Source organism: Puma concolor, chromosome C1, assembly GCF_028749965.1.
Source record: "Puma concolor isolate L17-30 chromosome C1, mPumCon1.1.hap2, whole genome shotgun sequence".
Classification (NCBI taxonomy): domain Eukaryota; kingdom Metazoa; phylum Chordata; class Mammalia; order Carnivora; family Felidae; genus Puma; species Puma concolor.
In genome coordinates, this window is record NC_141674.1 from 122,356,292 (window position 1) to 122,421,566 (window position 65,275).

The window sequence follows — 65,275 nt, forward strand, 5'->3', positions numbered from 1 at the left end:
TTTTGAGAAAATGTCTATTTCCCTCTCATGGCTGTCTCTAAGTTACTCTTAGGAATTATCACACATTAGTTTTTTGTGGATTTCTGTCTTTCAGTCTCTGCTTTTATCATTCATCATACTTCAGTAGTTTGGGTGATCGCCTCTACTCTCATAATTTCAACTTGCTTTTGAATGCTGATGACTCATAAATCCATATCGCTGATCTGTCTTGTCTCCACCAAGCTTCAGTTATGCTTTCTTACTGCCTGATGGTCAATTACCTCTGAATGCTCTACAAGTACTTCACGTTTTCCACATTCAAAATGCAATTGATTTTCTTCCCCTACTTGCTCCTACTTCATACATCAGTCAAGAACGCCACCATTAATCAGTCCCCATCTCAGAATCACCCTTGACCACTCTCTTCTTCCCTCTCACAATTGACTCATCAGTGTTTTTTATCAGTTAAAATCCAATCAGGAAACAGAAACCACACAGTGATTTGATATGGGAAAAAATATATTGTAAAGAATTATCAACTGTATAAAGAGAATAAAAGATGAGGCTAATTCTTTAAAAAAAAAAATAAGTAAATACCCCAGGTCTGATGGAGAATATCCAAGAAAAAAACAAACCTGGAAACATAATTTTTTCCTCAAGACTGTCTTTCAGATCTTGTTGGAAGAGATAAGACAGCAGCTCACCAGTGGGTTCAATTTTTGGACCAGAAACTGCTGGCAGTTTCCAAGAAAACAAAACACCTGTCCAGGTGGAAACAACTGTGGCTGAGAAGATATTCAAGCAGCAAACCTGTGGGATGAAGGTGACCACCCTTATAGGAAAATCCACCAATAGGGTCAGGGCTTTAGTTGCTGCTTAATGGCTGGGTGGTGTGAGGTCTGAGGTATATGGAGTATGTAAGAGGTGTTTCTTGACACACCTATACGGTTCAGGTTGACCAAGGCACACAGATGGACACATAGGGGGAGTCGAGGCCTCAGAAGTGTACTCACTGAATGGGTAACACAAGGCCTGGGGGGTAAGGCAGTAACAGGGCCAGAGATGAGCTGTAAACTTACCAAGGGACTGCATGTGCTTGCAGTGTGCAGTTGTATGGCAGGAAAAACAAAAACCCAAGAGAAGGAAATGGAAACTAGGAAGAGAAATACCCTCCTTTTTCAGTTTCCTTCCTATGCCCTCTATTGATAATGCTTAATATTGGGTTAGCTAAAAAGGAAAATTGTTTCTAGGATCCAACTCTATTATCCCAGAGCAGTTAATTAAGTATGAGTTCGGTGCAGTGAGGTAATACATACATAGTGCAAATAATTGTCAAACATATACTGTTTTAAATATATCCTGACTTTGTATATTAATACCCTTTCTTCTAGCCTGTCATTCTTTCAACTTTCACCACCACCCAAATTTAAAATCTATTCTCTATTGATACAATTCAATGGCCTACCCAAATGGGAGTTCTAAATGACTCTTCTTAAAAATGTACAAAGCAATACTCATTACCTGTAAACTCCAAACTTACTCAACTAGCAAATAAGCTCCTTTCTCTATTTTTATAGCCAGATCTCTTACCATTCATTGGCTGTATCTGTCATATAGTGCATAACAAAAAAAATGAAGGCAAATTTCTGTGGCATTACAATAAGGATTGTTTTTCCCTCAAGGGTTTATGGGTTCACTGGTGTTGTTTGATATATGGTGGGCATAGTTAGGTGGCTTTTAGCAGCTATTTGAGGCCAAGTTGATGCCAAAAATTTCTTTTTCCAAAAAGAAGCCAGTGAGAACACATTAAGCTCATGATAAGGGCAGCGATGCAAGAGTGAATATCAAATTGTACAAAACGATTTTTAAGCTATGTCCATCTCCTGACATCCTTTGTTAAGTAGATTATAAGATAAATCCAAAATCATGGGGCACCTGGGTGGCTCAGTCAGTTAAGCATCCAACTTCGCTCAGGTCATGATCTCATGGTTCATGGTTCCTAGCCCCTCGTCGGGCTCTGTGCTGACAGCTTGCTCAGAGCCTGGAGCCTGCTTTGGATTCTGTGTCTCCTTCTCTCTCTGCCCTCTCACCCCCACCCCCCACACACACACTCTGTCTCTCTCTGCCTCTCAAAAGTAAGTAAATGTAAAAAAAAAATCAAAATCAAAGAGCTGGAGAAATCTAAGCTTCTCATGAACGTAGCAGGGGGAGGGAGAACTTATTTCTGAAAAACCTTATCTGTATACTACCTCTTACATTACTCACCCTCACATATCTGCTAAAATGACATTCTGATGAGTGATATCTCGGATGCCTTACCACACCATACTAATGTAATTCCAAAAAAGGAAAAACACCTGGGATTTTAGTTAATGTCTACATATTTGGCATTGCTAAATGTATGTTTTGTTATGGTTTTTGAAGTGGTGGAAATCAACTTAGAGAGCTTCCAATGATTTCTTGTTGCCTAATTATCTCAATTCAAGAACTTCTGTTATAAAAAGTATCAATCAAATTTATTCTTTCATGGCATCATGTCGTCCTTTGGAGAAATGATTTGTCTTTTAAGTCTCCAGTGCTTTTTGCATGCTTGTCACATTCATGACACCAACTGTAATAGCTGTTCACCCTTTCTCTTTTTGCTCCTGAAGCTTCTGAGTACTGCTCAGAATTAGGGGTTCTCTTTTGCACGTCTTTGTTATTCTCTCTTCTCTGTCTGTCTTCAGCTAGTATTGGGTTCATGTACTTCATAATCCAACTCATACTTTCATGAATGCTTATACATTCATGTTTTAAGAGTAGCAGGGACTTAATTACCATAAAATATTCATACTCACTGGGCTACTTTCTGGCTAATTACTGCTTACTAATAGCTACCGAAAAGAATTGTCCTTATGTAAGAAACCTAAAAGAACAGACTCTTAAAAAATTAAACAGGACTTGAAATGTTGGATTAAATATTAATTAGCCATTTTGCACAAATATAATTTAGCCAGAAAAAAATGAGGAAGAGCAAATGGAAGTAAGGATAAAAATCTTGAAGGAAACAGAATAAAAAGCACAGTGTCCTGACAAAAGCGTTTAGAAAGATGCTTTCTGACCTAGGAGTGAAAAGATAAAAGATGAACACTTGTACTAGACTCATCAAGACACTCAAAGAATTCTCTTTGAGGACAGAAATCTGTATCATTTTGTCTTTCAGCCAGTTACAATCTGCCCTAAAGAGTTCTCACTCTACATTCTCATCCATCCTTTCTGTGAAAGAAGGATCATTCATTCTATTTTGCAACAGTGTTAAACGGTGTCTCCTGAAAAATGGTAGGGAGACTAATTCAAATTGGAGTTCCTAGGGCCAGAACAGACACTGGATAAATGGGAACAAGGAGGAAGATTTATAATCATTGTCAATCAATTGTAATTCTTAGCATCTACTGTGTCAAGAGCAATGAGAAAGGACACAAGGTTAACATCCCCTCTCAATATCTTTAGATTGTTTTTAACATGTAACTGGGTCTTAATAACTTCATGAAACTTGACCTTTTCCTGGTATACTCAAGAGACATAAGTGCTGGGAAAATTTTATAATGAGTTGGCCCCACTTCTTCCCTTTAGCTGATGCTCTGAGACTCCATATCTACTAACTAGTTCAGGGTCTTAGAAGGCAACAGCTCCAGTATAGTCATCACAATTCACTGTAATCTTAGGTAGATTCTGCCTAAAAACAATGTTTACCAGGGACTGCCATAACCACAAATATAAACAAATAGAATAATCTGGAAAAGCACATAATGTTAACTCATATGGCAACCAACCTCTTTACACCATTTCTCATGAAATTATAAATTACAGGAGGATTTAACATGTAAATTTAATATTCATCTTATCTATGATACAATATAGGAGATCTATACCTCTTTTTATGTGTAAATATTATGTAGAAATACATGGTCATCAGTTATTTATAAAAGCTTTCTTAGTGGTAGCTATTTTCAATTGCTAAATTATTACATTAGTACATGTTTGGCAGTTTTACGATATACCCAAATCATAAGTTTCATTTAACCAAAATCATACACCTTTTAGCACAATCTGGATGTTATAATGGGAGATGTCATGATGAATGCTGGTAGTACCATCGAGATTTTTAAAATAATAATGGTATCAGTGAAATATTGAGTCTACTGGCTAAAATAAATGCATCCTTTCTGGGACAGCAGGAAGGTATGTATTTTAAGCCAAAGGATCCTGGCAAACTTTAATCTTTGTTCTGGTTACCAGGATATGCTATTTTTTAATAAAAAATATTTTTGATCTAGGTTATAGATTTTTATTAAATATTCATTAAGAAAGTGAACAAAATACATAGAATAATATATAATGTCAGTCCCTTTGTGTATGAAAACCATGATTTGGGGTAGAAAAGGCTCTAGGAAAATTCCTTAGGACTTAATACCCTTAAGAAATAAGCAAGAGTACTTCCTTTTCCTGTGATAAATCCATGTTGCTGTTAATTAACTTAGATGAAACAAAAAATATTCCTAACAAACACTGTCTCTAACTTCAAATGCCAGAAATCATCAATCTTTTGACTTTTATCTTCTTTACATAAGATATTTGAAATTGCTAAGTTTATTTGTTGAAAGTACAAAGACTTTGGGATAGGAAGAAAAAGTATACACTAAGCACAGAACTTTTCATGGCAACTTGAAAAGATTAAATGAAAATGGAAACATCTTGCATAACTGAAATTTTAAACCCACTGAGCAACACTTCCTCATTTTCCTCTCCCCTCTAGTCCTGGCTACCAAATAAACAAAACAAACAAAAATAAAGAAACAAAAAAACACAGCACGTACAAAACTGGTTGGTCAAACTGCCAGTACTAATTACACTTCTTTTTCTCAAACACTAAGATACCAAATAAGCTCTGTCTAAAAACAATCTTTACCCTCAAGAAGCCTAAAATCTGGTCAGTGAAGCCTCAACTAATAAACACAATAACAGCTATAATAATAAACAACTATATAGCCACTGAAAAGTATATGCACCAGGTCCTGCTTTTGGTTAGAGCAGAGAACATTTTAATCTGATAGAGGATATCTACCAAAACCCTAAATTAACATTACACTTAATGGTGAGGTATTAAAGACTTTTCTGTAGAGGTTTCTCCCTAAGTCACTTCCACAAGAATTCCTGTCTCCAATTCAGCATCTAGGAACTGAATCTCACACATCTAAAAGATCAATTTAGAATTTTTTTAAGATATCAAAATATGAACAATATAATCACAATGATACAGGATATTATACTAAAAAGAAATATTAAAAATAATGAAAGGGGCACCTGGGTGGCTCAGTTGGTTGAGCATCTGACTTTTGATTTCAGCTTAGGTCATGATCTCACGGTTCATGGGTTCAAGCCCCGCATGGGGCTCTACACTGGCAGTGTGGAGCTTGCTTAGGATTCTCTGTCTCCCTCTCTCTGTGTCCCTACTCTCTCTCTCCATCTCAAAATAAATGAACTTTACAAATTAAATTAAATTAAATTAAATTAATGAAATAAAAAGGCATAAATATTTGAAGATAAATTGAAATTCATCTTTAGAAAAGATTTAAAAGATTTAGAATAGCCTTCATTAATTTTATTAATTTAAAAGGAAGTTAAAAACATGATTAGGAATGAGAGAAGAAATATTTTATATTATTCCTATACCTGATTATGCATAAGTATGAGAAATAAAAAAAAATAAAATACCACATGCAAGTCTATAACAAAAGAAAATAAGACCTAGAATAAATAATTTTGAAGTAAAATTTTAATTTTCTATTAACCTAAGAATAATTAGAGTATTTCTCCATCAAAGTGATTGCAAAAGTGATTCAGCCTTTCAAAAGGTTAGAAAAAGATGGTTTTACAACTGAGTTCTGTTAAAGAACTGATGAGGCCATTATTTTAAACAACCTAGAAAATGTATATTCTATAAATAATATTCTAATGTTAAAATATTCAAATAATATCCTAGAAAAAATGTTCTAGAAAGCTCTCCAATTTATTTTATAAGGCTGGCATACATTTTTTTCCAAATTCTGCTAAAAATATTATAAAAATAATCTATAGACTAATCTAACTTGTTGTACTAAAAAACCTAAAATGCCAAATGATGGCTTGAGCTCTTTGAGTCTCACAAAACTCCCAGAAAGCCTAATTATGAGTTCCCCTACTGTCCCCACACGTGCCCCAGCCCACTGGGAAATTCTCCATGCCTGGCCAGTTTGCCTATCAGCCATACCAACTGCCTCCTACCAATGCTCAATCTAATGGCTTTTATTTCCTTGCCAGTCCTTGAAACTTTTCAAACAATCCAATCACACAGTGCCAGTGGAACCAGGGGTCCCCCACACTCTCTGGTACTACAAAGCCTGTCAGTTGGTCCGTGTTCAGTCACTTTTCTCCTGACTACAACCTCTGTGTGGCCCTGCCTGGTGCACAGTGTCCTCTTCCTCCAGGGAGTATATACGGCCAATGAACTGCTACAAAGCTTAGCCATCTAGTGTCAGGTGCTGTGCTTTAAGCCATCTCATACTAATTAGGACAGAGGGTTCCTTGTTCACCAACAGGTTGAATAGGAGTTGTTCCTAACACTTAAAACACGGACACGGGGCGCCTGGGTGGCGCAGTCGGTTAAGCGTCCGACTTCAGCCAGGTCACGATCTCGCGGTCCGTGAGTTCGAGCCCCGCGTCAGGCTCTGGGCTGATGGCTCGGAGCCTGGAGCCTGTTTCCGATTCTGTGTCTCCCTCTCTCTCTGCCCCTCCCCCGTTCATGCTCTGTCTCTCTCTGTCCCAAAAATAAATAAAAAACGTTGAAAAAAAATAAAATAAAATAAAACACGGACACGAAAATACCCATGTAAATATTAGCAAATGCAATCCTAGAACACATCACCGCCAACAACTACAATATACCACAACCAAGGTAGATTTATTCCAAAAATACAAGGGAGGTTTCATGTGAAGAAAGCCATTCATGTATTATCTAAATATAGAAAGAGTAAGAAACCTCATATCGTTGTGTAGTGTTGATATTTTACATATAAAATAATAAAATGCAACATGTTATAACACTTAAAAGTAGCCAAGTAAATATAACAACAGTTAATTTCCAAGGCAAAGCACATATTTTAAATGGAAGGAGACCAGTATCATTAAAATTAAAATCTGTAACCTTGCAAAAGTGGTGCGCTACCATTATAATAATTCGCAGTATGTCAGAAGCTCCAACAAATGCATTTTGCTAATGGTATGTTGCATATTTGTAAACCTTAAGAGTTTAAAAACCAGTAATAAACTTGTTAACTTGATAAAAAAACACTTATACTGTATATTAAAGCACAATTTGTTTTTCTATGTAGGTAACATAAATTCCCAGACCCAAGGAGAACATCTAGACCTCTAGCAGCAGCAGAGGTCCTATTGACCCAGGTTCTCTGGCTCTACCCCAATATACCACATCTGCCCTTAAAATGATACTCAGTGGTTCTTGAGAAGCACTGAACAAGTACATGACTTAATATAATACAGGGTGCAGAAACCTTATAGCTAAGAAAATATTAGAAACTATAAAAGGAAAGAAAAATTATAGTAAAATGCAATCTACTTAAGATAAATGCAGGGACGCTTGGGTGGCTCAGTCGGTTAAGCGTCCAACTTTGGCTCAGGTCAGGATCGTAGAGTTATGGGTTTGAGCTCGCATTGATCTCTGTGCTGACAGCTCAGAGCCTGGAGCCTGCTTCAAATTCTGTGTCTCCCTCTCTCTCTCTGCCCCTTTCCTGCTTGTGCTCTGTTTCTCGTTCACTCTCTCAAAAATAAATAAACATGAAAAAAAATTTTTTTAAAGATAAATGTAGATGACTATCAGATATATGAAAGGGGGGTCAAAGTCACCAGTGTGAGATCTGTTTGTGTATATTTGTGACAAGCAAACAATTTTTACTTTCAGCTCTATCTACTGACAGTAGATATGCTCACAAAGTTTTCAAAAAGGGAAAAGAAAAGTATATATATACACACACACACACATATATACACATGTATATATATAGTGTTAAAGTTCTATGTTTAGATAAGTTTTTACAATAAGAAAAAAGTTCTGAAAAGACACATACCAGGGTAGCAATAAGAAAGGTCGTAGGGAAGTGGAAGATGATAAGCATTGACAATAGACATATTGTAATACATTATTGTACTTATTATAATAAACATTCATTCATTTCATGTACAATTAAGAAGCAAGTTTCTTTTAAAAATTAAAATTTAACATAAACAACGAAGTTAACAAAACCCAACACAGAAGATTTGATCAATGTAATTAAAAGTGTTCTTTATTTCTCTTTTTGAGAAGAAAAATACTGTAGAAAAATATTTGGAAAGTATTATTAATTTAAAAAGGGAGACAAGGCTTTCTGGGGAAGACAGTGGAGTAAGAAGATCCTAAACTCACCTCATCACAGAGATATGACTAAATAACACCCACATCACTGTAAATAACCCAGAAAAAAACAAAAAACAAAACAAAAACAAAAAACAAAAAACAAAGACAGCAGACCAGACTCTCCACAGCTAAGGTAGAGAAGAGGCCACATGGCAGGAAGGGCAGACATAGCGGGGGCTAAAGGGACCTGGAACAGCCCCCAGGGGGGAAGGATGTCCCAGGCCCAAAGAGGAGAGAGAAATAGACTTACACCAGGGAGCCTGCATGAGGAAGATGTATACCCATAACATTTGGCTTTGAAAACTAGAGAGGCCAAATTAAGCAGGTAGTTACAGTCAGCAGGACTTATCAACTGGAGTGTTAAAAGTCAGTGGGCTCAGGAGAAGTCTCTGCCCTTAAACATAGAACACAACAAACAACCCACTGAGATACAGCATAGAAGCAGCCATTTGAAAAATGCCCAGGGTAAACAGGAGGAGGATTTGTTGACTAATCTCAGAGCATGTGCTGGAGGGGCAGTGATCTTTAGGAAACTTCTCTAGGAACCATGATGCTGGCAAGCGCCATTTCTCTCCTGCCCACACCCTGCCCCCAGACACAGGGACACCTGCAGGAACTGACACAGGGAGAACACTCTCAACCTAACTTGCTAACAGCACCCTCTACCCCCACGTTCTGGCCAGCCAGGCCATGGCTCCAGGTCTCCTTCCAAGGCAGACCCCCACAGACTTTGCTAACACTGCACACCTGCCCCCCAAGTTCTTCTGCAGATCTGCTCACTCCAACCACCTCCACCCTGCCCCAGATCTGGGCAGCTGCAGGGCCCCCTCCCACAGACCCAGGAAGACCTTGCTGGGACCCTGCTCTCTCCATCGCTGCACTCCCCTGTGGACTGCCCTCTCCAGCCCCGTGGCAGGAGCTCTTTAATTGTTTATAGAATGTTAGCTTATAACAATAAAAACTACTTGACATTAGCCTAGGAATTCACTAACAGAACCTGGGTTGATTCTTTACGCTCAATTCCTAAAGGTAATGCAGCACTTAAAAAAATATTTTAAAAATGTGAAATAACATTTGTGGGAAAAAATTGCCCACAAGTTGCATGATATATATAGTAACATTCTTGCTTTTTAATCTTTTCCTGTGGTCTCAGACAATCTTAAAACATAATATTGATGATGTTTTTCTGAGATTGGTATGGTTATATGTAGTAACTTTTACAATTCTGGCTTAGAAAATTTTTGTAAGTTTTCTACAATTATACAAATTACTTTGGATTTTATTGAGCTCCATCGCTAGCTGCTTTTCCTTTAATATATTAATTACTTCATTATTTTTTTTATAATTTGCTTTATTTATATCAATCTTAACCCTAACAAATAACCTATGAAGAATTATGCTTATATTAAAAATGGGAAAACTGAGCTGTACATAAGCAACCTCAGGAGGAGAGCATAGCTGGGAACCATAAACAAGGCTCACTGCCAAGTCTAAATGATCCCAAAGCCTGTGCCCTAGGTGCTGCATCATGTCCTCGACACCCACTAGCATAGTGCTAGGCATGTAATAAGCAACAAGTGTAATACTCGTTCATTGTTTAAGAAATAAAACACTGAGCTGAACACTTCATGGGGGAAAATGATATTTAATTCAGTAGTTATTTCTTTCTGTTGAGTTTATTTATTTATTTTGAGAGAAAGAGAGAGAGGCAGAGAGAGGGAGAGACAGAATCCCAAGCAGGCTCTGTGCTGACAGAGCAGGGCTTGAATTCATGAACCACGAGATCATAACCTGAGCCACAACCAAGAGTTTAATTCTTAACTGACTGAGCCCCCCAGCCACCCCAGTAGTTATTTCTGTATGGAGACATACAGGAATAAAAATTGACAGTCTTTTTTGTTTTGTTTTTCTAGCACCTTTGGGTGAAGACTGGCCTGAAATGTATAGTTTGCAAGGACATTTTGGGGACACTGGTGCATCTCTGATGCTCAGTAACAGCTCAACCAATATCTGTGTTCAAGCAAAACCCACTCTTTCTCACTATTCAGTGGATCATCACTGTTGCCATCATTTCTTAACAGAATTCCCATTTTTGAGGTGCAGGCCCAGGCAGGCCACTGTTGAGTACCATTGTTTAAAATGCCATCATATCTAATCCTTCCAAAATCCCTAAGAGATGGTTTCACGTTATGGGTAGGCTTAGAAAAGTGATGGTGTTAGAACCAAAACTCAGTCATAGTTGCCCAAGAAACCATCTGTTTCCAGGACATTGAAGACCGTTGGCCTCACAGCTATCCATCTCAGTCAGAAAGACTCTGAAGAATCTCTTTTGCAACCCAAACAGAATAAATTATACGTCATGCTTTTGTGATTGATCAAGTGAAGATTGATTTAAATTTTTTAGTTAAAAATAGCTTTGTTGTTATGTATTTGCTCAACTAATAGAATCTGTTTCTATTATGTGAGAGTCAGTGAAATCTTACACTAAAAACTGGTTCTTAATCCAGATTGTCGAAAACTCCTGTTCTTCATTTTGCTCCTCATTCCTGACGAAGAAAAATGGCTGTGTCGAGTCTACTTAGGGGACTGCCTGGATATGTTCATTTATGTAACAACTATATATTGAGGGGATCATGTGCCAGGTACTTGGTTGAGACCCTGGGAACTCAGCAGTGAACAAAACGCAAAAACAAAAAGTGAACACAGCAGCAAACGAATATCTATGTCTACACCTACATCTACATCCACATCTCTACCTACATCTATATCCAGAGGAATCATATTTGAGTGAGAGGAGAGAGAAGCAAAAGAATAAACGAAGTGACACATTAAATACTATAGCCGATAAGATGGTGAGGGAATGTGAAGTGTCTACGTATGTGTTGCAGTTTAGACAGGGTTACTGAGCAATTCCTTGCTGTGCAAGTATCATATAAGCAAAGACATAAAGGAAGGGAAAGAATGAGCAGCTGTAGAGTTATAGGAGAGAAACAGTCCAGACATGAAGGCGAATAAGTTCAAAGACTGCAGAAAAGACCTCTGGGAACAGCAAGGAGGGTAGTGTGGCTAAAAGCAAAGTGAACACAGGAAGACAAGAAGGTGCCTAAGGCCAGGATGCCCTCAGGATTCACATAGGGCTTGTGAGCTAATTATAGGATCATGCTTTTTCTAGGAGAGGAGACCCCCTGGAGAGGAGGACCCACTCCCCAAAGTTCCTGATGGGAAGGTTGCCATAACATGACCTATTTTATCATCTGATTAACTATAAAAGGTGACTGGATGCCTCCCTAATATTACCTCCAGCAGCATGGCAGTGTTGTGTTAATGCTATCTTTTTAGGTTCTTCAGGAAACTCATTAGAATAGGATGAAGAATCAAGTTGTATCTGACTAAGCTCATCCTGGAGCCCAGCGGTGAGCAAGTGAGAAAGGAATGTGAGCAGCAGTGGAGCTGATGCTAGAAAGAATTCTATATTAGCCTATAGTCTAGAATTCTATATAGAATCCTGTACGCTCATAAAAATCAGGAAGCTCTCACATGTATTAACACAGCACACACGTGGTAGCTTAGGTTGGAGAGGGTGGATATAGAAGTGAAGCAAAACAGAAGAAAGGATTGCCAGTATGCAAAGGAATTCTGCCCCAGTCTGAGGAGCCTACAGATATTCCACGTGAGAGAGAGCATCAGAAAAAGCAAGAGGACTTCCCTGAGCCTTTTCCAGCCTTTATAGTTTTAGTTTGTGGATGGGAAATGTGATGCTTATCAAGAGGAAAGACGACATCTGAAAACATGTAACTAGTTAAGATGGTAGCTTTGACAGTGGGCTGGAACATGGTTTACATTTACAACTTCAGGCAACTCATGTAGGCGTGGATGTGCTCTCAATTACCCAGACTCAAAACGGTCTTAGTAAAGTCACCAGCAAACTTTTTCTGTTTGTCAACAGGACCAAAGCTGGTTCTCCCGCTGATGGCAGGCGTGTATTACAGTCACGGTAAAAGCTGGCATCAGTGCATAAACAGGAAGCATTCATGCTTCTGTCATAGTTTGCCATCTAGCAAATGCATCTAGATACATCTCTGGTCCTCCCACTTTACACTTTTCCAGCTGTATTGCTACAATAGAAATGGGAACTGTTGCTACATTCCAGGGAAATGAACAGAGGAGAACACAGAATAAAGTGATTGCAGAGAGAATTAAATTTGAGGAGCACCTGAGTGGCTCAGTCAGTTAAGTGTCTGGCTCCAGCTCAGGTCATGATCTCATGGTCTGTGAGTCTGAGCCCTGCACTGGGCTCTGTGCTGACAGCTCAGAGCCTGAAGCCTGCTTCAGATTCTGTGTCTCCCTCTCTCTCTGTCTTTCTTCTGCTTGCACTCTGTCTCTCTCTGTCTCTCAAAAATTAATAAGCATTAAACACATTTAAAGAGTAAATAAATTTGAATCCCACTTATAACCTTCATGACCTTGAATGAAGAATTTATCTGTGCTTCATGCTCTTTAACTGTAATAATTTCTATTTGTTGTTAGGATGGTTAAATAGCATGGAGATAATATGTGCTTGCATGCCATTATTTGCAATGATGAAAATAATATTAGTTACAATGAATATTGGTTTTAACCATACACTCCTTCATCCATGTACCTCTTAATATATCAAACTAAAATTCCATCGGAAATTCTAACCATACAGCAAATTGTTGTTTTCCTGTTTTTCATAACCAATGCCAGTTCCCATTGCCATTTGAAATCACTGTCATTGGAGTTTTACAAGCTTAGATACAAGGGCCATTTTTTTTTTTAAAGACAAAGGTAACATTAAAATATATCACTTTGAATTAAAACATGCAAAGATTTAACAGGGTGGCATAACATTAACTTCATTTTTATAAGAGAAAAAATTGTGCTGAACAGAATTGCATTACCCTCTGAAGCCTCTTGGCTCCTTGCATATTGCGGGCTGAATGGTCTGTGAGAGGTATTAATCTCTCTGACAAATGCATATCTCAGAGAGCTCTGTTAGAATAAACTAGATTTCTTTATTATTTTTTTTATTTTTTAATTTTTTTTTTAGTAAATGAGGGAACAGTTGTTGAGCTCTCACAAGGAAGTGGCTCCTTAACTGGATTCTCTTGTTTTTAATTTACTTACCAGTCAAGAGGATACTCTGGAAGCAGGCATTGAAAGTGATTATTTGATTATTTCATATGCTATAAAGGAAGTCTACATCATGAAAGCACATGGTATCAAACCACAGAGAGAGACATACACAATCATCTTCTCTAACAATAAAAGCACTGATGGGTGGATCTAAGGAACCATATCTGCAAGCCACTGGATGGGCTCCCCTCCTTCCCCTCCTAATTCACTTACAGGAGAAATAAGAAAATTGTTGGAAAGAAGTCCACTTCAGAAACTTGTCTCAGGATGCCTGGGTGTCTCAGTCGATAGAGAGTCCAACTCCTGATTTCAGCTGAGGTCATGATCTCACAGTTTGTGAGATGGAGCCCCACATTGGGCTCCAGGCTGACAGCATGGAGCCTGTGTGGGATTCATTCTTTCTCTCCCTCTCTCTTTGCGCCTCCTCTTTCTCTCTCTCAAAATAAATAAATAAACCAAAACTAACTAAACAAACAAACAAACAAACAAACAAACAAAGAAACAAAAGAAACTTGTCTCAGAGCTGACTGTTAGAAACCATCCGCAATATCTATATGCTTAGCCCCTAAACTTCCAGGCCTTGAGAACTGGATGGCATCTCAGATGGTGCCAGTTCCAATGTCCTCATTTCGGGGATGGAAGAACTGAGCCGCAAGAGGTGGAACAATGTGTCCAGAATCTAGGGATATTAAGGCAGAGTAGGGGCCCCATAACTGGTCCCTGATTTCTAGTTTACACTTTGAGTGTATTTGCTGTGATCGCTATCATCTGACTGAGAACATAAGCTTCTTCAAGATTCTACAGTCAGCAAAAGGTAACTGAACTACTAAGGGAAAGAGAGGGAAATAACAAAGCTGTGTTTCTCTTGGCTTCCTCACCTTATGCGGGCTTTTCTCTTGGTGCCGATCATACTGCACCATGATCACCTCTTTTTTGTGCCTATCTCCTCTATGAAATCATTAATTCCTAATACTGGCCACTTAGTGCAATCATTTCTGAGACTAATTAGGTACCACACCTCTGCCTAGACCTAATGAATACGAATCTCCCAGGGAAAGGCCTAGTTGTCTTTAATTCTAAGTGATTCTGATGTATGGTGAAGTTGGAGATGTGCAAAATTAGATATAGTTCCTGGAAAACAAGACTAATTTACTCATCTTACAACTCCATGCCCAGCATGAAATAGGTGTCAGTATTTTATAAATTAATGAATAAATGCATTGCTCTTAAATCAGGCAATAGTAAGGCGCTACAGAAAAATTCAGACTTATGAAAAAATGCAAAAAAAATCACAAAAAAAAGAAAAATGAAATAACTATTAAAACATGAAAAAATAGTAAAATTTTAAAAAGCCATAAAATTACAGGGACTGTTAAAGATCACTTAGTCCATACCCACAATTTAGATACAACCGAAGGAGATAAAGGAACTGTTCCATGGTGACACAGGTAGGTAGGGAACCTTCACTAGAAATTAGGTGTCCTGATTCCTGGCTCCTGAGAGAAGATTTCACCTGAAATGACCTAGGGCAGGCCAGTGGATGTCCAGGTTGATCTCAGGACCAGAAGCATCAGCCTCATTTAGAACCTTACAGAAATGCACATTTTTAGGACCCACCAAAGCCCTACTGAATCATACACTCTGAAGAAGGGGCCAGGGATCTGTTTTAACAAGCCTTCAGATTCTGAAGCATTCTGAATTTTAAGGACCCTGGATATAGGCAAATTTTTCTTCACCAATCTATTTGATAGATTATATAATATATATAATATCCATGTCAGTCTACTGGAACATAAGACCATTTCCAAATTTAATTTTAGGAACAACCCAAGGCAATATATCATATCTTCAAGAGTAGGTGAGTAGAAATTAACTTGGATCCAAATATCCAAATGTGTTGCCTCTTTTGAAATTTATTTCTTCCTCTTGGAACCTTGCAGAACCTCTGTTAATGTGAGTTTCTGTGAAATTTACATGAACTCCAGAGTCATTTTTGTCTCTCTCATTGTTTCGCACATAAGACCATCAAGCTCAAACCCCTGGAGAAAGTTGAGCTATTGCTTAGGTTCCAAGAGGGTTCCTGTATGATCTCAACGGACACATCCCACCTTCCTTCTCAGTGCTCAAATTCTAGCATGGTGATCAGTATCAACAGCTACGGATGCAGAAAATCATTGAATTGAATTCTACCCATAACATTTATTAGCTGTGTGATATAGAGAATCACTTAATCTTTAATATCAACAGGTACAAAAAGAAAATTGCCGTTCAAAAAAAAAAAAAAAACTTATTGGGATGAACACTGGGTGTTATATGTAATGAATCACTAAATTCTATTCCTGAAATCATTATTACACTACATGTTAACTAACTTGTATTTAAATTAAAAATTACTAAATAAATAAATAAATAACCACAAATCCCATTAGCCCCAAAATGAAATCACATGTCCTAGGTCCACATCACCAAACCATCTATTAAACTAGAGTTTAATACCTAACATAATTACAGTTTCAACCTTCCCCAGGATGTAGTCCTAACCAGTCAGTCAGAAATTTTCTGGTAAGCACCAGCAAGGTCATCTACCACATAGGCCCTTTCTATCCTCCAAAGGAAGATGAGATAATCTCTCTTTCTCCTGAGCTGTTTCAGTCACGTACCCTCCCAGCCATCAATCCTATCCATCAGTGATATCCTTCTAGACTTACATTCTAATACAATCACATTGCTGCCATTGTTATCAATGCATTTAATCAAAGATTAATGCCCACTTTGTGGAATATTTATTGATCCATACAATTTTTAATTTCCATTGATGCCTGGAACAAAGATCTCCCTAAGTCTTATATGAAAACTAAAAATAATACCTGTCAATCGGTTAATTATTTTAACATCAGTGAAATATAGAGGTGGAAATTTTAGAATCTAAAATACTATAAAATACAAAAAAAAAAAAAAGATTTTCTAAAAAAGAACTTTACAGATGTGTTTTTTATAGTCTAGGAATTATATATGATTTTATCTTTTCAGGGCAATCTAAAAATAATAATATGGAGTTTATACCAGGAATGCAAGATTTGGTCAACATTCAAATATCAATCATTGCAATTCACCATGTGAACAAGGTAAAGAAAAATTTTGTGATCATCTCAAAATGTGAAGTAAAAGACTTTTACAAAATTCCAACATTTATTAGTGACAAACTTCCAAAAATTAACATGAGAAAGGAACATCTTCCACCTGATTAAAAAAAAAAGTTACAAAGCAACAGGCCATAAGTAACCTCATATTTAAAGATAAAAGACTAAATGATCTCCCCTAATGATGGGTAACAAAGCAAGGTATTTTCTGTCACCACACCTATGCATCATTGAACTAAAGGATCTAGCTAGGTGTGTAGGCAAGGAAAATAATTAAAAGGTATACAATCTGGAAAAGAAGAAGTAAACTTGTTATTTGAAAAAACAAGATCGCTGACTTGGAAAATTTCAAAGAATCTACCAAAATTACAGGAACTTTAACATGAATTTAGTGAGGTCAAAGGATACAAGATCGATGTTACAAAACTGGAAGTTGCCATTTGAAAAGATCCACTTATTACTGTCCCCCAACCCTGAAAAACTTAGGTATACCTCTTAGAACACCTGTGCAAGACCTATACAGGGAAACTGTAAAAACACAAGGAAATTTTTCAAATATCTACATAAATGGTGAGATGTATTATGTTCATAGGAGTCTCATGGGAGACTCACTGTTGTTAAGATAAAAATGTTCCTTACATTGAATATGCAATTTCAATAAAAAACTGGAGCAAGATTTTTTTGTAGAAATCAACAAGCCAATTTTAACCTTATATGAAAGAATAGCAAAAAAAAAAAAAAAAAAATTAGAGTAGCTAAAGTTAGTAAAGGAAAAATAAATTTGGAGAACCTATATTAACTGAAGACCTGTACCGTCTTACTGTACAGCTTTATGAGTATCTTTATAATAAAATTGCACATATATCAACGTACCAGGATAGAGACTACAATGGACTAAAACATACGTGATCAATTGCTTGTTAACATGGTTGAGGAAAATGCATAGTGTCTTCAACAAATAGTACTCTAAGCAAAAAGAGAAAAAAAAAAAGAAATAAAACAAAATGAAACCTTTTTCCTACTTCACTTCATATATAAAAATTAATTCAAAATTAGTTATAGACCTACACGTAAAACTTAATAACATATCAATAATTAATCATAGGAGAAATTGTACTATTGCCTAAATAAAGACTTCTTAGGTAGGAAAGCAAAAACATGACCCACAGGTGAAAACAAAACAAAACAAAACAAAACAACAAAAATGACAAACTTAATCAAAATTAAGAACCACTACATTTCAAGAGTCACTGGTAAAAGGATGAAAAGAAAAGCCATGGACTGGAGAAAACATTTTAAAATCACTTATCTAATAATGGACGTGTATGCAGGATATATCATCAAGTCTCAAAATTGAATAATAGAGGGGAAAAAATCATAAAGAAAGATGTTTGCTCTGTTTTCTTGAGGGCTATTTCACTGTGTTTCATTTTGAGTAGTTTCAATTTGCTATATGTTTAAGTTCACTAAACTTTTCTTCCACACTGGCTAATCTGCTGTCAATTCAATCCAGTGTCTTCTTCATTTCAGATATTGAAGTTTTTTAATTCCAGACTTTTGATTTTTTTTTAAATAATTTTCATGTATCTACTGTCTTCTGTGTTTCTTCTACTTCTTGAACATATGGGATACAATTATAAAGAAGACTAATCTAATGCATTTGCCTAGTAACTCCCTAATCTCTCTTTATATTGTTTGATTTTTCTCTTTATTATGGGACTTATTTTCTTGCTTCACTGCATTCTAGGTCTTTGGGAATTTTGCTTTGTGGATTATTAATATTTTTCATTTTCTATAAATATATTTGTGCATTGTTACAGGATACAATGGATTTACTTGGAAACAGAACAATTGTTGCCAGGCTTCTTTTAACTTTGGAAAGAGGACACAACCTTTTGTCTAAAGCTAGTTTTACCCTGCTGAATAATAATTCCAAATAGACTCCTACACACCATGAATTATAAGGTTTTCCACTCTAGTCATTGGAAACAGACAAATCCTTTCCCTGTTTGAGATTTAAGAATTTATTCCCTATGAAAAAATTAACTAAATGTGGATCAGAGACGCAAATATAAGAGCTATAACCATAAACATGTTAGAAGAAAATACAGGATAAATCTTCATGACCATGGATTTGGCATGGATTTTTAGATATGACCTTAAAATCGTAACAAAAAGAAAATTAGATAAATCATAATTCATTAAAATAAAAAAAATACTTTTGTACATCAAAGGACATTACCAGGAAAGTGAAAAAGACAACCTACAGAATGAGAGAAAATATTTGCAAATCACATATCTGATCAGGGTCTAATAAGCAGAATATATAAAGAATTCTCACAACTCAAAAACAAAAAGACAGATGAATTAAAAATGGGTAAAAAAAATGAATAAACTTTTTCTAAAAAAGATATACAAAAACATTGCTAATAAGCACATGAAATGATGCTCAACATTATTAATCATTAGGGCAATGCAAATCAAAATCCTAAGAGGCATTACGTGATATGCACATGCACAAAATAATTAAAAATAGGTTATTAAACAAATTACACGTATATATACATTATTGCAGCACTATTCACTATAGCCAGAAGGTGAACATAGCCCAAATTTCCATCTATAGATAAATGGAAAAGCAAATAGTAGTACATACATAAAATGGAATATTATTCCAACTATAAAAAGGAGTGAAGTACTAATACATGGTGAACATTTTGAACCTTGAAAACATTATGGTAAGTGAAAGAAATCAAACAAAAAGTCATATATATGTATATACATATATATATATATATATATATATATATATATATATACACACACACACACACACATATATATGACAGGAAACATACTATTGGTTGTCATAGGAAGCAACTGCTTAATGAGTACAAGGTTCCTTTGGGGGTGATGAAAATATTTCAGAATTAGGGTAGACATGGTGATTGCATAACACTCTGATTGTACCAAATGATGTTGAATGTTTCACACTAAAATGGTTAATTTTATGTTACATAAATTTTACCTCAATAATAATAATAACTATAAGTAATTGTTCTCTCTAATGTTTCTGGAGTGGTTCTCTCTCCCAACTTTGGAAATTTCCTTATGTGCATGTGCTGATCAGTACTCAGTTGACGATTCAAGGGTGAGCTTCTGCAGATATTTCTTCTTGAACTCCCAGACTCTGAACTCTGTCTCTTTAATTGAGAAATACCTCTGGCCTCCAGCTGGTTTCCTAGTACCTTTGTTTCAGTTTGCAACCTTACTAGTCAGTACACTGGAAACATCTTGGGCTTGCCTCATCTTTCTCCTCTGTGTCAAGTATAATTTCTGCATTGCCAGTGTTTAATGTCTGAAAAACATGGTTTTATGTATGTTGTCTAGTTTTCAGTTGTTTTGGCATAGTAAATCCAGTGTCTATTATTTATTGTGGCTAGAAATAGAAGTCAACGTTACCTTTTACTAAGGTGCTTCTCATCCTGGGTTTTAAATTTTATTCTCAAGTGTTAATTTTATAAACACATGCACATGAATTTACAGATACACATACACAGATATTTGTCTCTTAGGAAAGTATAAGTGTACTACTTAAATGTGAGAAACATTGATCCAAATCTTCTTGAAGTTAGAGAAGCATACATGCATGTGCTCACTGTGACACCTTAAAGTGTGTTTTATTCACTGTAGCAACAGGAATTTTCAGCACCATAAGGCTCTTATCTCAGTGAGTACCATTGTGGACCTCCTCTTATTGCTTTGAGGATGCTCTCTAATTAGATTCTACTGCCAGGAGAGGAAGAAAAAAATAAGTACACCTGTCCATGCAATCCACTAATGACACTTAGCCTTTAATCCTAATGGGTGAATGATGTCCATAGGTTCCTCAGTATTCTAAGGGGATTAGACTGCCAAGAACAAACATTTTCTAACAATCTATCCTGACTAGGAACAGCCACTGACAGTAAAGAAAACACAAAGAAGGGAAAGGATACCAATTTTTTAAAAAATGTCCACCATGACAACATAAATATGATTAACTGATTCTAGCCAGTGGGTAGATTGAGTAGAAAGCCATCTTTCCTCAGTTAAAGGACCTAGTGAACCACAGTTTGGCTTCTTAAGTGATTGGTTGTAAATAATGGATTTTAAAGGATTGCTTTCAACAAAAAGAATGACATGTCACTTCCAAAAGTATATTTTGTCTACGGCCATGCCACCCTGAATGTGCCCGATCTCGTCTAAGAGTATATTTTGTGTTTGTGTTATTCTCAAAATTATTTGCTTGGTAATCTGAATACTTGTTTATATTCCTAGAGCAACTTGTAGGAAAAAAAAAATTACAACCAATCAGTTTCAGAGCACAATTACAGCAGTAACCTTTTATTAACTTGTCCCATAGAAGCATCCCCTTCTGTGCCAACCCCCACCACCTCCTCACTGTGATAAGGGAGCAAGGAGATCACAGCTGCATATGAGTACACTGACACTTTCTAAACAGCTTGTGCTCTTTCGTGACTCTGTGGCTTTGCAATCGCTGGGCCCCTCTTAACAGAAATTTCATATTTCCTCTATTCTATGTCTATATTTTGAGTGTCATCCTTTCAAGGAACACTCTCCAGTTTTCCTGGTAAATTAAGTGGCACAACCTTCTCTAAAGCACTCCACCAGAGAGATACTTTCACTGCTGTACAGATCTGACTTGGGTTGCTTCCCCCACTGTTTTCTGAACTTCTGGAAAATATGAGCCTTATTTATGTTAGGATATATTTGGAATGTCTGTCCTCAGTATATAATAAACCTTTGAAAAACAACTGCTGGAAGAAAGAAAAGTAGGCAAGGAACAATGTGAATAAAGAGAACAAAAAATGAATGAATATCTTACTGTAGGCATTAGGTAGTACAAAATAAGAAAATATACCAATTCTGATATTCTGATAATTGGACAACCCAGATCACCAAAATTTGGCCACGACATCCAAATTAAGATGATCTTGGTGAACTCATGCATTTCAGAGAGTTCAGAATTTAATTTTTTAAATTAAAAAAAATAATGTTTATTCATTTTTGAGACAGAGACAGAGTGTGAGCGGGGGAGGGGCAGAGAGAGACAGACAGAATCCAAGCTAAGCTGTAAGCACAGAGTGCGATATGGGGCTCAAGCCCACAAACTGCGAGATCATGACCTTAGCTGAAGTCGGATGCTTAAAGGACTGAGCCACCCAGGCGTCCCCAGAGAGTTAAGAACTTTAAATAGCAAGAAAATTTCTTAGATGAGACAATCTGATAATGATTTCAAATCAATGCTATATATGAAATAAATATAAACAGAATTATGCACTATATAAGAAGTATTAGCTAATGGGTCAGGGAGACTAATAACATTTTATAAACTCTCCACTGATTATCCTCACGTTGGCTAATTATAATGTTACATAAAAATATATAATTCTCTTGCTGGGTTCCAGGAGAAATGGGAAGATGACAGAAGTCACTACAACTAGTTTACACACAGAGGTGATGATCCATATTGTCTTGTGATCAAATCAAAGACTGTGAACCAATTTCCAGCTTAATGCAGAGGACAGAAAACAAGACTTTATTTCCAGCTTGAAACCATTCATTTTTAGCTTGATGAACCATGAGGAAATAATCCCCCTCCATGGGACTCACTGACAACATACAGAACTAAGACTCCCTCCAGCGAGAATATTCATACACAAGCAAATATTATCATAACTGAAGTAAAATACAAAAACACTGAGATAAGATCAGTAAAGTGGAATTGAGCTATGGGGGATATATTAATAAAGAAAGCCTGAAGGGCTAGATGGTGTACAGAAACACAAGCACAGAGGTCATGGTTGTGACTGTACTCTAATAGCCATTGATAGGCATGGTGATCATTTGATAATAAACCAAACAAGTTTATGCACACAAAAGAGAGACTACGAGATTATATATCAAATATGGAGAAAAACTGTCATGTGCTTAAAAATGACTATTTACCATCTGATGGCTACCTTCATGTTACTAAGTTGAGCTATATCTCATGTTAGGGTCAAATTAACTTTTTCCACAGACTTGTCTCCAAATCTTTAAATAAACATTTTCTGCATTTTTAAGAAATATTTGCCTTAATGTTTGAAAACATGCTAGCATTCCTCAAAGGGATTCCTATTCACATCTGAATGTTGCATTAAGCTCATAATTGCCTTGATTGATGCTATCATTCTTCCCCCCACCAAACTCTGAAAGTTCAAGAGCAATGCTGACCTCTCTACAGATTTAGCGGAACTGGCTTGGTTTAAAAGGAAGAGATATCTAATGCCTATCTCACTAAACATCAAATTATTTCCTGTTACCCACACAAAATAATCTATTTCTGATTAGCTGCCATCATAGAACAAGGTAACTGGGATGATATCATTTATTTTTAGTCCACCAGGCCACAAAGTTGTAGGTTTTTCAAGCGGCAGTGTTTTTCTTGGCCTAAAAACAAAAGGGAAACTACAGATTTAGGTCTCAAAAGTTATATAAGAATTAGATTTAAAGCAGTTGGCATTCGAAGCACAAACTCATGTGTGCATCTGTTTCTCTAAAGGTAACTATATTTACTCAACCAGAATGGCGCATTTGCTGGTAAAAACTTAACTACAATTGAATCTCTTCCCTGCCCGCACCCACCCCTTTTCCTCGAGTATTTTCATTTCTCAACAAAATGCATTTTATTAAATCTTGGTCTTTTCTGAATTCTTACACAAAGTAAGAAGGCTCATTTCAGGAAATTACCAAAGCTGTTTTTTTTCTTTTTTTTTAACCTTTTATTCTGTGACAGAATAATAGCATACTACAAGTGATAACACCTAAGGAAAGAAATCATAGCAATTATCTGAATCATTCTTTTTTTTTTTTTTTTTTGAAAATTAGCAAACCTCTGAAATGGTAATCTTTGAACACTCATACGATTCAAGGAAAGTGTTAAATAGGATTTTTGTGGCCTGCTGTTGTAAAAGTCCTTTCTAGCACAATTTAATCCATTTTTCCATACCAAGAATCAGAAAGAAAGCTTTCATTAAAAGAGAGAGTTCATTTTTCACCAAATTCTATATAGTATGTAATGAGGTTTGGTAAAAATCAGAAATCACTATGACCATTCAAAAATTAATGATTCAAATCTATAAAATACATTGCTGTCTCTAGATAAACCAGTTATTAGAAAATGAGGATCATTATAGTCCAGTTACAAAAAGGCTAGGCCAACCATGAACACCTGTTTCTATGATTGCTAATGACCTTTTCTATGGATCTGACATAGCATTTTATTTTATTTATTATGCACAGTTGTTTTCTAGCAAGTCTCTTCCATCTGTAAAGGAAATCAGTTACAATCTCTTTGGTGGGAGGTTCCAACTGTATTTTGAGAAATTCAGATATTTCTGAGCTTCAAGATTGTTGAGCTATTCTGATAATAATTTCTTGAAATGAAACTGGAAAGTCAATTGAGCAAAGAGTTTTATAACTAATGATGGCTTATTCATCAGAAGGGAAGTGAAATGGTGAATACATCATTGTTTTTGTCAATAGTATTAATTCCCTAAGCTAGGCATCAGAAAATTAATATCCACTGGGAGGACAGGGTCTTTTTCATTAAACTTTGTCACAATTCAATATCAAGTATGACTTCTTTGGGGTTTCTCTGACAAAGTGTGACACACAAGGAAAAGACAACCTCTCTTGATTTTTGGGAAACTTTGAAATTCTAATTGGGGGCATCACTCAGCTCATAACTGTTTTACATGAAAGAAAACCTCATAAACAGTTGTAAAGCACTTTGAGGACTTGTTGTGTCTGGCAAAGCAGCAACAATTATAAGGAGGGAAAGTGCCTGAAACTTTATCAATAGAACATGGAAGAAAACCATGGAAGGACACTAGATCCCAAGGCTAACGAATCACTAATGCATCATTCATGGTGAGATCTAAGTAAACGGTGCTCATATGAAATTCTCACTGAGAATGCCCTAAGTTCCTGAAACAAGAGAGGATCTATACAGAATACTGGAATTCCTATGCAAATACAGAGAAAGTAAAACAGAAATTTTCCAGTGATACTTAAATAGCAGGCACTTTCCACAACATTTTCATCATAAGCCTCAGAAACCTTTCCTCATGGAGTTTATTTTGTATTTTCAAATGCCTGAGGGTAGCTCAAGAGATGTAGGGTAAAGCAAAGCTCTTGGGCTGTATCCATCATACATTCAGGTTTTCCAGTACAGCAAAAGGGGACTGAGGCTAAGGTTGAGACAAAATACGAGTTTCATTTCTGACTGTCATAAATTCCTCTTTGCCCCAGGTTAATTCCTGTGACTATATCTGTGCATCCATTTTCTTTCATCTTTATAACATATGGAACTACCTTATAGTATTACCATAAAATACTTGAGACAGTAAATGAAAATCACCATAAGCTTTGTAAGATGTCATAAAATGAATGTCATTTTCCATTTAAAGGGTCCACTTGTCAGCCATTGGTTCGGATGATATGAATGTTCATGATGAATGTCAATATCAGCATCATATAACTTCTGGACAAGGTTATATCATTAGATTTAATGTAAAGAGAAGTTAGGAATTATTTTTATTTCTACAGTATTCTTTTTCTTAAGTTTATTTATCTTGATAGAGATAGAACATGTACATGTGACTGGAGAAGGGAGAGAGAGAGAGAGAGAGAGAGAGAGAGAGAGAGAGAGAGAGAGAGAGAAATCCCAGTTAGGCTCTTCACTGCCAGTGCAGAGCCCCCAATGCGGGCCTCAAACTCACAAACCGAGAGATCATGACCTGAGCTGAAATCAAAAGTTGGACACTTAACAGACTGAGCCACCCAGGCACCCCTATTTTTATAGTATTCTATATACTCCTTCTAATTGTGGACTTCATCTGTAGCTGCTAATTAAAGAAAAAGACTTCCCATTCTTTGAATGTACTATTTAATTAAGTTACTATTAATAAGAATACACTCAACATTGTATTTGTTACAAACTGGAATTGTTGGTTTGTTAATTTTCCTTCTCAATATAATCTGATAAAAACTAACCATGGGAGCTCAATTTATCTGAAATCTAAAGGGTATAAAGTAAAAGACACACACACAAATAAAAAACTTGGACCACAAGTTTCTGAGACTAAAATCCTAATTCCCAGTCCACAAAAGCCTTGCTCTGTAAGCACAGGAAATGCTTACTTCTTCATTTTTTTTTTTATTGTTTCCATCTTTCAAAACAGTACTACAATGCTTATCACTCTACTTAAAAAAATGCTCTCTGACTTGCAACCTTGAAAATGGGACATGTAAGAAGTCAATCTCCCCACTAAGAGAAACTATACAAGATGGATAAAATGCACAAACAGCTGTTCGAAGATAAAGGCATGCAGGCAGGAGAAGAGAAGCACAACCCAGGAAAGCCTCCACTCACTTCCACTGTTGCCTCAGAGAACCTGCCAATCACATTTTAGGAAAATGAAACCCACAGTAACCTGAACAGTTGAGCAGTCAAACTGGGGAAGGGACACAGAATCTGGAGTTTGGGGTTCCTAGGGTGGCAAAACCATAAAGGTCAAAAGACCAGAGGCAGGAATAACCAAAAAGAAGTGAGCCTGAAATTTAGACGTCATTCCCACTTTGGGCATGGCCCAATTGTTACACTTTGTGTGTGTAAGCGGAGACTCTGAAAGAGCAAGTGGAGAGTGGTATCTGATGAGGTAAAGGGCTGAGAAGATAGTTTGGCAGCCTTGCTACAATGAAGTTAAAATTCAGCACTGGCCATGGAGGTAAAGAAAGGGTGGAAAGGTGGAAAGGAGGAAAGAGAAGTTTCAGGCGATACACTGAAAGAGCCACACTGAATGAGTGGGAATCACACCAGAGGATAAGAACAACCTGAAATACAGCAGCCCTGGTAAAACCGGAAACAAAGGCTCCAATGGAATAAGATAGTTTACTTGTACTCTATGCTAGAGTAAAATTAAACCTTCTCTGGAAAAAAGCATCATCCAAAGCATAGAATATCCCAGTTTTAATGGAAAATTCATAGGCATGCCAAGAAAAAGAATCAAATGACCAAAAAAATCAAGAGTAAAATTAAATAATATAAAAATACCGAACAGTGATCCAGATACTGGAAATATCAGGTAAGAATTTTAAAATAACTATACTTAGTATGTTTAGAAAATATAGGGGCGCCTCGGTGGCTCAGTTGGTCAACCATCCAACTCTTGACTTCAACTCAGGTTATGATCCCAGGGTCATGGAATCCAGCCCCATCTCAGGCTCCACACATTAAGCATGGAGCCTGCTTAATATTCTCTCTTTCTCTTTCTCACTTTCTCTTTCTTTCTTTCTCTCTCTCTCTTCCTCTCTCTGTCTCTCCCCCTCTGCCCCTACACTGCTTATGTGTGCACACTTTCTAAAAAAAAAAAAAAAAAAAATTAAATAAATTTAAAAACATATATATGTTCAGAAAATATAGAAAAAGACAGATTTTCTGGGGTGCCTGGGTGGCTAGGTCAGTTAAGTGTCCAGCTTTGGCTCAGGTCATGATCTCATGGTTCACGAGTTCGAGACCCACGTGGGTTTCTGTACTGACAGCTTAGACCCTGGAGCCTGCTTCAGATTCTGCGTCTCCCTCTCTCTCTGCCCCTCCCCCGCTCATGCGCTTGTGCTCGCTCTCTCTCTCTCTCTCTCTCTCTCTCTCAAATAAATGAAAACCTTAAACAAAAATTAAAAGAAAAAATAAAAAAATATTTTCAGCAGGAAACTGGAAACATATTCTGGAAATTTTAGAATTGAAAATTCTGCATTAATAGAACTTAATTCAAGAGATAAGTTTAATAGAACACAATACAAAAACATTCATATAACTTACATTAGGGGGATTAAGAACAGAACAGGATATCACTATGCTCATATTCAAACTGAAAACGTTAATTTAAAAAACACTGATAATATGTTAACAGAAATTAGTGTTGACACTGCTAGTGGGCATGTAAATAAATATTGCAGCCACTACTCTGGAAAACTTGTGGCAGTAACTACTACTAAATAGAGTACACATAATTTTATCCCACATACAGAAAATAAATTCCAAAATGTAAGTACATGAGCGTTGATAGCAGTGTTATTCATAATAAAATAGCAATAGTCTAATCACATACCAATGTTAAAATTGATAAATTGGGTATGTTTATTAATGGGATATAATAAAATACAGAAATTCTGGAAAAAATTCTGGTATAACATATAACATTCATATAACAACATGAATAAATCTGATAGAAATAATAAAGTTGAGATAAAGAAGCCAGATGAAAAGAATAGCACATATTATATAATTCTTTATGTGAAGTTCAGAAACAGAAAATTTATGTTATAAAAGACTCTGAATAACTATGGGGTAGGAATTAACTGGATTAAGACACAAAGGAAGTTTCTGATCTGCTAATATTGTCCTTTACTTTGATCTGGGTGGTACTTACAGATGTTTTTACATTTGAGAAAAATTCACACACAAGATTTATATATTTAACCTTATGCTATATGTCACTTTAAAAATCTACAAAAATTATGATAATTAAATTTAGTCATATGGAAGTACTTTGAAAACGTAAAAAAAAATAAGCATCATATTATTTTTATCAACTTGCTATTTCTGATGTTCAGTTTCACAGTCAAGGTTTCCAAAATAAATAAATAAATATTCTTGACACAAACAAAGCAGGATTTCTCTGAGGAAAAACTGATCTCTGATCTTTCAAGTGTCAGGTGCCCCCAAGTAGTACACTGTCAATATTGGATTTACTAAAACTAATTTTAAATTTTAAAATGTCATTTCAATTTACCTTCTCTCAAGTCAAAATTATGTGCAGAAAAAGACATTTTGTTTGCCTAAGGAACAGGTCACTGGAACCTTACAAAGTCCCTTTGAAAGGTGAAAAATCTTTTTATATCTGGGGAATCCAATATTTACTTCAGCCAGCAGAGTAGTTGGGGCATAACAATGAAATGTTTTGTTCAAATTGTGTTAAATAAAGTAGAGAAAGGACATACACATATGGGAATATGTTTGAACTTTTAAGGATGTGGCTTCCACATTATTTCTTCATTTATTATAGATCTTTTTTCTCTTACATCAAGTCAACAACCAATCAATGCCCTAATGAATAACACAGGCTCTTTGTGCAATATTAAGCTACATGAATCCATGCTCCTCAAAAATTTTTGTTGACATTTTTCTTTCAATCTTTGATGCAGAAAACCATTTTTAATTTATCAAGATTAAAATTACAAGAATCATAAATTATTTCACTCTGAATAATTTTAAGACTGAAAGGCATCCCTTGCCTTGTTTTGTATATTAGAAACATTAGGTGAGATAGGTGAGCTGAGTTGATGAAGTTCACACAGCTTTTTCATGCTAAAACTAGAACCCAATTTTCTGACCTCTATTCATTGTTTTCTTTTCCCAGTCAGCTATTGTGGAACTAGCATCAGTACAGCCTCAACACAGAACTCCAATCCATTCCATCTGAACTCATTTTTCTGGAGCTATTCTATCACACTGATGCTCCACATTAAATTCTGCATTAACAACTCTGACACCAACAAATAGTTATTTTACTAAGAGAAAGTCTAAGTGCCACTGATTTAAGTATGAGATGAAGGATATTAACAGAGGGAGTTTTTATATGGCTCAGAACAGTTAGGAGTAGCTTGATGGGGTGGTGAAATTTACAGTGGGAAAACCTGTTAAGGCCCTCGTGAGATCTCTGAATTGCAGAGTCAAACCACGGCACAGTTTTATATAGGTGTAGGATCTTAGCTTTGACAAGTGATGGTGAAAGGAAACACTTCTTGGATCATCTCCAGTACTTCAACTGGGTTTCAGTTAATGGCTGTGGGGGAATTTGCTACCCATATGGCAGGCCAAAGAGTCCAAAGAGTAAATTGCCTGGCTAAGTGCTATTTTAGCAGAAAGTTAAAGCATTGACTTGCCTGATGCCTGGGTTGTTCTGCTGTTTAAGTTGCTCATCTTTTTTAACTTTATCACCACAGATATTACGTGGAAAGTCAATATAGAATGGTAGTGAATACTGCCTACTTTGGAGGGCACAGCTGGGGTTCACAGCCTTAAAACACACACTTCCCTATATTCCTTCTCTTTTTCTCTCAATCCTCACCTTCCTAGGTTGCAAGCTTATTAGCTCACTGATTTGAAAACCTGTGTTAATGAGACGTATCATCAATTTATTATTGCTTTGCCACATCCCTAACTCACCACTCAGCTCCTTAGCCACAGATTTGATCTTACCAGTGGAATTTGTCTTATATGTGTGTGACTGGGTAGGGATGAATCAATACTAAACCACTTTCACTCCCTCCTTCCTCCTTTCTTCTGTTCTTCCTTTCTTGTTCTATGCATTAAAAAACACTTTTTGGGTGCCAATGTTATTCTATGTGTGAATTTAGCACAATTCTAAATTCTGCAGATATTAAAAAGGAAGATTTGGGCCCTGCTGTCCTGGAACTCCGAGCCCCCTTGGGAACACTTTGGGAAAACAGAACCATGTGCCCAAAGAAGTAGACATGGGTGAGCTTTCTAGGTTCAAAGAAATGGCAGACAGTAAAGCATGGATGCAGGGCAGAATCTGAGGGAGAAGATGAAAGAGAAAGGCCTGGCTACAGTGGCTGCTCCCCAATGAGAATTCTGAGCCTAAAGTGAATTCTGAGCCAAAGGCTACCCAAGCCATTTCTCAAACTCACTTTCTGACTTCAAATTCCACCCTCTTTCCACACTACCTCTGTACACCTACTTTCAGCTCTGCCCTGACTCTTGTTTCACTCCTCCTTTCTTTGAGAGCCACACAGTTTTGCTGAGTTTCCATTATGACAACCCCATACTGCTAGGCCTGTCTCTCCCTGTTATGAACTCATAATCCTACATTTTCTGGGATTGAAAACCTGAAATGAAAAAACCATTATTCTGTCCCTTATATTTTACATTCATAATCCCTGGTTTTCATTTTATGTTTGTTTAAATCTTTTTGATGTTTATTTATTTTTGAGAGAGACAGCGACAGAGACAGAGCACAAGTGGGGAAGGGGAGAGAGGGAGAGAGGGAGACACAGAATCTGAAGCAGGTTCCAGGCTCCAAGCGGTCATCACAGAGCAGGACACGGGGCTCGAACTGACCTGAGCTGAATCATGACCTGACCTGAAGTCGAATGCTTAACTGACTTAGCCACCCAGACGCCCCCCTCGTTTTCTTTTCTTAGTCAACCCTTCTTCAAATTAAACCTCACTGGTACAGATGATGAATCCAGAGGTCCTTCATTGGAGGGGGGAGGAACAGCATCCATTTCTCATCTCCCACCCTCATATTCTTTACTTAACTGTGTGGAGTCCCCTGACTTGATAATCACTACCTACAGTATGAGGCTTATATACCTGTGATCATTTTACAGATTAAGGCACTAAAGCCTAACTTGCCCAAGATTCCAAAAGAGAAAGTACTAAGAAAGAAACTTGAACTTGAGAGCTCAGGTTTTATGTTCTTATCACTATACCATAAAATTTAGGGTTTATCTATATCTTTTCAGTCTTTACTCCCAGCCAGCTCTCATGTTGCAAAACATCCTTATAAACACATATGGAGGGCTCAGGGAATTCTCTGTTGGAGGGTATCCAACTCCTCCACCATATCCTCTTGATTGAAGACCCTTCCAAGATAAGATTCTTTCATAGAGTGGATGTCTGAACCATGAGAAACAAGATGTTAGCTCATTTCTTGGGAACAGATTGGTTTCACTTTGGCCCATTTCTTCCATTCTGCAATGAGAGGCTATTTCAGAGATCAGTCTTATGCAAGTTCCTGGGTTCATGCATTGAAGCCCAAATTTAACAGGGTGGGAGTGAACCAGTTCAACTCTGTCCTTCCTGGAAACACAATGCATATTGAATACATTCTCCAAAGAATTTCTCATTGCTGGAACCAATCCAGGAGCAGAATAAAGTAAGCGTTCCAAATCTTGCTTTGTTAAGCAAGCAAAGCCTCTCCTTCATTGATGGTCTGACTTCTGCTAATATTATTAAGGTAAAAAAAGGTTAAATTTAATAGTCTGTTCCTTTTTTAAACATCCCACACGATTACTATTTTAAATCACTATTAACCTACACACTGATTAACCCACTACTTACATAATTGATAGATAATTATTTTTCCAGATTGCCAGTTAAAACAAAAAGTACACCCTAATGAAAAAAACATATTATAATTATTATATTTATTTTCTCTAAATATTCTATTTATGTTTAGATAAACTATATTGCAATGACTTCTATATGCTTCCAGATAATTTATAATACAATAAAAACCTCTAAATCTACACATATTTCCCATTCTCTCAAAAATAAATTCAGAAGCTCAGTAATGATTCTGAGAATAAACCAGTTAAATTTTAATATATGCATTATATACTATATAAACATATATATTTATATATTTATATGTTTAATATATTACATATATTATAAATATATACTGTGTATACATACTACTGTGTATATATATACATATACACATATATATGTGTGTGTGTGTGTGTGTATATATATATATATATATATATATATATATATATATATACGATTTTTCTCATAGAGTCATTTTGGGACATTATTCAGGACAAGTTTCCAATGATAAGGAGACCTATACCTCCTTTGAGATAAAACCAGGAATAATATGACAAAATAATTTTATTCAGTTAATGCCCAAGAGTTAATATAGTTAATATAACCCAATCAATTGAAAAGGTGACAAAAAACTCTACTCAGGACTTCTAATTGATGTTTGTTTGTTTTTTGTTGTTGTTGTTTTTTAATGTATTTTATAACTTAGTGCTGGACAGGTGAGTTTTGCAGTCAGGGCATGGGGCAAGTGAATGTGCCCTTAGGAAAAGCCTACACATGGACAACTTTCCTGTCCCTCTTTTTTCAGCCTTCTTGATGACAGAGTGTAGCAAAGTCCATCAAGTTGCAAAGGTTGATCCGATTTAGTCACAGTCAGCTGGGGAGACATTCAACTGAAGAATGGCCAATTTACAGGTGCTATAAAGACCAAACAAGATCACTACCCCCTCCCCAAGGGCTAACACATGAGGAAAAGCAATGACGTGGAAAACAGTAAAAGAGGAACAAAGGATTGTCTCAGCCCCCTCAGCACTGAGGCTGAGCAGGCATTGCTTCAGTACCCACAGAGCCAACACACAGAAATTCATGTAATGATCTGATACTGCCTATGTGGGTACTAGCAGACCTTTTCCCGTGATACCTTCTCCCCTCTTCTAACCCTTGTATCTCTTAGCATCAGTTCATAAAATTGACACCGTGTTCCCTAATAAGCTGGCATTAAGGGGCGCCTGGGTGGCGCAGTCGGTTAAGCGTCCGACTTCAGCCAGGTCACGATCTCACGGTCCGTGAGTTCGAGCCCCGCGTCAGGCTCTGGGCTGATGGCTCGGAGCCTGGAGCCTGTTTCCGATTCTGTGTCTTCCTCTCTCTCTGCCCCTCCCCCGTTCGTGCTCTGTCTCTCTCTGTCCCAAAAATAAATAAAAACGTTGAAAAAAAATTTAAAAAAAAAAGCTGGCATTAAAAGTTATATTTTGAGGCTTTTCCTCATCTCTAAAGATAGAATAATGATTGATAAAAGGCAAATTAAAAAAAAAAAAAGATATGGCCACGCTCTAAAATTAAGTAAATAAATGTCTCTAAAAATCAGAAAACACAGCACAAAGCAGAACTAAAGCCATGAGCACTCCAGGCTCCAGGTACAGAAGCAGGCAGAAGCAGCTGAGAATCTGACTCATCTAGGGTTATAAGGAATAAACATTCTCCACAAGAGGTGAGGAAATAGAGTCAGGATCACTGTGTTAAAAGCAGGGCATGATAAAGGACCTTTACTTGTAAAAGTAAGAGAGCTGAAAAATGTTTCTGACAACCCCTGCCTGGCAACATGGCTCACACACATCCGCTTTCTTCGGAAGCAGCAGGAGAGAGACACCCCTGCCAGCTCAGCCACTGAATCAGCAGCAATCCTGCAGTCACCGTGGAGGAGGAACTGAGCCACAGGCAGGATGCTGTTCTCAACTGGGAGCCCTGCGAAGTTGTGTGAAAGCAACTGCAAAACTACAAGAGTGAGGATCTGATGGGGAGAGAGAGCCTGTCCCTAAACACCGGCACAACAAAACTCTGAATATATCAATACAATTGAACTATAGAAGCTACCAGTAAAACCAACACTAGTAGATGAATTCCCTCCCAATAAAATGAAAATGACACAGCAATCAGACAGAAAACTTCAACATGATTATATTCAGAGTCCTCTCCTGATTACTGAATAAATAATATTCGTAAGAAATAACTTATGAAATTAAAATGTATGGAAATGAAGATTGAAGATGAATTTATATTCTACAACTCAACATTACCAATGATACATGTATGTATAAGTCAGAGAAATTAAGGCAAATTTAGGCAAATATGAAAATATTAAAGTCTTTATCATAAGGCTTCTTACATGCTATTTTGTGCTATTTTGCATGACAATGCCTCACATCACTAAAAATCTTTGAAATTTTTACAGCAATTTCACATTAAATTTATAGATACTAAGTATTTTGTAGGACAGATATTATATCCACTTCATTAAAGACACACTACAACAGAGTTTGAATCAATGGTCACATAGCTACTGACAGGCATTACTCAAACCTAGATCTTTTGATACAAATGCCCATTAATGTAGCTTCAAAGGCAATTCACTTAATTTCTTTGCAATCCCAATTTACTCACTTGTAATTTATTAGGATGCTGGAAAAATAAATTATGATACAGAAAGCACCCAATTGGTCTTCTGTAAATGTTTCTATACTTTGTTTTGTTCCTTTGCTTTCTTTAGTGTTGGTTAATGAACTGTTGTTTCTGAATAGGTTGAAAAGTCTGTGCAGCCAGAACCAAGTTTAAAAGTTTAATTATATATTTCTTTATGCACCTACTTGTCATTACCAAGTGTATATTTCCACTACCTGTAAAAACTTGTTTCCTCACAGCTAACCTGTAAAGTAGCTAAGGAAGGTTATTTTAGCATTTTTTCAGTTAACAAATTGAAGGCTCAAGGTTACATGATTCACCAAGTTGCCATAAGCAAGAGAAAATTGAACTACAATTTAAAATTTAGCTGTTTAATTCTATAATCAGAATTTTCCTGTAAATGTGGGTTTTTTAATTATTTAGCTACATATGTATTTTTAATTATTAATCACTGCTCTTGAGCAAAATCATTGCTGGAAGCTCAGTGTGTAAAGTAAATGACTATGAATCTGCTATTTTTGTGAGGGGTAGGGTGGTGCCTTGTGAAGCCAAGATCCGGGCCCCAGGGTTTCTGACTGAGTAGAAGCAGGGTGGAGCCCAAGAATTTGTATTCTTCCAAGTTCCCAGGTGAGCCTGATGCTACTGGTCTGGGGATCAGGCTTAGAGAATCACTGTTCTAATTTCTTGCTACTCATTATGTGGTCTGCTGAACAGCAGCATCAGCCTCCCTTGGAAACTTGTTAGAACTGCAAAATCTCAGACCCCACCCCACACCCACTGAATCAGAATTTACATTTTATTAAGATTTGTATGCACATAAATGAGAAGTTTTTTTCATTGGCTTGATACACTAGGTCTCTGTCCTATGTGCACATTAGCTTAACCCGGGAAGATACAAAAATGTACATGCTTGCATCTCTTCTCCTAATTTTTTTAAGTTTATTTATTTGAGAGAAATTGCGTGTGCACACAAGTGGGGGAGGGGCAGAGATAAAGAAAGAGACGACCCCAAGCAGGCTCAGCACCATCAGCACAGTGCCCCATGTAGGGCTTGAACCCGCACCTTGAAATCATGACCTGAGCCAAAATGGAGTCAAATACTTAATCGACAGAACCACCCAGGTACCCCATTTCCCCCTAAAATTTTAATTTAATTGATCTAGGATATAGGTAGCTGTGAGTGTTTTTAAAACTGTTTCCCAGGTTACTAAAAAGTACAGACAGGGTTGTGAGCCACTGGCCTAAAATGCATCATCATTTCCCATACTTGCCTTAAGTCAAGAAACATCTGACAACTTGATAAAAAAGCAAGTTCCAGGCACCTTCTTATAAGCTTGTTCAACAGACTGAGGAGGGGCCAAACATACATAAATTTTAATAATAATTTTAAGAAATGCTTACTGTCAAGTAAGTTTGAGAAACTCTACTGTAAAATTTTACATATACCCCTAAAATAAATGAACCACATTTCGGTAACATTATTACTTACAGTACCATTTTTAAAATGCCTCAGCCAACATTTCAAATTTAATAGGATAATTTTGAGGCTTATATTTTATTTAAAAAAAGACTGAGTTCTCCAGCAATAAGCATTATTTTAACAGAACATTTAAGTTTGAAAGTTCGGAAACAGTGATTCTAGCCCCATGTCTTTAATTCCATGTTTTAATGTTGACTATTCAATTAACATCCTTAGAAACCAGTTTCTATATCCATATACAGAAAAGTGACACTGAATGACTGTGGTTCTGAAACGTGTTATCATTTAGGTAAAGGTGATGAGATGGGTCGCAGCCCACAGAAGGCTAACTGCCAACCCAGGAACACTTCATTTTAACATTTGCTTAAATGACCTATCTCTTGCAATGTCTTTTTTTTTTTTTTTTTTTTGCACTGTCTTTATTGATGTAGTCAACTGTCAACTCCCCAAAAGACTCTCAATAAAATCTGTTACTCAGAGTTGAGCAGTAGAGAATCACCCTGTTAACCAATAGTGTCTCAAAATGGGAAAATTTAGATTTAGTCTTTGTTGGTGATTTTGAGCTAAGTCTTGCAAAATGGGGAACTGGTTGAGATGAAGCAGGGAAAATGTATGACCTAATAATTTTGGATTAATGGACACAATGAAGTGAAACAAGGGTGTTTAAAATGAGCTTTAATAAGGAAATTGTTGTGGTTTAAGTGTTCAGTCAGTTCATAGGAACAAGCATTTCTTGGAACAAGCAGCTAACTTATTTTTCTTGGTCTATTGTTATTTACGATAAAAGCAGAAAAATACTCTCTATTCTATAATAGTTTAGCACAGTAACAGTATGTTGGGTTCAGTTCTGGGCACTTAATTAAAGTACCTTTATAGAGTTTGTTTTGTTGTAATAATCATTTTTGTATTTCAAACTAGCAATTCCTGGAGTCCAAAGGCTGAAGAACCAGGAACTCTGGAAGAAAATGAAAGCCCCGGCTCAAGAAGAGAGAATTCACCCTGTCTGCCTTTTGGTTCCATTTTGCACTTAACAGATTGGATGATGCTCATCCACACTGGTGAGGACAGGTTGCTTTATTCAGCCAACTAAATAAGATGCTAAGCTCTTCTAGAATCACCTTCACAGACATACCCAGAAATGTCTTACCAGCTGTCTGAGCATCCCAGAGACCAGTCCAATTGAGACACAGAATTAACCACTGCACTCCCTACTCATATCCTTTGCCCATTCTATTTGCTATTGGATTTGTGGTAGATTTTTTTATAGAGTAATAACTGTTCTCTAGATATTTATCAGATTTGATTTAATATTTTATTTAAAAATCAATAAATAAAATATTTTATTTTTAAGTAATCTCTACACCCAACGTGGGGCTTGAATTCATGATCCCAAGATCAAGAGTCCCACATTCCATCGACTAAGCCAGCCAGGAACCCCTCTATACATACATTTTTAATTCTGCATAATACAATTTATCTTATAAATTCTGTATTCTTTTTTTATTTATGAAAACCTCTTCTCCAAGATTATAAAAGAAATTTCTCTCTATTGTCCTCTAGCTTTATTTTTCTGCAAGGGAGTGTGGTGTAAAAAATGTACAGATCTAGCATTTTATTTTTACTTGGTTTATCCATTAACTGTATATTGACTAATTCATAGCTTTCTTATGTTTTTAAATGATGGCTTTGTCATATGCTTAGTATATTTTATGAAATCTTCAGTCCATTTCATTTACCTATTTGCTAATTTCCGTGCTGACATCAAAAATTTCTATTACTGTGTTTTTGTAATGTTTTCATATTTGTAGAAACATTACTACTAATTAATTTTTTATGCTTTAATCATGACTTACCATTATCATAATTATTTTTGTCACTATTTATACCAACTCTTACATATTTTCACATATGAGGTTTAGCATCAAGTGTCAAAGAAACAAAATAATTAGCCAATATTTTATCAATCCCATTAATTTTATAGATGCCTTTTGAAAGAGCTGAAAGACTTACAACATTTTCTCTCATTGACTAAGAACCAGGCATTTAGGTGTCTTATTTAACTCCCTTTGTAAATATAAGTAAATTAAAAGTGGTCACAAATGCTTTGTAGCTCTTCCCCAAAAGGGATGGAATCTATTTTCCCAGGCTGGGCTTGTACCTTGAGTCTGTTAGGGGAAAAAAAAAAAAAACACCCAAAACTTTTTTCTTCTATCTCTTATGTTTGGTACCTGGAATCTACAAATTAAACTGACAAAATCTAGAGTAACAGGGGAAATGTGTTTATTCATACATACACAGGAGCCAAAAAAAGAAGTAGCTAGCTTGTTAAATGGTTAAAGGTGAAGGTTTATAAACCTACATTAGTAGGGGAAAGGACAGAAGAGAAATGGCTTCTGTTGGAAGTACAAATAGGTCTTTTAAAGAAAGAGAAATGCAGGGCTCCTGGTGGCTCTGTTGGTTAAGTGTACAACTTGGGCTCAGGACATGATCTCATGGTTCCTGAATTCAAGCCCTGTGTTGGGCTCTGTGCTGACAGCTTAGAGCCTGGAGCCTGCTTCAGATTCTGGGTCTCACTCACTCTCTCTGCTCCTCCCCAGCTTGTTCTCTCTCTCTCTCTGTTTCTCAAAAATAAATAAATGTTAAAAGAAAGGAAGGAAGGAAGGAAGGAAAGAAGGAAGGAAGGAAGGAAGGAAGGAAGGAAGGAAGGAAGGAAGGAAGGAAGGAAGGAAGGAAAGAAAATGGTCTTTAGAACAAATGGGAAATAAGAAAGCTTGTGATAACATTTGTCTATACAGGTATGAGTGGTCTTCTTCAGGGCCCAGAGAGGGATTTTTAGTAGGTTCACTTTCGGCCTCTCTCCGGGGAGTAGATGGTGCCCTGAAAAGGGAATTTATGTCAGTCTTCACTTCTCACAAGTTTCTGCTTTTGGTCAGATCAGGGATGCTCTGAGAAAGCTTCTTTCTGTATCTGTTAAATCTCAAGTATTTTCAGCTTGAAATAATCTTTATACCAACTCTCAACTTCTGAGTGGATCCCTGCAAGTTCCAAGTTTAAACCTAAAATAATCTTGTGGTTTACACTCTCACCTGGAAGGCTGTTGCCACCTGTGAATAAACCCAGGCTATCCTCCTAGAGGAAGAGGGGCCAAAGGGAGACACAGTTAAGGCCAACACCACCACATGGAGAGGAGTCATTCCCACTGAGCACAGCCCAAACTTCTGACCAACAGAAACAGAGTGAATATGTTATTGTGTTTTAAGCCATTAAATTTTGAGGTGGTTAATTACACAGTTATGAACAACTGATGGGTATTTAAAGTTTCTTCCTCTAGGTTTGGATCTTATGTTTATTTCTATAATTTGCACGTGTTTACTACTGTAAATGGAATCTCTAAGAGGTTGCTGTTTGTAAATATGAATGCTGGGTACATTACTTTTGTACCTACACTGATGAATTCAGAGTTTCTAATAGAGTTTAGATTTAAATATTTTGAATGACCAGCTATATGATCTCATCATCTCTTATTTATTTATTTATTTATTTATTTATTTGGGGGGGGGGGGAGAGAGAGAGAGAGAGAGAGAGAGAGAGAGAGAGAGAGAGAATCCCAAGCAGGCTCCACACTCTAAGCGCGGAGCCCAACGTGGGGCTCAAACTGAGGAATTGTGAGATTGTGATCTGAGACGAAATCGAGTCAGAAGCTTAATCAACTGAGCTACCTAGGCACCCCTCATCATATATAAATAAGGATAAGTGGATCTTTTCCTTAAAGAAGATGTTTTATGCATATTTTAAGCGCCGTTTTCTTGTGTATTTAGTACTTCTGAAATAATTTTAAGTAATAGTGGTGGTAGTGATACAAATCATTTATGTTTTCTGAATGTAATGTTTTTTCAGTGTTCCTTTATTAAAGATTACACTAAACAATTCCTATTTTCTTGAAAGGTAAGTGATTTTAATGAAAACTATATTTTAAATTTTATCATATGTCTTCTGGCCATCAATCCAGCTTTTGTAAATGTTTTTATATTAATTAAATGTATAGTTTGTATACTAATTCTATGCTATGTTGCATATGTTTTTATACTAGTGTATGTTTCATGTTATGTTATATACATATATTTCTTAACGTTATTTTTTTATTCTGGAAACAAACTAGTTTTCTATGGTATTTCCTAATTTAGCTCTTTGCTGGAGTCTATTTTATTTGAGACTTATAAATCAATATTTTTAAATGAGTTTTCTTTCTTTGAACTGATTTGTCTGGTTTTGATATCAAGGCTATGTTTGACTTTTAAAAATAGTTTTGAACTTTTCCTTTGCTCTCAGTACTCTGGTCAAGTTTAAATAGCATCAGCATGATCAATTTCTTGGAGTATCGATAAAATTCACCGGTAATAACCTCTGCTTCTTGGCCTTTTGCAGGATATTAGAGATGCAGTGGTCAAGAGGAGGCTGTTTTCTTTCTGAGCATGTTAATTTCCCTCCTGAAATTGGTCTGTTTATGTTTCCTTTTACTTCAACTGTTGATTTTAGCGATTTGCATTTTCCCAGTATCTCATTTATTATATTCAGCTTTCAAATTGATTCGAAAAAGTGATAAATTGTTTAATTCATTTAATTTCCTCTGTTTCTTTGGTTCTTTTCCATTTCCTGTCTAATCTTTTGTGTCTATACTTTCTCCCTTATCATTTCCTGACTAGCTTAGATTTTACTGTTTTTGAAATAAATCACATTTGGATTTACATATTATTGCTACATTCATTTCAAATGTGTTCTCTGTTTTTTTTTTCTTTGATTAATTCCATCCTTGCACTTTCCTTCCACTTCTATTATTAACTTTTCAAAATTCTTGACTTCAAATGGTTTGCCTTTTCCTTCTCAGTCTTTGTCTCTCTCTCTGTCTCTGTCTCTCTGCTTATCTCTCTCTCTCCCTGTCTCTCCCTTTCCCTTATTTTCTTCGGGCGGGCCTGGCTGTTCTGACATTTTTGCTGCCTTTATCATATAATAGTTTCATGCTTGCCCCCCACTCCTGAAAAAATCACATACTTATAGAATAACATTGTTAAAATGAGAGAGACAAACAAACAAAAAAACCAGATTCTTATGTACAAAGAACAAACTGGTGGTTACCAGAGAGGAGGTGGAGGGGGAATGGGTGAAATAGGTGAAGGGGATTAAGAGTACACTTATCCTGATGAGCACCAAGAAATGTATAGAATTGTTGAACCATTATATGGTATATTGTATGGTAACTATGCTTCAATAAAGACATCTTTCACATACTAAGCTGCCATAATTTGCACACCTGTATTATTTTATGTATATGTATATTATATATGTATATTATATACATATATAAAAAATAAGCTTTTGTTTTCCAGTATCAAGGCAATCACAGCATCTCAGATAAATTGTTAGAATAATGATTTATATTTATTAAAGCAAGACTTACCTATTCGAAACATTAAGAAAGCTCTAATGCTAGCCATTTTTTTTTCTATTTTATGTGCAGAACACTCTCTTGCCTTGGTAGAGAAATCTGAAATTTAACACAAAAGATAACAATCCTAACTAATGGAATACTAGAAAGAAAAAAAAGAAATAATTATCCTTTCCATTGTACATATTTTCTTGTTGTCGAACTAATTTGTTTCAGTTTTATCTCACTTCTGCCTAGAGAGTTGTTCACAGTGAACTCAGGCAATACACATGAGTATTTCTTTCTCAAGGATCTGCAGAACGCAAATTACCATTTCTTTCAGGATGATGACAACAATAGCGAAACTAAACATAATAACTGAAGTCTCCTGGCTCAGATCTGAAGCAGTAGTTCTCATTCTGAAGCTAAACTAAGAGGGGGAAGCAGCAGCTGGTCAGGCTTCTGTTACCTTTCCCTGCATTTGTGTGGGAGCACAACAGCAAATATTTCCTTGGTTTGGATCACTTCATCAATGGAAGCAATGTTATGTCCATATAGATGAAAAAACACTTTCTTTAGATTAAGGTTTTGATCACTAGAGAGGCCAGTTATAGACGTCTTATTCAGTTTTCCAGGGCATTTTTTCAGCGTCATGGAATTTCCTGCATTCAATTTTGTACTTAGTTTGCAGTGGTTTTAAACCTTTCTCTGTTCATACATTTTATCAGTCATATCCTAGGATGTGTACACAAATTTCTTCCCAGTGAGTCTCAGGTAAAATTTCAACTTCAGTTTCCAAGGGTTCCTACCCTCTGTGTGTTTCTCCCCAAAAGAAAATGCAGAAGAAAGAATGAGCAGATTCATAAGTTACACTCAGGCTTATTTTAACAAATCAGTTAGATGTTATGAATCACCTCACCACCCCCATATAGCTCTTTCATCTTGGGGAATTGGCCCCGTTAATGAATAGTTCAATAGCGTGGTATCTCTTGATGTCATTATGAGGGCAATAATATAATATTCCAACTGGGATACTTTTGTAAATGAAAAAAAGTTCTGTTGATAAATATGCTGGGACTAACACTGAAGTCACCAATGTGGTGACTTCCTGGCCATGCCATTCCTTCCTTTTATAACATTCTGCGACATTTTAGGTTCCTGGCATTTCCAAGTTCAGTCTCTCTGCTTCCCTTGCATGCTGCAATATCCTTCATAAGATCAGATAGAATGCATAAGAAAACATTTTATATAAAAATTGATGGTAATTTTTAGTGAAACTTATATGTCATCATGTAAGTTAAAAAGTTAGTATCATTTGTTAGAAAGCTGGTAATATTATGTGAGGTGATCATATGGACATAAGTTACTTGGATAATTTTAAATGCTCTATTGAAATTGCTTTGGCTAATAGGAAAATAAATGAGTTTACATAGCTGGCTGACAGATGTAAGATAAATAAGATGTCTCAATTATATTCAAATGGATTCAAACCTGGTTAAACTGAAAAAGGATACTGCAAGTATGCATTTTTATAACTGCCTTATCATGCCAAATATATTATAAAAAGAAATGCCACATGCAACCGATATAAACAGCATTTTGGGTTGACTTGCCTATATTTCATGATTATGGAGGTCTAGGAAATTGTGAAAGCTTGTTTGTTTTGAGGAATGGAGAAGCAAGAAGTGACAGATTGTAAATAAAAGGAAGTATGCTGAGTTTGCAAGTTAAGAGTGGTTACTGCATTCGGAGACCGTAAATAGCATAGTGTCACCTGTGTACACGGCCTCATGTTCTTCCTGGTGGCCATCTCAGCACAGGAAGGAATGACAGAACTGGGAGAAGATAGAGCCATTCCTCTGAAACAGTGGCTTATGTAAATTGCCATGGGCTTCTATAAATGTGCCACCCGGCTACCCTGATTGTGCTTTTTGCTCCCTGCTGTTACCAGGAATGTTGATACCATGCAAAGAGGTGAGGAGGGATCATCTGTGGATTCAGCTTTGCTGACAGGTTTCCAGCAAACTATGTTTTCAAAGTAGCCAGAGTCAAATTGTGCTTTTTACAACAGATTATTGAGTTGTTTTTTGTTGTCATTGTTCTTGTTTTATCTGTTTGGTATAATAAATTTTGGATTTCCCAAAATGAGACTATAAGGGTTCACCCCCTTTGAGAGACCCCTTTAATACTGCCATTTCATAAAGCTTTTGGGAGAACATACTCCAAACTGGAGATGTGAGTAGTAATGTGGACTCCCATGACACTGATTATATTAGAAATCTAAAAAGGCGTTAGATATGTGTACTATGAATGTGTGCTGGAAAGGCCAGAGAGAGAGAGAGAGAGAGAGAGAGAGAGAAGGGCATACCCTTCTTCATGAGTGGCTCTCAGGTCCAAGGGACTTTTGCTTATAAACAAATGAGAAGAAGTCTAGACACTCATTCCTCTTTGGCATGTAATTAGAATTGGTTCACAAGCTTTTTACATTCTTGACTTGGTTCTAGATTCATTTATTCATTCAACAAACATTTATTTACTATTTACTGTGCAATAAACAGTAACAAAACAGTGTGTCTCCTCACTGAATTTACAATCTATTGATGAAAGTAGACAATAAGTACCTAAAGATTGAAAGCGGCAACATTTGAGCAGAGATGACTGAAGAGTGGAAGCCAAGCACAGAAAGTAGTATGTCAGCAGGCTGAGAAACCACTGCATATAAAGGCCCCAGGAGGAGACTATATCTAGCATTTTAAGAAATAGCCAGTGCTTAGGATGCTTATATAGAATGGACAGAAATGTTAGAGAATCAGCCTAGGGCCCAGGCCACACATCCTGGGCTTTACAGACCATGCTGAGGAATCTGACCCAAATAAACTATTAGAATGTGCCATAGGATTAACTGTGTCACCCCAAAATTGGTATATTGAAGCTCTAACATCCAATTTAGAGATACGGCTTTTAGGCTGTAATTAAGTAGGATCATAAGGATGGGCTCCTAATCTGATAGAATTCATGACCTTATAAGAAGCTCTCTCTCTGCCTCTGTCTCTCTCTGTCTCTCTGTCTCTGACATGTGAGGACACAGTGAGAAGGAGGACATCCACAGAGTCAGGAAGAAAGCTCTCACCAGGAACCGGATTAACTGGTACCTTCATCTTGGACTTCTAGCCCCCAGAACTGTGGGAAACAAATGTTTGCTGTTGAAGTCATCCAGTCTAGGGTAATCTGTTATGGCAGCCCAAGCAGACTAACACAGAATGCATCCCAAGAAATCTAAATAGGACTAACTCTTTCCAAATGCTGTGAGTGGGCAAGAAATAGCCAAGTCTTCTGAAATACATCAAAATACTGAAGATGATCTTACCACACCTCGCCTGACCTCCAGATTTCCAATATTACTTTATTTTCATTATAATTGGGATGACTTTTTACTCAGAGTTCTTTCTCTCCACAGGGTGCCCCATTTTTAAAGAGAACAGATACAGTACATTGAGTTTAATTCTAATGTTCTCTTTAAAATGCTAATAATTATGGCCCAATTATTGCAGTGGTTTCCTTGTTAGAGTTTTCTCCCTTGAGTTGCTCTAAATTGTAAGTGGTATAGAATCACAGAGCTTGCATGATTATCTGCCCAGTCCATTGCCAGGGCTTTGTGTCTTTTCAGGATCTGTCCTTTGGAATGCTTCCCAGATGTAAGCACATAGTTGTCTATGCTAAAGTCACCTGCACATCATTTGCTTTTATCCTCTCTGACAACACACTGCCCTCATTGTGAGTATACAATCTTGTCTCCCAGTTTTCACAACTGCTATTGTAAGACTGTGCTTGGAAATGTTCCCAGGGATTAACATGAGGCTCTTGTTGGGATGTTTGGAGATACAGTTGCCAAGGCTACACCTCCAAAAATTTTTTTAAGTTTATTTATTTTTGGGAGAGAGACAGAGTGTGCAAGCAGGAGAGGGGCAGAGAGAGGAAGAGAGAGAATCCCAAGCAGGTTGTGCTGACAGCACCCCTATACCTGCAAAATTTCTATAAGATCTTCTAAATATCTTGATTTCAATCCTACTCATTCAATGTTAGCATCTAAAAACAGCTGAATCGGGGGCACCTGTGTGGCTCAGTGGTGCACATCTGACTCAGTAAGCACCCGACTTGGTTTCGGCTCAGATCATGATCTCACAGTTTGTGAGATTGAGCCCCCACATCGGGTTATGTAGGAGAGTGTAAAGCCTGCTTGGGGTTCTCGCTCTCTTTCTGTCCCTCCCCTGCTCTCTCTTCTCTCTCTCTTTCTCTCTCAAAATAAATAAAGAAATAAAATCATCTGAATCAAAATGAAGGGTATGTAAACAGGTGACTGAAACCACTTTTTAAACAAAATTATATAAGGTTCTCTTAAATACCTGTCAATGGAAATTTGCCATTTCCTTTAATTTTCTGAATGTGGGCATAACTTTTACTATATTGAAAAAAAATTCACTCACTTTGTTATAACTACTCCCGATTACTCTCTTACTCTCTTCTTGCATTCGTTTCTAATTTCTGGCTCAATTGGTGGTCATCTGCAGCCCATACGTTACAAACTATATCTACCTGAACCTCTAGCAATCTGATTCCTATCTGAGCCACTTCGGCAAACTATACCCAATGTCACGTTTGATGTGACAGACACATTGTTATTTCTCTTTCTCTTCCTTTTTTTCCCCCTTCCATTTTTTTTTTTTTTAATCACCCAACTCTCTATGTGGTCTGAATAAATACTGACAAATTTTTAACAGCATCCTCATTAGCATCCTTGAATCCTCCCATCACTTAGCCAATGCTAAACACAGCCCATATTGCCATTCTTTGCTCCAAAATATTATGGGGATTCGGGCATTTTCTTTTCAGTGGTCGCCTGTCCTCAGTTCCTCCAGCTCCCATCAGGCAGGCATGCAACCATTCCAGCTTGTAGTATATGGTGTGTGGGCTCTGGTACATCACATTCTCACTGGGGCCCCTGCCTGAGAGCAGGGTGTTTCCTGCTGTTGCTAGTCTGTTACTACTGTGATCTCACTGTCCATTTTGCTCCTTAATTCCTCCATTATGGGTACAACCAACTCCTGCCGTAACAGCATCTGCTGTGAACTCTTAAACTGGTTTCTCTTTTCCTGATGAGACCCTGAATGACACAAAATCCTTCTCCTTTATTATTTCAGTAAAGAATCCCCTGTTCCTGTGGCCTTTCTTCCAGACCTCCTCCTGTTACTATTTATTCTAGGATGTCCTCTTCCTGCTCTTACATTTTCAGTTAGTTTCTTTGCCCTAATTTAACAAACCATTAGGGTTATTCCATTTTATAGAAGGAGAAAAAGAAAAGAAAACTACGAACAAAACAAAACTTCTCTCAGCCCTTTAAGGTCTATACCATAATTATATCTGTATCCATTTCTCTGCCTCGCCTCTCCTCTCTGTCCTTTTCTGCCTGCCCTTCTTCCTTCTACATCAATCAGCATGTGAGTGTTGGAGCAAATACACGCATCTCAGGCCTTCAGAATCCAGAGTCTATAGTCATTATTTGATTTTCTGCACAATCCAAGCTGTTGTTCATCTTACTTAGCAATATTTGTAACCTCCATTCATTTCTAGAAATCTCATTCTATTACTTCTTCATGACTGCACAATCAATTTTTTATGTGCTTTGTGGTATGTGTGAATACACAACTCAGTAATAGCCTTATTTTCTTGATTCTATAGAGAAACTGCTTCAAATAAACTTTCTGATTTTTCACGGTAGGGACTTTCCTTGGACTTGAGGTGGCTTCCCATGAACCTAAAGAGGTATTTTTCCCCCGACGTTAGCTCATTCAAAAGTCAAGCTTGTTTATTGTGGCCATCAGGTGTGGCCCCCGACTATGCTAACAGTTGTGGAGATATTTTCCACTGCTTGGCCTTCTGAAAATCTACCACATAAAAAACTGGTGACCAGTACTGTGCCTTGCTGCAGGGTGCTCTGCACCTGGCAGCTTCCTTATCACAAGCATTTATTTCTTCTCCTTTGGCTTGTTTTTACCCTCCAAGTTAGGAGTGTTGGCATGGCTTCAACCTCCTTCTCCAATACCTTACCAAATGTGCAATTATTCATTAAAAGTCACCTCATCATTCTTCTTTTATTCCAATTTCTATATTACTGAAAGACCTTAAGTTCTGGCATGAGAGTGACAACATTCCTTGGGCAGAGTAACAACACAAATTTCTCTTCTATGTGAAGGTATAAACACCAGAGCCCACATCATCATTGTAATGGAAATCTTGAAATCTGAGCCATTTGTACACCACATTAGGTTTCCAATATATGGAAAACTTAATAAATGTATCTCAAGAATAATAGTCTACCATACACTAAAAATAAAAAAAATAAAAATAAAAAAAATCTCCTAACTTCTTTACATTGCATTGGCTCACACTGAATGTGAGATTTGTCTTCTTTCCCTCAGTTTATTAGAATGATATCGGGGCGCCTGGGTGGCGCAGTCGGTTAAGCGCCCGACTTCAGCCAGGTCACGATCTCGCGGTCCGTGAGTTCGAGCCCCGCGTCGGGCTCTGGGCTGATGGCTCAGAGCCTGGAGCTTGTTTCCGATTCTGTGTCTCCCTCTCTCTCTGCCCCGCCCCCGTTCATGCTCTGTCTCTCTCTGTCCCAAAAATAAATAAATGTTGAAAAAAAAAATTAAAAAAAAAAAAAAAAAGAATGATATCTAGAGACTTCTGATAGGGGCAAAATGATGTGGATCTGTTTTCCCTGCCTCTCTCTGCTAAGCACAATGGAAAATCCCGGAAATGACTCAAGAAACAACAAAAGAGAACTCTGAGAGGTGGTAACAAGAATGTGGTCTGGTTTGTGATCCCAGAATGAGAGGAACGGCACAGTAGAATAGTATCTTGTATCTCCCCACCCAACAGAGGAAGTCCACCCAGACCCAGCATGTCCGAGCTAGCAACAAAAAGCAGCTCCTTCTTCCCCCAGATAGAAGGGCGTCCTTCTGACAACATCATTTGAGATGGACAACACCACCAACAAAGAGAATTATTTGGGATCCCTGCCAGCAGTAAGCTACCAGTGGAGGCCTTCTCCCTTGCTGAGTCTGAGACTTTTTCCTTTCCTCTAAGAGATGCTGATGTAGACGGGGGACAGATGGAGTAGGTAGGAGACAACTAGCTGGAAAGAGTGTCCTGGTTTTGGAAGCCTCTTTGTCTCTGTGGGTCAGAGACTCTCCCCCCCCCCCTTCCCCAGGAAACATCAGAGCAATAGGGGAGAAGAAGAGGAGTGGACAGTGAACAGATTCTACTACACTCACTCCTTCACTGAGAGACAGTCTGCAGTCAGATCTGGGGAAACCAGCAGGAACTAGTGGGAACCCCAGTGGCAGTAGATTAACCAAGCAGACAAAATAACACTACAAAGGCTCTTAAAATTAAACTGATATTGGAACCACAGCCCACAAAAATAGACCAACACCCACATGTTAAACCTCAACAGGTGAATACTGCTAAAATGAAAGACTTATATAATATCCAATCTCCTAACATAATAGATAAAATGTCCAGGATAAATTAAAAACAAAAACAACATCTGTTATACCAAGAACCAAGAAAATCACAACTTGAATATGAGAAGACAATCAACTGATATGAACACCGAGGTGAATCAAATATTGGAATTATCTGACAAGGATTTTTAATAGCCATAATAAAAATGTTTCAACAATTAACAATTCTTTTTAAACAACTATATATATATATCTCCTCTACAAAGAAGTAGAAATTAATTTTACAAAAAGAACCAACTAGGGGCTCCTGGATGGCCCAGTCAATTAAGCATCTGATTCTTGATTTCAGTTCAGGTCATGATCTTATGGTTTGTGAGATCAAGCCTTGCATTGGGCTCCGTGCTAACAGTGAGGAGCCTTCTTGGGATTCTCTCTCCCACTCTGCCCCTCCCTTGCTTGCATTCTCTCTCTCAAAATAAATAAATAAAGTTCAAAAAAAAGAACCAAATATTAATTTTGGAACTGAAAAATACAAGATAGAAAGAAAACTCACTGGATGGCCTCAGTAATAGAGGTGACAAAAGATAGATTCAATTAACTTGAAAATGAAAACATAGGATTCACCCAATCTGAATATCACAGAGAAAAAAAGTCTGGAAAAAAAAATAAACAGAAGACTCAAGGACTTGTGGTATAAAAACAAAAGCTCCAACATTCATATTTTTTTAATAAACACTTTTTTTATGTTTATTTATTTCTGAGACAGAGAGACAGAGCATGAGTGGGGGAGGGACAGAGAGAAAGGGAGACACAGAATCAGAAGCAGGCTCCAGGCTCTGAGCTGTCAGCAGAGAGCCCAACGCGGGGCTCAAACTCACAAACGTGAGATCATGACCTGAGCCGAAGCCGGTCGCTCAACCCACTGAGCTACCCAGGCGCCCCATCAACGTTCATATTTTCATGATATGCAAAAGAGATTGAAGGTGATTGATTTGAAGAAATAATACAAAACTCTCCAAATTTGGTGAAAGACAAAACTTATAAATCCCAGGAGCTGACTAACCACTAATCAAGATAAACTGAAAGAAACATTTGCCAACATACATTAGAACTAAACTTTTGAAAACTTAGGGGCACCTGGGTGGCTCAGTTGGTTAAACATCCAACTCTTGATTTGGGCTCCGGTCTTGAGCCCACGGTCTGTGGGATGGAGCCTTGTATCAAGCTCTGTGCCAAATATGGAGCCTGCTTGGGATTCTCTTTCTCTGTCTCTCCCTGCCCCTCCTCTGCATGCCTTCTCTCTCTTTCTTTGCCTCCACCCCCCAAAAAAACATAAAGAAAAGAAAACTTAAAGATAATGGAAAATCTCAAAAGTTACCAGAGATAAGCAACACATTATCCATAGAACACAAATTCAAATGACAGTGCATTTCTCATATAAAATAATGGGGGCCAGGGAAAACTGAACTGATATTCATTAAGTGCTGAAAGAAAACAACTGTCACCCGCAAATTCTTTAACTAGTAAAGCTATACTTCAGTAATGAAAAGTAATGAAAATGGAAAAAAACAACAACATTTTCCAAAGAATGAAAACAAAAATGAGTTTGTTATCAGTAGGTAGATTTGTCCCTAAAAACTGGCTAATAGACATTCTTAAAAAAAAAATGATAATGGAAGGAATCTTAGGACAAAACGAAGGAAGAACAAAAATCAGAAGAACAGAGATACAGGAACATACAATAGGCTGTCCTATTCCTTATAAATTTTATAAATTACATTTGATGATTGAAACAAAATAATATGTGATACCCAAGACAATGATACTTAAAAGTTGAGAAGGTAAAAGGACCTAAGTGGAAATGCCATTTCCATATATCCTTCAAAGTGTTACTACCAGAGGACTATTATAAGTCATATGTATATTACAATACACATGGCAATCACCACAAAAATTACACAAAGGTATATACCTAAAAACAGTTAAAATTCACCCAGTTTGGACAATACAAGCTGCCCAGAGAAGGGCAAGAAAAGAGAAAGGGGAAGAAGAACCAGAGAAACAAATAATCAAGTGGCAGACTTAAGCTGTAACATAACAGTAATTATCCATAAAGTAAATGGTCCAAATACATCAATTAAAAGACAAAAATTGGCAAAGGTGATAAGTAAAACATGACATGACTATATACTGTTTACAAGAAAGTCACTTCAAGTTTAAAGACATAGGTATACTGAATATAGAAGGATAGTTAAAAGATATACATGCAGGGGCGCCTGGGCGACTCGGTTAAGCTTTCAACTTGGCTCAGGTCATGATCTCACAGTTCATGGGTTCGAGCCCCAAGCTGGGCTCTGTGATGACAGCTCAGAGCCTGGAGCCTGCTTCAGATTCTGTGTCTCCCTTTCTCTCTGCCCCTCCCCTGCTCATGCTCTGCCTGTCTCTCTCTCTCTCTCTCTCTCAAAAATAAATCAACATAAAATTTTTTTAAAAAGATATACATGCAAACATTAATCAAAAAAGGCAAGGGGGAGCCATATCAATAGCAGACAAAGTAATCTCCAGAGAAAATACCATTATTTAAGGGGCACCTGGTTGGCTTAGTTGGTAGAGCATAGGACTCTTGACCTCAGGGTTGTGAGTTCAAGCCCCATGTTGGGTGTAGAGATTACTTAACAATAGAAAATCTTAAGAAAAATTCCTAGAGACTAAAAGATGCATTATATAAAACTAATGGATTAATCCTCCCCACCAAGAAAATATAACAACCCTAGGTGTGTATGTACCCAACAATGGAGACTCAAAATACATGAAGTGATGACAGATAATGCTATAATGAAAAACTGGCATGATTATAACTGGGGACTTCAACACCAACCTCTTAGCAAATGACAGAACTGTTAGACAAAAAAACAGCAAAAGAGTCAACAAACAGAATCTAACTGACATGTATAAAAACACACCAACCAAAATACAAATTTTTTTCAAGTACCCATAGAATATTCACCAAGATAGACTATATCCTGAATCATTTTTTAAAAAATCAACAAATTCAAAGGAATTTAAATCTTACATACTCTGTTCTCTAGCCATAACAGAATAAAACTAGAAATCAATAATAGAATAAAAACAGGAAAATATAAGAATGTAGGAATTAAAATTAAAAAAAAAACAGATTTCTAAATAATCCATAGGCCTCAAAGGAGATTTAAAAACAGAAAAACTGAATAGGAAAGAATAAAGAAGTATAGCAAAACCTAAAATAGTGATGAGAAAAAAAATTATGAAAACAAGTGCTTACATTAGAAACAAGGAAAGTCATCAAATGAATAAGCTTATTCCCTCCCACAAGACAGTAGAAAAAGAAAAATAAAGTCAACACCAGCACAAGGAAGGAACTAATAAAGAATAGAAGTCAACAAAATTCAAACAGTGAAACAGAGAAAAAAAAATCAATAAAACAAAAAGCGGGTCCTTTGAAATAAATCAGTAAAAGTGATAAATTTCTAACCAGACAGACAGATATAAAAAGAGAAAAGACAAAAATTGCCACTATCAGGAATAAAATGGAGAATATCACTAGAGATCTTCAACCATTAAAAAGGTAACAGGAGAATACTTCACACAACTTTGCACTCATAAATTTGACCAGTTAGAAGGAATAGATCAATTCCTCAAAAACCATAAACTACCCAGACTCAGAACAACATGAAATAAACTATCTAAAGGGCCCTATATAAATCAGAAAAATTAAATTCATAATTAAAAGGCTTCCAAATCATAAATCTCCAAGCACATTTGGTTTCACCAGACAATTCTACCAGACATTTAAAGAAAAATTTAACTAAATTTATACAACCTCTTCCAGGAAACAGAAAATGAGGGAACATAGCCCAACTCATTTTATAAGACTATTATTACCCTGGTATCAAATGTAAACAAATGCAGTCTCCCCCTGCCATCCACAGCAAATAGACTACAGACCAATAATTCTCACGAATCTAGGTGCAAAATACCTAAATAACACCTTAGTAAACAGAATCCAAATGTTCATAAAGACTTATATACCATGATCAAATAAGATAATTTCAGGTTTCAAGGATTGTTAAATATTTCAAAATCACACAATATAATGCACCATATCAAAAAGCTAAAAAAAAGAAAAAAACAATTATGTTAATTAATAGAGAAAAACAATTTAAAAATCCAATACCCATTTATGATAAAAATTCTTGTTAAAAGTAATCAAAGGAAAAGTCCTCACCCTGCTAAGGAATATCTGTAAGAACCCTACAATTGCATGCCAGTTAGTAACATGAAAATATACGAATATATAATACTCAATAGTACAAGTAGATATATATCCAAATTCAGAATATTCTAATATTGTAATGGTGTTATATAAATTACTTTTAAATCTAGTGGAAAAACTCAAAGACAAAATGATTAAAAATAACAATAGCAACTTTTGTTAATGGTCATACAATATAAAAAGGTATATATTATGATATCAGAAACAAAATGTTTGGGCACCTGGGTGGCTCAGCCAGTTGAGTGACTGACTTCCACTCAGGCCATGATCTCGAGGTTCTTGGGTTCAAGCCCCGCATTGGGCTCTGTACTGACAGCTCAGAGCTTGGACCCTGTTTCAGATTCTGTCTCCACCTCTCTCTTCCCCTCCCCCACTCACACTCTCTGTCTCTCTCAAAAATAAATAAATATTAAAAAAACAAAATGTTGGGAGCAAAAATGTAGTTTTTGTATACCATTGACACTGTTGTTAAGAGTTTAAAACAGACTATTATAACATTAAGATTTTTTTTAAGCTTCATAACTACAAAGCAAAAACTTATAGTAGACACAAAAGAAAAAAAGAAAGGAATCAAATTCCAAAATTTTGGAAGGACTCCAAAAATTATCAAATCAAAAGGAGGACAGCAAGAGAGGAACAAAAGAACCCCTAATGAATTAAAAAAACAAACAAAAACAAAAAAAAAAGTAACAAAATGGCAATAGTAAGTTCTTACCTATCAATAATTGTTTACATGCAAAAGGATTAAATTCTGCAGTCCGAGTGGCCAGTTGGATAAAAAACGAAAACCCAACTCCATGCTGCATATATATATGCTGCTTAGAAGAAACTCTAGCTTTAAGGACACAAAAAAACCACCAAGTCGACACCAAAAGAGAGCAGGGTAGCTACACTGATAGCAGACAAAACAGGCATTAAGTCAAAAATCTATGAAAAGACAAGAAAAATTATTATGTAAAGATAAATATATGTGTGTATATGTATATACATATATATGTATCTTTATTTACAAATGTAAATAAATATGCATCCAAGTAGAATACCTAAATAATATAAGTAAAAAATTAACAGAACTAAAGAAAAAGACAGTGATACAATAATAGAGAGCTTCCAAACCCATTTTTCAACAATGGCTACATCATCCAGAGAGAATATCAATAGGAAAACATTGGAATTGAACTACACTTTAGACCAGATGGACTAAATAGACATTGAGAACATTCTATTTCACAGCAGCAGAATATACATCCTTAAGTGCAGACAGAAAATTCTCTAGAAGGTCATGTGTAAGGCCACAAAACAAATATTAACAAATTTAAGAAGACGGAAATCATATCAAGTATTTTTTTTTTAATTTTTTAGTATTTCTTTTATTTTTGAGAGAGAGAGAGAGAGCACAAGTTGGAGAGGAGCAGAGACAGAGGGAGACACAGGATGCAAAGCAGGCTCCAGGCTCTGAACTGTCAGCACAGAACCCCACACAGGGCTCAAACTCATGAACCATGAGATTATGACCTGAGCAGAAGTCAGACGCTTAACCAACTGAGTCAGCCGGGTGCCCTGCATCAAGTGTTTTTTTAATCACTACATTGTGCACCTGCAAATAATATTACACTGTATGTTAACTGGAATTTAAATAAAAACTTAAGAAAAAATAAAACTAAAAATTAAATTTAAAAAAATTATCTTTTTAAATCAAACAGCAAGAAACTATAAATCAGTAACAGGAGGAAAACTCACCAATATGTGAAAATTAAAACACACATACACATAAACACACACACACACCCCTGAACAACCCATAGATAAAAGAAAAAATCAAAAGGAAAACCAAAAAAATATTTGAGACAAATAAAAAGGGAAACACAATATACCAAAATTTATGGAATGCAACAAAAGTAGTTCTAAGAGAGAAGTTTACAGCAATAAACATTGATATTAAGGAAAAAGAAAGATCTCAAACAATCTAACTTTACACCTGAAGGAAACAGAAAAAAAACACATTAGCCCAAATTTGGCACAAGGAAAGAAATAACAAAGATCAGAGCAGAAATAAACAATATAGAGACCAAAAAAAAAAAAAAGAAAGAAAGAAAAGAAAAAGTTCAAATCTAACATTTTTTTGAATGATAACCAAAAGTGGTAAATCTTTAGCTAGATTAACAAAAAACAGATGACTCAAGTAAATAAAATCAGAAAAAGGAGACATTACAGCTGATACCACAGAAATACACAGTATCGAAGAGGCTACTATGAATAATACAAGAATTCTGCCAGGTGCTGAGTACATCCATGTCTATTTTGCATACAGTGACTGTGGAAATAACCAAATAATAGGTTCAACAACCAACTATACCCACTATGAAACAGATATGAGCTAAAACTCCATTGATCATCTAATCTCCATAAATGTCTACTCTGATTGGTAGATCACACTTATATTTTGGATCTCCTGAAATTAGTGTCAATTCAGAAGTAGTGTCCAGTGATCCAAAAAAGGGAGACAATTTCTTCTTTTCCTATTTCCCTTTTGGAGAATGATGGAAGATTATCCGTATGACAGCTTTAATAAATCATCAATATTAATTTTAAGGAAGTAGGGTTCTTCTTTAAGTAGACTCAGCCTCCCTTTTCACTGAAGGGGCTTTAGGTCTATAAACTAGATCCAGTGTAGGAACTGACTGAGAGTCTGTGACTGTTTTGGTGATTCAAGTTAGACTTCTGTTCACTTGACCTAGAAGTTTTCTGCTTACAAAGATCAAGCAAGAATTTCAGTAAATTATACATCTATTTTTCTTCCAGGAACATCATGATAAACTGAACAATATTTTTGTTGTCTCTGTGAGTTAGACTCTTTTGATTGTTGCTTTGACTTTCTGTCTTTTAAAGCCATCATGTCTGCCTTTGGTATTTAAATGTCTTTGGCAATGAAATACTGCCACTGGCATCTAACAATCTCTCACTGCATTTAATAATCCCACTTCACTGGCAACATTTCCCACTCTAATTTCAGACCTACAGAGAAGAACAATTATAGCAGTCTTCAAGGAAGCTGGGGTATCTCTCACAAATTTACTTTTCATAATAATGGGGAAAGATGTGTCCCGTGGACCCTTCCACAATGAGTGACCAGGTCTTACGTGATAAATCCACTCTACCATTCCAATCTCCTTAAGCTTTTGGATCTCTCCTACAGTATTCCCAGACATGATAAATCCACTCTACTATTCCAATCTCCCTACATCTTTGGATCTCTCCTACAGTATTCCAAGACTGTTTTCTCATTTCAACTTTATTTAGTGTAGGTCATCTTCCCGGCAATGTTTCACCCAACCAACCAATCAACTTGTCAGAGCCCATTCTAACCCCTTCAGCTGCAACACTGAATCCAGATTCTCTGCTTAGTGGTTCTATATGAATTGCTTTGGACTAATCCATTTTTTTTTTCCTTTTCCACTATTACCCTGCACATTTGATATTAATTATTCCTCAGATTTCTTTCCATATATATTAGGAAAATATGACAGTTCTTTTCATGTGTAGCCCATCTCTCTGTAGTTCACACATTAACCTTACCCTTCTGGGCCACCTGCTGGAACGTAAGTCCAGTTATAGGTATAGGAGAAAAGAAGGGTAGAGAGAACAGTATCTTGTAAGGCATTTCCACAGAGAAGATCACCAGAGTTTCTTCAGGCAAATCTGAGTTAAACTCCTCTTGACAGGGGTTAAACTCCTCAGAAAGGGGTGCTGGAATACTGTCAAATAAGACTCAGTAGAATGTACGGGTTTTGTATCTCCAGCTTCATTGAGACCTTCTTTACATGCTCCTATTTTAATTTTCAAGATCCCATTTTTCTCCCAATCAATATCCTCACTTTAATGGGAATCCTGAGAGGTTAGGAATTCAGTTCATGTTGTGATTCAGTCACTCTTAAGGTAAGAGTCTGGGTGTGCTTTTCAGAAATATCACCTCTACAGCTGCAGGAGAGAAGTGTTTCTTTCAGGACACACACGGGTGTTTTTAGGTCATTTATGTAAAGCTTAAGCTAGAAAACTTAAGTCCAGATCTATCCTTTATGTCCCTCACTTTCTCCATTAGTTAGGAATAACCATTCAATCTCATTCTACTCCTTCATTTGACAAAAATGCCCTACAGTACCAAACACATAGTCATCCAGAATATCATACGGTGATATTTTGCAAATTTCCATTGCCACATGGACTACTAGTGTTCTTTTTACCACTGGAAATAGTCATTAGTACCTTGAAATATAGTCAGATTAGATAATCAATTCCAAAAAACCCAGAACCAATGCAGAAAACTCATCCTTAATATCTGTTCCTCAAAACCATTCTCAGTACAAAAATCTGAATATGTCTGTTTTCTCCAGAGAAACACAACCATTTGGACTTACGGGTATATTCACCTAAAGAAACTTGCTTCATGATAGTGAGACTGTCAAATTTGAATCAGTCGGCCAACCTGGCAGGCTGTAAACTCTCAGGCAGGGGCTGGTGCTTCTGTCTTCAGGGAAAATTTCTTCTTCTCATAGCAACCTCAGTGTTTTTCTTAAGTACTGATTGAATGAGGAGTACTCACATTATCAAGGATAATCTCCTTTAAGTCAACTGATTTTATTGGGCAAATCTACAAAATACCTCTACAGCAATACCTATATTAATGTTTGATTGAGTAATTGGATACTGTAGTTGACACATAAAACTAACCATTATACCATATGGCCCAGAAATTCCTCCCTCATGTATACACTCAACACAAGTGGAAGGTATGTTCACACACAAACCTATATGTAAATGTTCACAGCAGACTCATCCATAATAGCAAATAACAACAATAATAATAGTAAAATGGAAGCAACTCAAACATCCATCAATGATGAAAGAATAGTGGTATACCCATATAATGAACATATGAAGCAACAAAGTGCTGATACATGCAACGACATGGATGAACCCTGAATATATTTTGATAATTTGATGAAGTCAGATACACAAAAGGCCAGACATTATGTGATTTAATTTATATTATATGTCCAGAATACAAATCAGAATACAAATCTTTAGAGACAAAAAAAAAAAAAAAAAAAGTAGATTAATGGTTGTCAGGGAGTAGGTGAAGTAGGAAAGGGGAGTGACTGCTGATAAGTACAAGATTTCTCTAAGAGGTGTTAAAAAATATCTGAACTTAATGATGACTATTGGCAGTGATACCAACTAAGTTGCACACTTTAAAAATAAATTTAATTTTTTATGTTTATTTATCTATTTATTTATTTTGAGAGAGAGAGAGAATGCATGTGCATGAGTGGGGGAGGGGTGGAGGGAGTGAGACAGAGAGAATCCCAGGCAGGCAGCACAGAGCCCAACATGGGGCTTGATCCCACTACCACAAGATCATGACCTGAGCCGGTATCAAGAGCCAGATTCAACTGACTGAGACACTCAGGTGCCCCTGCCTCTAATTTTTAGTGCTAAGCCATAGATAAACTACCAATTTTGTTGGATGGAATATGTTTTGTGATAGGCAGCTGTTCCAGTTAGGTCTATCCCACAAAGTATGTATAACATGTCTTAAGACTTGACAAGGATCTACTCTGCCATGTGTAGGGTCATCCATGACCATGGTCATCCTATTGTTACAGGTGATTGAGGTGGATAGCTGACCCATTGGGATAATTAGTTTCTTTGTCTCGAGCATTTAAATATGGGATTTAAATACTGGGATTTAAATATGGTATGTAGCTAACATTCTGTTAACATTCAAACTAAACTCATGAGTTGTGAAGGGACCACATTCTCCCATTTATATGGAGAAGCAGGAGAAAGCATTTGGCTGACACAAGGATTAATGAAACGCCCAAATAGAAACAGGAATGTAAGATAATACATTCTTAAAAGAAAGGGAGACACAGCTTATATCCTGGCTGTTTTCCAGGCCCCGAGTCCAGTCAACTCCTCCTTTTTTTCTACCACTAGTTTGAGTGAATTCTTAACCAGAAGAGCTTTAACCAAAACAGGTCCCTTTTTTATTTTTTTCCCCCCACATGGAGGTGAGGTAAGGTAGTTATTCCTGCTAATCAGGCTTCCTCCACCAAATAAAGTGGAGAGGCAACTGTGTAGGGAATTCCAGCAAAAAGCAGCTGAATTATTTGGGCCACAGCAAAGAGAAAATAGAGAAACCATTTTTTCTTAATCAAACTACATATGGATTTAATTTTCCCAGAGGATGGCAGTTTCATAAAAACATTGGAAAACAGAGTCCTTAGATGTATTGTGAAGTAGATTCTGTATTTGGAAAAGATCACATCTGGAGTTAAGTTAAAATCTCCTGACAACAGAAGAGGCCGCAATGAGTAAGCATGTATAAAGTCCGAACCTCAGAGTACCTAAGTGGAGACTAATTGGTAATGATAGATATGAACCTGCCACCTCAGAACGCTCTCTGTTCTCCAGAGCCAAAGAGGCACTCAAGTTACACCAGAATTTTTAGTCAGATATTTCTGAATGCAAAATTCTCCAAACCTATAAGAATATTCTTAAGGGTGGAGAGTCTTCTTGACAGATCCCTGGGAGAGGCTTAAAGGACCTTTTAAATTCATAATCTGGTTCCACTTACTTGTACATTTTTACATTTCCCAAGGACTAAATGATTCATTCATTGCAAAAACATTTATTGAGCAACCTCTATGTGGCCAATGTAGAACTAGGTTTCTAACAGGCAGGTATAGATAACAGTCTTGAATCTCAAGGATTTTGAGGCAAGGAAATAGAAAAGTAGAGAAATAACTACAATAACATGTCAAGGGGGATATAAGCATAAGTGCTTTAAAGCAGAGTTTAATCCTTTGTTTCATTTTTAACTGTCCTTTATCTACCTCCATATTTATCTACCTCCCCTTTTCTCTAGATCTCTGGTTTGGATTCAATGTCTACATTTGAAGCCGGCACAGCCTCTGAATGCTAGCCCCCTGGTTGCACCTGTGTTCCCCACAAGTATGATGAACCCCACAACCAATCTTATCTGAAGTCTCAGGAAGCCCATGAAGGTGGGGGAGAGGGACCATATTTGTAAAACTTTATTTTTAATTCTATCTGTTTATCTCACTTAATCATTATGCTATGAGAATTAGTCTTGGAAAAGCTTAGCACATGGAATCAAGGCCTTCTGGATTTAAAATAGGAACTCTGCAACTGATCCGAATGGTGAATCACACAAGCATGGCCTTTTTTTGTCTGTCTTTCCCACACGAAGGAAGTGATGCCTGTCCTACCTGTCCACATGTACTGTTTGGCTCAATTTATATACCCTATGTGCGGTCTCATTGGAAATATCTTTTAGGAGTAAAGTAAAAAATAGAACCAGCATATTTAAGTATGTTATTCTTAGATGAGAATTTAAAGAGGCTAACCTTCTTTTATACACAGAGGAAAAATGCTTCTTTTGTTAATGCGATGAATGTTGAAGTCTGCGTAGGTCAAATATAGAATTAAATATAGTAACAGAAAAAGTATAGGTTTAAAATAAGTGAAAGAGACTCTCCTAAGTTAAATTTTGACTGTTAAGGAATTTGTTTTTCTTAGCCTTTGAAACTACATATATTTTTTGGTGCCTCTCACAATGATTGGAATTAGGCTTAATCCAGTGGGAACACATAGCACTGAGAGCATTTATCAATGTTTCCCTGTAAGTTGATAGAAATAGTGAATGTAACTTTATGCTACTATGTGTATACTCACAACTTCCTCTTTAGGATAGTTGAATTTACCTTGTGCTTTTATAAAATGTAGGACATTATTTAAAAAGGAGTTATTATCAAGTAAAGATTAAGATTCTAATAGCTGGAATTCAAGTTTTACAGCTTAGAACTTAGTGGCTCAGAGCTTGGTAAATAAAGCACCTCTCTGAGCCTTTTAAATAGTATTTGAGCTGAGTTAAGTTTATGAGTTAGCTATAAAACCATAATTTGGTTCTGAAGAGAAAAGCTCATTTAGTGGCACTCAACAAACTAATATAGTGACCCTAAATCCCAACCTGACTGTTTAGTTATTACTACAGACCACTATGAAGACTATTAACAGGCCTAATTAAGGCATCAATCACCTATCAGAACTTCAATAACCCTACAATAACTCTTTTTATGGCATTTTTAGCAATTTGCTCTAATGCATGGGGGCCAAATACAAATGAATTGGATATTAGAGGCCCTGATGAGAGGAGGCCATTTGGCAAGCATTCCCAGCCCCTGCACTTCCACAAGCTCGCTGTGAAGCAGACCGAGCACCTTCTGAGAAGGACAGAGTGAAGTCTGAGCTGGCATTCATTTAACACAACCCAATATGCTTCCAGGCTTTTAGACCTGTGTAGGCATTCACACAGAATAATAGAGGCCACTGGGCATTTCCAGGTTTATAGACTCTTTTCTGTTCAGACTGCACTGTCCAGAACAACCATCTATGTGGAACGAATCACTGGCACAACAGCCACTTTGTATGCGGCTGTGTGGGCAAACTTTCTGAAGAGCGCATTAACACTTTTGACCTACTGTGTTAATGGACCTGACTTTCTCCACTGAATATCTCTCTAATAAATCAAGGACACTTTAGTAAAATAGGAAGGGCAGGGGATTATTTGGTAAATCACCATGTGGTCACATACTTCAGTTTATTCTGATGGAGGCTTTGGTAGTTCCTAGCTGATTTTTAAGTTGGGAAATTCACAGAAGATCAATCCACACTCCCTGGTGAAATCATCCTGGCTTCCTGCTTCATGGGTCATCAGGGCATCAGGGAGGGAAGAGAAAACAAGCAGGGAATCAATGGCTGCACTGGAAGAATACCAATTTCAAAATCTACCAATTTCAAAATTTCATGACCGGGCAGAGAGTGGGATGAGTAGATGGGAGGATGGTGGTGGTGAGGATATGACTGAATCAGTGAGGATACAATCCCCAATCTGGTGCTACCAACTGATTGCCAGGCTGAGGGTTCATCTTGCATACTGCTAGATAGGGAATACGTTAGGAAATGTGATAGAGAGGACCAAAAATATTCAAAAAGTTGGTCCCTTGGCTTATATTTTTCATGTTAGCCATTCATTTAAATCAGTCTATTATGAATCTCTTAAAATACCGAGGTGTTAGTACTTGAGAGGCAATGTTTTAAACAACATTCAGTTATTTACATATTTGAGTAAATTAGTTGTTTTCCAAAGAATAAAGTCCATAAAGACATGAGACAGGGATAGGTCTCTTTGAAAAGAGGAAACAGGCTGTGGTTACAGGAAGAGGTACGTAAACCTTGATCATAGGCAAAAGTGAGTGGGGACAGATTTAATACAGATAACTAAGAAATGAAGAGACAGGTTTCCTACAGAGACCTTCCAAATGAGCAGGATATCAGTGAGATAAAAGAATACTAATCATCTGTTTTCTGCTTGTTTAAAGTAATTTTAGCTATTATAACAAACAAACCCCCAATATAGAAAGACTCAAGCATGACATTTGACATGATAATGACATGACAAATGTTCATTTCTTGAATACATTAAGTAAAACCATTGCTCTTAATTGACAAACAGCTTTCCTCCAATTGATAATTTAGAGACTCACTTTTCTCCTATCCCATGGCTTCATCTCTTTGAACATATGACTCCCAAGGTTACCAAACCCACGTGCATCATGTTAGAGGAAAGGGAAAGATGTGTTAGTCACATATAACTGCTAAGAAGTCTGGAAAATGGATTTCACAAAAGCTTACTGATCTCTGACACACTAGCATTTTAGCATTTTCCTGAACCCTGGTCCTAGCTCTGGGTCTCAGTCTCCAGCACAGTAAAGTGGGTTATAATAAGACAGAAAGAGATATGAGTGACAAGAAAAGAGAAGGCTCTTTGTTGCATTTAGCTTTGGTAAAATAAAAATAAAAATGTGCCTGTTGGTGTAGGAGAAATTTATATTTGAGTAAAAAGGGATGGCAGGACCAGATTGAAGTTTTCTGCTTTGTTGATATTCACATGGTTATTATGCATGAAACAAAGGCCACATTATCCCATTAAATGAGTATGGAAAAACAGTCTTGGCACTGCTGGTCTTCCCCTGCTCCCAGCTATGCGGAATTTATCAGTAATAAAATTTATCCAGTGGTTTTCCAAGTTAAAGCACTACACATATTAACTCTACTTCTAATCCAAAATATCATGGAGGCTGTTGTGGAATTCTTTAATTTACTTCTCAGTTGGGGGACTTAGCTAGGATGTGGGCTCAGTAGTGTATTCTAGTCACAGTGGTCCTTAAAGACTGAATAATAATCTGGAAAATGTGATCCCCTAAGTATAGAGAAAGATAACCCAAATGATTTTTCAATAAATGTTAAAAAAAAACATTCCACGTTGCCTGAAACCCCAAATTTACACATTTGCTTCGAGCAAAAGCATTTTTGAAAATTATAAAGTGTGATGTTGAGATCCCACAGCTGAACCACAGACCCACACCCAGTATCTTGATTTAAGTACCCTAAACCCCAGTGCCCACAATCTCTAGGTATTTCTGGGACTGAGAGCTATACCTGAACACCAGAGGCATTATAAAATAAAATTTTCTATTAGAAGAAAACACAGGGAAAATAACATATCTTTTGTGGTTTAATTCCTTTTTCTTATTAATAAAAATTGCTTTGTTGATGCTGTTTTCCTTGAGCATTCAAACTCTATGGAGGGATATTGTTACTGTTGAGTAATGTCAGATCAGTGGCTAATGTTGCATCCCTAAATGCTTGTGGAAAACATTATTGTAAAGTTTATCATTAGAGCTTGAGGATTGTCATTAATTTTAAGCCAAAGCCATTAAAAGCATGAAATGTCCACAATGATGATCAACTCCTTAAAAAGATGTGAGGATAATTGTGCAGATTTCTTACAACTGCTCAGTCAACTTAAAAAAAGAAATATTATTGGTATTTTTCTCATTCTTCTGCATAAGGGATGTGTCTATGCTCATAGCATAAGGTGACTCATCACAAGTCTGTCACAGTGAGTGGGCAGAAGGCATAAGCCAGAACTCCAGCATTATCCAGCAGCTGTCACTTCCATTTAAGGGACTGGCACATCCTCTCATGGACACTTCCTGGGGCAGCCTTTTGCAAATTACTCACCTAATAATTGGAAAAAACTGAAAGGAGTTTTCTCTGAAATCATTTTAAGAGTTGACTTAACATGCAATGGTAAGCGAGTCTTATTAGTATTGCTTAAGAATGAAATGTTTCTCTTATAAGAAAACTAGTTCAGATCTTAGGGATTTTGTAGTGACATTTCTTACTTTAGGTCATAAACAGTGTTTTTCTAGTTATTGACTGGTATGCAATTTGGTGTAGCATATACATTTTTAAGTCAGTGGATTTTACTGGTTCTCATTAAGTAAAAAGTAAAGCATGTATACCTACATGCTAAAATTTTGATCTCGCCTTATGGAGAAGGGGAATTACTTTGGTCATTTCTTCCCTTGTGGGAAAAAGTATCAGAAATTGTCATTTTTCTGTAAGCAGCAGAGATATCACTACTCTTTCCAAGAACAACAACAAGGTGGCTTAAACAAATTAGGGAACTGGGTGTTTTCTTCTAGTAATGATAGTCTGAAGATAGGCCATCTGATATTGGTACCATACTTCATGTTGTTATGTATAACTCAGGCCTATACCCTCACATTTGTTTTCATGAAATGGGTGCTGTTCCAGCAACCCTCACATCTGAGTTTCAAGACAGTGGAAAGAGCACAACCACATATAAAAACTGCTATGTCCTTAAAGAATGACACTCTTCCAGAGAAACTTCCTG

The 65,275-nt window shown here is 36.7% G+C and overlaps 1 long non-coding RNA gene across 2 annotated transcripts; it reads left to right on the forward strand.

The window, feature by feature from the left end:
* Positions 1 to 26,444: 26,444 nt before the first annotated feature.
* Positions 26,445 to 60,391, forward strand: LOC147578418 (uncharacterized). 2 transcript variants are annotated; one of them, XR_015254265.1, is made up of 4 exons: positions 26,445 to 26,957; positions 37,086 to 37,225; positions 40,065 to 40,112; positions 60,356 to 60,391. It is a non-coding gene; the product is annotated as an uncharacterized LOC147578418 (long non-coding RNA). The 2 variants fall into 2 exon arrangements; XR_015254266.1 differs by lacking the exon at positions 26,445 to 26,957 and adding an exon at positions 33,503 to 34,316.
* Positions 60,392 to 65,275: the final 4,884 nt, after the last annotated feature.